The following is a 70932-nucleotide window of genomic DNA, read 5'->3' on the forward strand; positions in this document are numbered from 1 at the left end:
GACTATCTTGGTAGCTACTACACAAGAATTTTGACCAATTTTGAACATCCAGTTGGCAAATGCTAGGAAGTCACATGCCTCTGATTTCTTCGTGTGCATATACAAGATTGATGGCACAGAGCCACTGAGTAAATAGGGCCACCTCCCACTAAAGCCTCTTAGAAGTTGCTGACTTACTTTTCAGCAAGATCCTTCGAAAAATGCCTAATTAGTTTACCATGAAAGATACTTTGTAAGTTAAAATGTAAATTTCTAAACTCTGTTGACATTGGAAGCTGATTTTTACACCCATTGAGATTTACTATATTTATAACCTTCCATTTTTCAAGAAACTCAAGGCAGCTTAACTAATTCTCTTCCTCCTGCTCAGTTTTATCCTCACAAGAGCCCTGTGAGGTAGGCTGGGCTGAGAGTCTGTGACTGGCCCAAAGTCATCTAGTGAGCTCCATGACTGAATGGGGACCAGAGTTCCTGAGTCCCAGCCCAGCACTTGTAGCTTCTATCGCACATGGGGCTCTTTAGGTGTACTAGTGGAGTGGGCAGCTATTCTAGTGTGGATTGAAGGACCACGTTTTCTGGAAGGAGTCAGGAATCAGATGCCATCAGCAATGGCAAAGCCAAAAGTGGGCAAGAATACCCTTGTTCATTCATCTAGCCACCCCTCTCTCCTACTCATCCACACACTTTTTCCCTGCCATGCAGCAGCTAATGAACTTGAAACCTGCAGATTTTATCTATTTTCACTGGCCTTTTACTGGATACACTGTTAGAGCATTAAAAAATCTAAAAGGTTCTACACAGAGTAGCTTAAAACAGAAGAAAAACATCAACTTATTCTTTTCTTGTCAAAACACATTACAAAAGGCAAAGCTGCATAGTAGCAAAACTGGAATTAGATTGGCTTGCTGCTGCTACAGAAAATACCTTGTCGTTTCTGGCCACCTGTTGCCCTGAGAGTAAAGGGAGGCAGAGCAGCTTGTACATACATACTCGTAGGGGGCAAGTGGTTTCATGTTTCTGGGTAACTGTAGTGTTGTTCTGGAGCGGAGTGTATTCCCCACTCCTGAAGCAGCATAGTGGCATAGTTTAACAGTAGTCCTGGACTTAGTGCTTTTCCTGGTTGCGCAGGTGGAGGAGTGCTGGACGGAAGGCCAAGGCATCTGCTAAGACTCTTGAGAGTCCCATGGACTGCAAAGAGATCAAACCAGTCAATCTTCCAAGGAAATCAACCTGACTACTCTTTAGGCCAGATACTGAAAATGAAACTCAAATACTTTGGCCACCTAATGAGAAGGAACAACTGACTGGAGAAGACCCTGATGCTGGGAACAATTGGTGGCAAAAGGAGAAGGGGACGGTAGAGGTTGAGGGGGCTGGATGGAGTCACTGGGGCAGTAGGTGTGGGCTTGGGTGGACTCCGGGGGATGGTGGAGGGCAGGAAAGCCTGGAGGAATGCTGTCCATGGGGTTGTGATGGGTCAGGCACGACCTATCCATCTGCTATGGATGAAAAGTGCAGCCGCTCTCTGGAGCTTTCAAGTTGCCTTGATCCTCTTGGGAAGCGAGGCCAGCGGTGCCAGTCACATTTGGTTCGACCTGAGCAGCTAGGATTTGCTCAGCTCTGTGACCTCAATATTCAAAGCTAGTTGAGTCACAAAAGGGCTGCTGCTTAATCCAGAGAAAGACAATCTGAGTTGCAGTCATCCCTGTGGTGGACAGTCATACATGCAAGAAACAGGCATTGAACAGAGAAAGCACACAATCCCCCAATAGAATGATCCTTTTTAACTGGCTTAGCAAAATCAGCTTTTACTCCCTTACTCCAGAGTGGGAGGTAAGCAATGTTTGTTTCTTCCAGGGAATGTGTTAGGAATCTGGGATGTTGGACATTTGACCCCATGTTAATTCTAATGGTCCTGCTTCTCTGAGGGTGCCTAAAATGGAACATGCTTGGCCAATGATGCTCAGAAGGGATACATCATTTGCTTCGAACACACTGACATCATCTTGCATATGTTCCCAGGGAAAAATTCAGAGCTCCCCGCAGCTGTCCCAAATGCAAGAACTAGTTGTACTTCAGTTGACATGGGGAGTGAACCCCAATCTCTTTGCTTATCTGAAGTCTTAAAGGGTCTCTTTTCTGAACCTTCAAGCCTTCACAAATAGGCTTTGGCACTCATGTGCGGCCTGGGCTGTTTAAAACCCTCTTTTTGTTCTCAGAGCAAGCTGCTGAAGAGTCACCGAGTTGCAGTCAGGTCTACTGTACCTAGAGAATCCTTACAGACAGGTGGGCGGCATATAAATTTAAAAGTAAGTAAGAGAACATTAAGAAGAAAAGCACAGCTGGGCACAATGCTTCTCTTAGCTGCGGAGTCATTCTTTGGTTTTACATCTGGGGGCTTTTGTATGACACAACAGGACACATGATTGTGAGTTGTGCACGGCGACGCTTTTGGTTATGCACTGTCCCACCCCAGCTCAGGGGCTGTCATGTTGTGTGAAGCCAAGCATGAGTTAACCGATCCTCACAGAACCCATGGTCTGGTTTTAGGGTTACACTGTGTGAACTACACTGGAGTATTGTAAAACTGAAGGGCAATGTCACAATTAGGAAAAGCACAACACAGCCAGCAAAAGCAGGCCCGAATGTCTATGCTGGTTTCTCTCTTGTAAACCAAGATCAACCTGCAGGTGGGTAGCTTGGAGGGAAAGATGAAAGGTCATGAAGAAAGGACCCAAAGCTTTGCTGGACCCAAAGCTTGTTACACACAATACCAAACACCAGTTAGAACAAGCCTGAAGATGACTTGCTTTGGACGATGAAACTACCCATTTGATTAAGATCAAAAAGAACAGCATCTTTAATACACCCAAGCAATCATGGAGCACACTCTATACCATGCATGATAAAATGAAGAGTTTAGCAACACAAAACTGTTTATTATTTATTAAATGACACAAAATACCTAGATAACAGACTCACTCTTTTTAAAGGACATATATTTACATTATTTACCAAAGAAGATACTCTGTACCCATCTGCTGACTTCTTATGAAACATCTGATTTTTTCTTTAAAACTGAAGGACGTAATGCTGACATGCCCCATTTGCAGACCTGTGTAACATTTCTACGCAGTGAACAAGCACAACCTCATATTCTAAACAGCCTCTGAAGAGGCTTCTTAAAAGGAACAGGGTATTTTCTGCCCCGCCCCTCCCCTCCCCAAAACTCCAATGGTACTCTTCTGAAGAATGTCTTTTATACAAAAAGTATATTACATTTTTGAATGCTGCTGTACTCTTAGAACTTTAAACATTTTTGAAAAAAGGAGATGCTCACCCTATTATATGAAATCACTAAAAGTAAAAGTGGTGTCTCCAAATGCACAGAAACGTTTGTTTTAAAGATAAAGCATTAGGACAGATGGTATGCTTTGGAGAAGTTAAGAGACCAGGACACACAGACACATACAGAAATGTGTGCACGCGCAAACACATAAAATGAGCATCTGAAAGATCAAAAAGGTAAAACCACAGCTAAAGTAAACTTAACAAGTTTCTAACTTTACTTTTTAATTAACTATATGTACTTTGGCACCTTTGTGTAAGCTATAGAACAAAACAATTTTTACAACACTAATTTTTCAAAACTAATTTTTGCTATTAGTTTTGAAACAAAACGGCCACTTTCTTAAATGTATTTAAACCAGCCAAGAAAAAAAAAATAATTCAATCTGTTGGGTATAAAGCTTTTTTATTTAAAAAAAAAAAAACCAAAATCCCAAACTAAAATATTTATCAGAATAAATGGCAATTTCTTATAAATGAGGCAGCTATAAACTGCATGCAACAAGAGGAAAGATTTAAAAATGTATGGCCAGATAAGCTGTGTGGGTTATAGTCTAAAGCCCACGGCAAAAAATGTATTTATATATAATATCTATTATAAATATCTTTATGGCTCAATAAAGCAGGCACGTGATTCCAGCAGTAAGAAGCTGCTGGACAATATGGCTGGAAAGTAGTTTTTGCCATATCTGAACATCAATCAGGGGCAGAGAGAGAGAATGATTTAGCGATGCTCCCTGGGAAAATTAGTAAACGAGGGTGTGGCTGGTTTTCTCAAGAACTTGAGAAACAGGCTCTGTTCATGTTCTCCTTAGCCATGTGTTAATGCACTGCCTTTGGTGCCACAAAAATGTGGGTACAGGATGGCATGATCCAAATTGCCAGCACTCTTCAAAATCTGGGGTGCCTTGGGGTGACGACTTTAGTTATCGGACCAAAGGACGTTTCATGGCAAGTCCTGTGGTTCTAACTGAAGCCCATCTGTGAAGAAATCACTCCTCCAACCCCCATCAAATTTTTCCATCATAAGCCTCATTTCACCGCTTCAAACCCACACAAAAGCACTACACCCTTTGCTTCCGTCTCTCCTATGTTGTGAACATTTTTCAACCTCCTCCAATTCGGGGTGGGGGGGGATCAAAATATCACATACATGGGAAATCATATGCTAGTGGCAATTTTTTTTAAAACACTTGTGATGAATTCTTAGTCACCATCTCCCCAGAGCGTTCCCGCACACACAGCTCTCCAAGCAAGTTTAGTCAGTGTCCAGGGAGCAGCAGTTTTGCCTGCTGGAAGTATTGCTTCTTTGTTCTAGATAAGGTCTAAAAATGTCCAGGAGGGGTTTCTGCATGGAGGGTGGGCAAGAGGGGGGCAGTGCAGTACCATGGGGGCATTCATGCTTAGGCAGAAATAAAGGCCTAGAGTTTCTGGCTACGCTGGCTGGGGAATGCTGGGAGCAGAAGGGCTTTTCTTGCTGGCAGAAGATGATCAAGTTTGGTTTAGGTGAGAGGTGTAAAAATGGGGGAAATGTTGCTCGAGACCTCGGGAAGGCTGCAGGATTTAGAAAGCAGCCTGCCTTTCACACCTCTCTGGTTATCTTGCTATGATTGCATGTGCTTGGGAGAGGACCATCCTCGGAGACTGACAGTGACACCTGGTTTGCTCATGTTGAGGTCGATTGGCTGGAGGAATGTCCCTCTAAAGTGGGGCTTGGCTCTGTGTGGCCCCCCAAATGTTGCTGGACTACAACTCCCATCACTCTCAGCCACTGAGGATGGCTGTGGCTGATAGGAACTGGCATTCACTGACATCTGGAGGGCCCCTAACCTAAAGCAGTGCTATTGTCAAACGAGGGTGTTTTCTCCAATGAAGAAAACCTGGCATAAACTGGCATATCTCCTGGCATAACATAACACCATGTAGGAATCTGCCAAAGAAGAAGCCTGAAATCCCTGGACTGTTTTGCATGGGGAAGGGAAAAATCCTGAACCAACAACAGTGGTATTGTTAACTTCTGTATTCAAACAGAGGTAGAATATCCTTTTGCATGGAGGGGTGGGAGAGACAGACAGGAAGGATTTGTCCCCTCCAGTGGCAGCTTTTACATTGACAATGGGTTTCATTTTTTAGAAGTACTTACATGTGAGGATGAAGAGAGCATCAGGAGTCTAAATGCCTAGGCCTTCGTGGTACCCTTTGCAGCACAAATCCAGGCAGTGTAGGTGACTGACTATGAATGGTACATGCTTTCTCAACCACAGAAGTCCATTCTTGGGCTATTTGTTTTCTGACAGCTGCAGAACAGTTTAGTATTCGTGGGAACATGAGGTTGACTTTTGTCATTGAAGGACAGCCAAATCCACACAGGCACTGCTGTCTGATAAACAAATCTAAAAATTCTGTATAGTAGTTAGAAATTTGCATGCAGTTTAAGCATTTTTAAAAGGCTATCCTTAAATTTAGAGGTTACATTTCACCTCTGAGATGGAAAAAGGGACATAGCTGTATGCTTAACAGAGGCTCCTCTTTAGACCCAGGGGTTAAATGGAATCACAAAGACCAGATACTTCCTTACAGTTTTCTGCACATCATACCGAAGATCATGCAAAGAGTTCAACAGCATTCTTCTTAAAAATGTAAATACTACTCTTTAAATGGGCATGTTAAAGCCACTGAAAAAGTCCACTCTACTATATGACCCCCCCCAATACGTTGCTTTCATTTCAGTCATTGGTAGTAGAAAAAGGTTAATTTAATTGGATCAACGGGCTTGTTTATCCACCAGCAACCAAGGAGAACATCGCGTGTGCAGAAAAAAAGGCTCATTGTGTGTTTATGCAATGTAGTTGTACTGGTTGGGGTTTTCTTTGTCTCTTTCCATGTAGTCTCTGTCAATTAACGATTCTATTCTCTTCTTAAGATCAGCAGGCTGTAAAACAATTCAGAAAGTCAGCAACACTGTGTACATTTTTCCATTGAAATAATTGTTCAATTTTGCATAATCTGTCAACATATTGTTTCAACCTAAATCTCTCAAGTGCATCCAAATGAAACAGGAGTTAGATTCTATTTCTGTTCTTTCCATTTACAGTGCAGGTGGCTTTGGACACACCTTTATCATGTCTACAAAATCCTTCTGTGTAGGAAACCATGATCCCATTAAGCACAAAGGTACATGTTTTAGTTCACTGTTTCTGAGAAAACATATTCCCAGTACTACTGAAAAAGCACTAGCACATCCATTTTACTAGATTTTTCCAAAATTATTGGTTCACTAAATCTTTCAGATTTTACTGTGCTGGAGATTCACATGAAAAATGATTATTTTTGCAAAAGTGCTGAAACAAGTTGAGTCCTTTCACGCATATCACTTACAGATAAAAGAACAACATCCATACTCTACCTTGACTGGGAATTTTAGCTGATTGTACACTTCAGACACAAGCAAGTTGTGGCTAAGCATTTTGCGCATTTTCATGATTCTCACAATGGCAGCATCAATTTGGTATTGCCGATCCTGAAAGACCCTCTCTGTAGTGCTTGCTTGTTCCTCTACCTGCCAACATAAGAAGTTTGGGAAAATATATAAACTAGAAATCAAAATAAATCAAGCTTTTTCATCCAGAAGTAAATGGGTAATTCCAAACAGTAGTTCATTTGGGTTGTTTGTGCAAAATTTACAGCACACGGTCTTCTCCAGTTCGTACACCTTGTGCCCCCTATGCCTTGTGATGACTGTTTAAGTGAGAAAGTCTCCTGTAGTGGGTCAGAGTCAAGAACGCTGCTGCAAGGCTTTGCCCTGCACCTGAAGATGCCCACTTCCATGCAAGCCTTGTTTGCTTATCAAGGGCAACCGGAGAGGGTGGCCGTTTGGTGCTCTGCCTATTGAGGTTAAACAGGTAACAACTGAGAATCCAACTCTCTCACAGTTGTGGTTTCCTGGCTCTGGAATGCCCTGCCCAGGACTAAGTACCAGATGAAAATAGTTTTCCAGGTCTTTTAATAAGATGTTATTTTTTAATTTATTGATTGCTTTTAGTGCTTTATAAGGTTCTCTTCACTTACGGGCTGCTCTATGAATTGTGTTTATAGTGTTTGTTTTTTAACTAATGCATTACATAAAAAACAAATCTTAGTTTACATGTAAGACTGGCAAACTGTGGCCTATTAACCCACAACTTCTGGCAGTCATAAGCCATTTTGAATAAGCAATCTCTGATTAAAGGTTATCCTGTGATGCCTGAAACCAAAAACTATGGGTTAATTGTGGGTTAAACAACCCTAGGAACCTAAGATTAGTTCTCACATGATAACATCCACTCAGAGGCTGCATATTCAAAATAGTGGTAGTATGCACTGTGACAAATTACTTAAACCCATAATTTACTCCCACTGTGTGTTAATGGGGCTATCAAAGTCTTTTTGGGAGCACTGCAAGAAATCTAATGTTGTAGCACCAGCTAAAATCAACTCTACACAAGGAGTTCTGATTCAAAACATGGAGTCAGAGTAAATTCTAATGCAAGCACTTGAGACAAAACACTATTCTTATCTCCAGACCTTATCCAGAAAAGGTGCTTTGGAACAGGAAGAGAATGGAAGGTAAAGGTAAGCAGGATTTTAAGACAATGAGCTATGGCTAACAGACAACCAGCAAGTGCCTCCTAGTCATGAACTTCTCAACCAGGAAGCATGCAATATAAAGAACTACTAAGCTAAAAGCTATAGAAATATGTATAGTTTAATGTACAATGTAGTGAGTTTGTAACTTTACTAGTAATGAGCCAAAGCCCTGATTTCTTGATGCCCCTCGGAAGGTTTGTCTAGTCCCTGCCGCCTACTCCTGGGTGTAGATGGCTTAGGTGACTCATGCTGAATCACGGGGAGCCGAGGTCAATATGGTTGCCACTAAATTGCCTCCAGTTGACTGAGGCACTGCCCAGACAATATCGGACCATGTGCTGAAAGAGAAGCAGGTACCGTTTCTTTCATCTGGATCTGATTGATTTTTATCCTGAACAGTTTATGTCTGAAGTCATCGTTGCAAGTAAATTTGTCCCCATCTTCCACATCTTTGCCTTTGGGGCTTTTCGTGAGCACTCTTGCCTTGCCACAGGCTAATGACTGGAGGGTCCGCCGTAACTCTCCATCCTCTGCACGAGAGAAGACATTTATTATTTTAGCTGCTAATTACCACAAGCCACAGGCAACATTCAACACTGACCTATTCCAGTAGCTTGCTTTATCTCTTCTAAGCTGAATTCTTCGCCTTCATTAAACATCAGGAGCACTAGAGTCTGGAACAAGGAGACCTGCAGCTCTTTTTTGCCCTGTCAGGGAGGGAGAAAAAAGTCATTAACCTTCAAAAACATACTTAAAAAAAACAAAAACAAAACTTTTATGTCTCTGGGGACACAGGGAAATAGATTGATTCCCTGATCCTATGCAAACTGCCCTGACAGCCTTTCTGGCTGAAACACAGCCAAAAAATACATCAAATGAATAAAGAAATTGCTTGCAGAAGTAATGTTCAAAAAATAAAAAAGGAATCTGCATTTCCTTTATAGCAAAGAACTCCAACTTAAATACTTATTCATTGTTTGTCTGTCTTAAGCAGGTAAGAGTTACACCTGTAACACTTAAATCATGGTTTATGAGTGGCTATGGCTATGAAAGTCATTGTGAACATCCAGTGGGTAGCTGGTAACTATTGTTAAGAATTACGCTGTTACTGTTTGAACCCTGTTAAAGGCAGCTTCCCTGACTCTACCGCTTATCTGCTTGCAAGACAATAAGCAGGTCTTAGATATACCCATATAGTTCCCCTGGGGGTGGGGCATAGCTTAGTAAAGCAAGCCTTGCTCTTACTACATACGTGATGGTCAGTAAGATTACAGCAAGAGTTCCTGGAAAACAGCACCAAAACACAAAGCTTCCTTAACAAATCCAGATTCACAGCCCACTTCCACAAGAGGAATCCAGTGTTTGCAAATTTTATTTATTTATTTAAAAAAATGCTGTCCCAATACTAAAAGTCTCTGGACGGCTTACAAAAAACAGAAAAGCCAAAAACAAAGCAAGCGTAACAATGACAACAGGCAGCACACTTCACCTGATAATGATAAAAACAAGGATAAAACCAGTTAACTGTCAAAGTATTGGGAGAATAAAAAGGTCTTTGCCTGACACTGAAAAGAATAAAGCAACGGCACCAGGTGAACCTCCCTGGGAAGCATGTTCCACAGTTGGGGCACCACCGCTGAAAAGGCCCTTCTCCAAGTGGCTACCCTCCTGATTTCTTTCAAAGAGGGCTTCCAGAGAAGGACCTCTGCCTCAGATCTGAAGGTGCGGGCCAGCACGTAGGGAAAAAGGCTCTTCTTTAGGTATCCAGGACCCAAGCCATTTAGGGCCTTATAACTCATTACCAGAACCTTAAATTGGACCTGGACTTCAACTGGCAGCCAGTGTAGACAATATAGGACTGGCGTGATATGAGAGTATCTGCCAGTCCCCTTTAATAATCTGGCAGCTCTATTTTGGACCAATTGAAGTATCCGGACCATCTTCAAGGGCAGCCCCACGTAGACTGCATGGGTCACCATTGCCAGGCACTGCTCAACCAGCTGAATTAGTGAGTACAAATGGTTCTAACTCATATTTGCATTCTGCTGATTTTAGGGAGAATGGAAAGTAATTCTTGCGGTTATTAGCAAAAGGATGTCATTCAAATCATAGTATAGAATGTCAGTGGCAGAACTAGCCAAGAAACAAAATCAAAGTAAATTAAATAAAAAGCAAGAAAGCATCGAGCAGACCGAGCAGAACCCAGAGCCCACAAATCATGTGCAAATGGGAATGACTAAGCAAAATGCCCTGCTACATTTCAAGTCTTCATAATGGCTGCTAAATGTGATAAACAATAAACAACAATAGAGAGCAAGCATTACCTCTTTAAATTCTGCTTTGAGTACACAGTGTCCTAAAGTTGATTGCCACTGAAGTTTTCTGCCACTGTGTTTTCCTAGATAAAATGTCTTAAATATTTCTTGCAATTTTACCATCTGAACAGAAAAGAAGTAAGAGCTTCACTTTAAAGGTTAAAAAACCCCATGACTTTATCTATGTTTCTTCCTTCTCTACTTCAGCTGCTGCTTTATTTTTGGCAAAAGCTGCATCAATACTATATTGATATCTTGAAGCTTGATTATCAGTCATTTTAAAACCAGCATTTTATGAAATATTTAAGAATAGATTTATTGTAATTTTAATTCAGGAATAATACTTCCATCTATATCTTAATCATGCTACTTATCTGTCAAAGAATCATTCAATTTTTATCTTAAATTTTTCCTTTACATGCTTCAAAAATGGGAATCAAACAAAACAGCAATAATTCTGGTATCACTTTGTATATCGGTCTTTTTATTTCAAGAAAGTTTATTTTATGATGAGACAGCAAGGCTCACATTCAGATTACTCAGACCTATATCTATTTATCCATCCAATCATCCATCCTGCTCTCAGATTATTTTTTTTAACCATCGCCTTGGGTGTTCCAATTATTAAGCACATTAGTTTTTAATTTCAGCCAGCACTTTAACCAGTTAATTACCTGTACCTGAATTTTATGGCTTTCTTACCTCTGATGGTAAATGAACCTCCATAGGCACATAGGTGGGCCAATAGCCCATAGTCAAGATATTCACTGTCAGTTCAATGTTTCCAGGTACATTCTGATTTTGCATGTACTACAGGTAAAAAGAAAAACAGCACAAATTGTCCATGAAAAACTACTAGCAGGTTGCAGATTTTATTTATTAGCCACCTGTCCCTTGAAACCTACATGGGTACCTTGCCTTTCCTCCAAGGAGTTCAGACTGGGGAAAACTGGATTCCCTGCATTTTATTCTCACAATCACCCTGAAGTCTAGTCCATGACAGCAACTACCCCAAATCGTCCACTGAGTCCCATGATGACAAAGCAGATAATCTGATATAGATCCTGCCAGTCCATTTCCTTTATTCACTACAGTACATTACCTCTAGGAAAACCATTAAGCGCACATTCCTATCTGTATTTGGACAGAAGAATTTCTACAAGTCTCAGCATGCTCCAGTCTAAAATTTGGCAGACAGAATGGAAGATCCATATTTCCAATATTCTGCCTCAGATATAATTACTAGCATTTGTTTTTGCCAAAATGCAAAACACAAACAATTCCCCCACACACACAAAAAAACAACCCAACCCGCCTGCCTCAGTGCAGCTAATTACAGGATCACTCCAAATCCAAAGCATATCTCAATAGAAATAATGATGGCAGATTTTGTATTCATACCTGCTTAAATTGGATCATGATATCTTTAGAAAGCTCCATGTCTTTAAACATTCCTTCGAGTTTGCTGGTGAAAGCAGCCCCACATTCTATGGGAGAAAAGGTGAATTGAAACTAGTTTATTTTGCCATTGTCAGTGTCAGAGTTAAAGTATATCATTGTCAGAACCTTCTCCTGCTCCAGATCAAGGTGAAAATTATAACTGCATTGCAATTCTCACTGGCGATAAAGTATACTGGACTGAATGTTTGAAATTTGTGCCTGTCAGAATCAACTCTAAAAGAGTGACTGCATTAAAAGCACTGCATCAAAGGTCAGAAAAAGCGGCATGTAGTACCAAAAAGTATTCACATATTTATTGGGACTGTTCAAACATAATGGTGTCTTGCAGCCTTTTTGAATATACAGTCCCAATTGAGAGGTTGCTATATGACATCTGAATCTAGACACTATGGATTAAACAGTGGTCAAACAATCAGATTAACTCAACTACTAATTGGAGGTTAACTCTGCATTGTTTAGCCCATCATTAAGATATAGTGCCCAGGTCTGGACGTCACAAAACAACTCCCAAATGGAGGTTCAATATTCAGAACAACATATGCCTGGTATGGATTTGCCATTGTTATGTGCAAACTAGGTCATTTTGTTGTAGTTTTGATCATCTCTAATTCACTATAGATGCATGAAGTACACACAGACATGCAGCATGTGTAAATTCACTGAGAGAACATTTTGAGCACATATGAACAGATGCAGGACTTAGCAGATGTCTCGCAATACACCACAGACTTCCTGATGAGCCAAGATCCCCAATAAGAGCAAAGCGGGAGAGGGGTGCTGATGGCATGTGCACAGGGAAGTCACTGTATGCATGGGAGCTTCATGTACCTCAGAGCTCCTGCATGTGTAAGAGGCCTCTGCATATTCTGTTTTTCCAGATATAAAGCCCTCACACAGCTGAAGCCAGCACAGTGTGCCCAACTTCACCATTTGCTTTCCCATGCAAATAACTACTTAGAAATATAATCATTTGTCTCTTTTAAATGGGACATTTTGAAGATGTTTGAAGGTGAAGCATTTCAGGCCTACTTCATATACAACGTGTTTCTTAATGGGGTTAATTCTCTGTGCAGGAAAACTGCACACCCCATAACGATAAAGAATGTTCAGTTAACTTACTTTATGATTACGCATGTTGAGGAGTTGCTATGAAAATGCACATGTGTGCCACACGCACTTGACAGAGGGCAGCCTTACCATGTTTGAGTTTGGAAAGCATGGATTTTTCAGCATCCACTGATGCACTTTTGCCTACTAATAGCCTCTTCGCTAGATCTTTTTTGTAGAAGGCCTCAAAAACATCCTTTCCTGCAGAAGAAATACTAGTTGATAAAAGAGTTCTACTCGAGCACAACGGTCTCTTTACATTGCAGATCATCAATATGTGGCTTCTGGATGCCATCTTCGCATCCTAGGGGAATCATTTGCCACCTCCAGTGAGAATTTACTTTGACAGGCAGTGACATGGAGTGGGGAGCTTGCGGGCCAGACAGAAGCAACATCCTTTTATGCCCTCACTTTCTTATGTCAACACAGTTGAAAGATTCTTAAAGAACTGATTATGTGCATAAAGTAGTATAGAAGCATTAACCTCTTATGTTATGTGATTGTAGGTATTTGCCTCAACTGGGGCTGAAACTCTGAACCCCCAGGTTCGACCCAAACTGTAGCCATCCTGGCAAAGCAACTGGGAGAACAGCAAGTAAGCTTGAAATTCATTAAATCCTTGCTGAACCTACTCTTGCATATGTGCATATAGCTGCATAATGTTAAGATAAAGCACAGCTCTTACCATAGATGAATCTAAATATAATCATGATTTTATCCAGCATCTTTTCGAGCTCTTCATCAGTGGCTTCTTTGTTCCCTGCACGAAGCTTTGAATCTACATACTTAGCTGGGAAAAAAAACACACAAATAGGGAAGAGAACAGTTCTAAACACGAACTACAGAAAGAAAATTTGTCTTTATTATTTACTTAAAACATTTGTATGCTGCCCAATTGTGCCACAGCAATTTATTACATTTCTATGCCAGCAATTACCTGACACTTTTTAAAACATAAAGCCATGACTTTAGAACAGAATATAAATGCTCTAGTAACCAAGATAAATGCCAGCAAAGACATACAAAGTGCACTTTTAAAAAATGAAGATGTAAAAGGTCCTTCATCTGGTGGCTCAAAGGACCACAGTAGGGACACCAGCAGCCTCTTTTGCACTGCAAATTCCACTGGCTCATTTCCAAGGCAAATTCTAAGACAAGAAGTGCTCTGAAGTGTATCACACTGCTTCTGTCAGCTGTCACATCAGGAAGGTAAATGGAATGGAACTTAATACTGTGTACACAAACGTAAAAAGGAACTCTCTCTCTACTCTGCCTCCTTGCTCACTAAACATAGGTAAAGGCTTTGTATCAAGCCTGATTAGAAGCTGGCCCCAATTCCATCTCACATTCAGCTGGACTGGAGTAAATCAGAGCTCAGTTAAAAAAAAAATCCCCTGCAGAGGAAGGCAGGATGCGCTCCAACGGAGCAAAGCTCAGGGAGCCAAGGTTCCATTTGAATGCCAGGAAGCACTTCCTGACAGTCAGCACCCCGAGGGTGTGGAATGGGCTTCCACGGGAGGTGGTTGAGGCCCCATCGGTGAGGGTGTTCAAGGATAGGCTGGACATCCACATGGTGGGCATGTCGTGAGTGGAGCCGGCTGGTGCCAGAGGTCAGACTAGATGGCCCGGGAAACCCTTCTGACTCGTGCTGATTCTATGTTTCTATGAGGGATCTTTAGCTGTTCTAACTGCAATTGCATTTTTTGCAGGAGCATTGTGAAATAATTTATTTGAACCCCTTCCACTGCAAAGTGAAAAACTCTCTGCTTTGAACTCCTTTCACTGACTATTGTCCAGCCAGCCCAGGATTTTCTACTTTCACTAACAGCAATTCTCCATGATTTTGGGCAGAGCCCTCTCCAAGCTGCTGTTACCCGATTTTCTTTTTCAAATTAGTGGTGGTGGAGATTGTATGCAAGACCTGTATGCTCTATACCACTGAGCTATAAGCACTTTTGGCATCCCCTCTGGCAATTCTTGACATAATAGAACATGTACCTATGAGTTCAGCAGGCTTATTTGGTCTTTTGTTGATGAAAGTTTCAAAGGCTTCTTTCATGGCATTGACAAACTTCTCATTCTTCAAAAAGCAAATGTCAATTATATGATCAACTTTATCTTTGAAGTCGAGCAGCTCTTGGACCATGGTTTTGTCCTTTTCTGGATTAATTACAATGGTGCTGCCAAAGGCCTGAAAAAGAGAAATATTATTTCTAACACAATCCTTCTGGCTGACCCACACAGCTCAAACACCCAGTAATTGTGACGAAACCTTTAACAGTGGCAATGAAAATTGGCTGAGGCGTGCCGGCTGGAACAGACTGTGAGTTGCCAGTCTTCTTCCTCCTAGAGTTGCACATGGATGTGTACTAACTCTGATTTTGGAAGATGGTTTCTGGGATGCCATCTTAGGATATCTATTTTTGCACAGTTGTACATCTAAGTTGATGTTTGTTATATGTAGTTTTGCCAATTGTCCAAGTACTTTTCATTCTGGTTTGTGGACTATTCTAAATTATTTCGGATGTCTTAGTATGTACGCACAGAGGTAGCACATTTACAATAAGAAATAAAATTCAACTGGCTATGAGTGTGGCATATGCATGCATGCAGGTACGTACACTAAGTATGGCAGCCTTTTGTCTTTTTTTAAATCTGCTATTATGGATGCATCTTTCTCCATTCCAGTAAAAACTGACTTGTTTCCATAAGACAAGGGTGCAGAACCTCAGGCCTGAGCATCTCAATCTGGCCCTCCGAGGTTCTGCACAGGCCACATTCCATTGGCTGCTCAGCTTTGTGAAGTTCTTTCCCGCATTTTAATTGGTGAGATGTCTTTTGCAAGAGTTAGTTACTGCCAGTGCTTTTTTTGTTAAAAAAAAAAGGTGATGGTACCCACGTCTTGGGGTCACACTCTTACACAATGGTCGCCGCCGGCAGTAAGCACTCAGCGCGCGACCACACGACCGATCCCAAGCCGAGCAGCGTCCCAAGCCGAGCAGTGCCCTCACAATCAGCGCCGACAATCAGTGCTGACACACAAGCAGCCCGCAGGCACTATGTTAAAGATTTTTGCTGCCGACCTGCTACGCCCAACAGGGCGATTCATAATCACTTGGAAAAATCCATCAAAAAAAGGTGCCGGAACACCATTCCGGTGCATTCTATGACAAAAAAGGCCCTGGTTACTGCCAGAAAGAGCTTTCAACTACAATATGCTAGCATTTTTGCTCCCGCGCAGCACTAGAATGTGGCCCCTGAAAGCTCCTCTAAATTGGAATGTGGTCCACAGGTTGAAAGAGGTTCAACACCCCTGCAGTAAGGTATCAGATAGGAATGAGCAAGACACTGGTACCTTTATATATTCAATCCATTGCTGCAAAAGTGCTTGCACTCCATTTTTAACCCTACTAAACAACTGATATAGTAGAGACAAGTCCTGAATTCGGTTTTCGTCCAGGAGATGATTTAAACCTGCAAGATTAAGGTGCATTATCAACTATTCTGAATTAATATATGCTTAACAGAACACTTCAAATCGCATCCTAACCCATAAGACAAAGAAAATAGTTTTCCTACTACCATTTGGATATGGAAATTTTGTCAGAGATAAACTAGAACCCTAATGCTTAATTACAGGTTACTGTCTGAATTGTACCTTCAGTCAATATAGAGTTCTAGTTTCCTCAGCCCAAGGCTTTAGCTTCTAAGCATTTTAGTGAGCACTACCCATTTTTAGAGCTCTACTGGTAAAAATAAAATGTGCTCTTAAAGAAGAAAAAAAGAAGAAATGTTCTGGCATTCGTAGAAACTCTTATGCACAATGGAAGGAGTTCTTTGCTTCTGGACAGCACTTGGACCAAGAAGGTCCATGTTTTTGTTTTTACTCTTTAAAAAAAACAAGCTCAGATTTCCAAGGCAAATTTCCACTTTGGCACCTATTTCCTGCCAATTTGGAGCACAGCCATCACTGGATCCTACCCCTGTGTCTCCTACTCCACATGATGCCTACTTAACATTAAATTACTGTCGTCCATTCAAACAAGATAAAATGTATACAGTGCTGTGTGTGAGAGAGAAATAAGTGTTTGTCTTTTCCTGAGCTTCTTGGAGTACAGGCGGGATGAAAGCAGTATGTGTAAAGGCAAATTCCAATTCTGCACAATTAATTGGAGCAATGTGATTGTTTTCACACCCAAGAATATTAAAGGAAGGGGGGGGGGTTAAAAGTGGCAGTGCATAGTGATTACAGCAATCTGGATGGCTTTTAAAGGGAGTCAGACATATCCACAAGGTGCTGTTCGTAACAGCTGTGTTATATCTGGTATCATGGGACTATGCTTCTGAATAACACCTGCTGGGGAGCATGGACATTATGGTGTAATTGCATCCATGTCCTGCCTGTGGACCTCCCAGAGACAGCTGGCTGGTCCATGTGAGAACAACATGCTGGCCAAAATGGGCCTTTGGTCTGTTTCAGCAGCCCTCTTCCTGTCCTTAAGCAATAATCCGTTTCTTTCTCCAGTAGTTCTGGTACAACTTTTACAGCAGCATTCTCGGATATTGCTCAGGGCTTCCATAGCTAATATAATGTCCCCAGTTCCACCAAAGTGTAGGAAGAGGCTTGTCCAGCACAACCCTACATTAATAGCCCTTTAAGAGACAGCATGCATGTCATCCCATTGAAAAGGGCATTGTTCTACAGACCATAAAATGAGTTTTATTACACTGTTTAAGAGACAGAGTTATGCATGCTGTTTGCAGGACAGAGCAACTCATCTGCCCTGCCTCCTGAGGCTTGGCAACCATTTTGTCTCAAAGCAAGCACCTGCTTCATAGTGCCATACGGGTTTGACAAGTGTTGGCATTTTGACCTTAGCCAGTTTTGGCATAATTTGTTTTTATCCATAAATTCATCCAACAGCACTACTCCGGCTCCTTAACTCCAAGGATGGTAACAGGACCTGCCTGTTTTCCTCTTGAACAATGCTCAGTGTTAATTCATGAACTGAGTAGGCAAGGGGGTTAAAGCAGCAGCTGCTGATTGGGTAATTGCCAGCAAGGGAACTGAAAGTCCTGAAGAAGCTGAAAACAAAAAATTTCTATAAAGAAAGATTACCTTTCTGTAGAATGGCTGTTAAATGTTCACCTAGCAGCTGCTTTTCTACAGTAGCAATTAGTGGTTTCCTAAAGGAAGAAAAATATTTAGAATTTCACTTCTTCTGTTCACCCTTTTCATTCCAACTGGAAATCTACATATCATATGCTCCTATCCCTCTTATTGCAGTCGTGTTCTTTGGATTTCCATTATGATTCTTTTAGACTTAGTTTGTGTTCACCTGGTCTTTCTAATCACCTTTAAAGAGGTGGGACAACTGCCTAGTTCAAGCAACTGCTGAAGAGTTATGAAACTGACTTTCTTCATTCTGAATTCTCACTGCAGCTTGACAGGTAAGCTCCTGGGACACACTTTTCCAAGTAGAAGCTGCAAAACTGGCTCCTTGCTTATTAGTATCATTGGTATGATGGGGAGGAGGGGGAGAGAGATGGAACAGGTTCTGGCTCTGAGAAACTCACAATTTCCATGGGGGAAGCAGGAAGGGAAGGGAAAAGAGCCAATTCACACTGGATTCACTAGTGTATGGTGACCACCTGCTCTTTGGAAAAAGTGCTGTCACAAGTAATGACTTGTTAATACAGCTATGGATGAGGAAAAATATTTGATATTACTCATCTTATCTGTAGCCTTATGTTTTGCATAGTTTGAACTGTAGACTCGTCATTTTTGGAGACGCTAACTTGCTTACATTAAGACAATCTATACAAATACATGTTTGTCTTGCATCATCTTTTGAGTCTAGAAAATGACCCCAAAAGGCAGAGCTGTAACCAGAGGGCAATATTTATTTTCTCAATGACCACTGTTAATACTGGGCTTGCTCCTGAAAGTATTTCTGCATTTCATTTCTCTCTAAACTCACAGATTACAATTCCACCTTTGCACTCCGCAAGTGAGAGTACTGAATATAATCCTGGAATTCTTGATTAACATTTTGTGCATCTGCTGGAGTGAACTACAGTCTATAAAAGCTACGAAGAACAGCCTACATTCATTAAGATGCCACACAACTCCTTGTTGCTTTTGCTTTAACGGATTAACATGGCTGCTCTAGAAACCCAGACACACTTACTGAGTGCTTTGATCCAAGTAAGTGATAATCCTGTCTGCCTCCTCCTCCAAGCGTTTGTTGACATGATGGAGATATTCTGGAACCTACAAGATTGGAGAAGTTATGGGGAAAAGGTTAAGCAAGATCAGAATTATGTGTAACTGCTACAGACAACTTCTTCTGAGATAACGTCCAAGAACCAAATTGGAGGAAAGGGTGTGCAAGTCCTATTATAGTTACAGCAATACTCTCTTTCCAATACCAGTGCAGCTCTCTCACCAGGGTAGAACATGTCATGGGAAGTACTTTTCTGCCATCATAGCCAGGAGTTAATGTTACAAACATGATTCTGAAATACCTCGCGCTCTTGCATAAGCCTCTGTCCTTCTGCTGCATATAGGCGATTTGTTTCTTCCAAAAATCTATGCTCAAAGGAATCCTGATAAATCTGAGAAAACAGAAATGGATCATTTTCCTTAGAATGCCAAGCATTATTTTGGACATTTTTATTTTAGTTCTACATGGTAAACAACACTTACTTACCTGCAAATCTGAAAGCATGCTTAGAAGGCTACGCAGAAGGCTCCTGTCAATAGCCTCTCCATTTCTCTCTCTCTCAATCAACAGAAGAATCCCATCAATGGTCTTATTCTGGACTTTCTGATCACTAATTATATGAGTCCTAAACAATTCGAGCCCCATATCCCTGCAAAGGAATCACCATAATGAAGAAGAGTCCATCAGCAAATATTCAACTGTGCTGTTATTTTAATTTAATATTATGTTTTTATACTTTGTGATTTGTCTGAGCAATTAACCAGACAGAATAGTTCTCAGCTTAGATCAGATATTGCTTTCTGAACACTTTGAGACAAAGTAGGGGCCATGCTCTTATAAGCTTCTCCACCATGAAGAAAGTAGTGGTTGTCTGTCTTTACCTGCACTCTTTGGTTCCAAAGTTTACCCTGAAAAAACGGGACAGGCTAAGTTGCAGTGGTAGGTCCAATATTTGCACCATCTCAGTATTGTGTTTTAAAGTAAGTGCCTCTCCAGGCTTCAGTCATCACTGACAAGTAGGAAAGGGCCTGCCAGCTTTCAAATTACCTAACTGGATCATCATGAGGCAACATTTTAGTTTCAAAATTTGTTGCAAACTGTTGTCTTCTTCACATGTGGAAGAATGCAATGCACAGGAATGCATATGCATTATGTAGACCAACTCATTTGAATGGGAATTTGGGTAAATATTGGAGGAAGCAATCCTATGCCCAGATCCAAGGTTTAAGATAATGCTCTAACACTGGGAGCTGGGAACTGAAACTCTGACCCCCTCCTACTTGCAGCCAAGTGTTGAAAGAACCATTCTAGTTCCTTTCCAAGGTTAGGAAAACAACCTTACAGTGGGGGGAAGGAGAAATATTTGGGGCAGGGATGGGAAAAGCCTGGAGACATCATATTAGCTATTCTGAAATCTATTCCCCACAGATACTGAACGAATAAGCAAGGCAGAAACCTAGATCTAACTTTACTACATGGTTCCTGCAGAAGTCACCAAGAAAGAGTTTAATAAATAAGAATATCAGCAAAGTAGGGAGGTTTGCATTGCTTTACCTAACAGTGTGCATTTTGTTAAAATGATTACACAAATCAGAGGACAGTCAACTGCTTCAGATTTGCAGCCTTCTGCTTTCCCACCAGCCGTTTTAAAACACCTCAAACCAAACTTGTACCTCTGAAAAGCAGGGATCACTTTGCCAAGTTTATCTAGGATACCTCTCTCATTCCTAATCTGCAGCATTACTACCATGGCTAGTCTTTAATAAATGCATATACAGACCACTGCTATGAGTTGTAGACCCTTAATACTTTCTAAGTTTGAGCGGGCTGAATTAGCTCAACTTCGGCCTCAAACTGCCACCCCCACAAGAGCAGTTGTTGTTTTTTTAAATGAAAATTAGGGGAGGGGATAATTCCCATGGTTAAGTCAGGATGAAAGGGAAGAAAAACTGCTAATCCATATTTTGACACAGATTTCAGAAATCTGAAATCAATACTACTCTCTTTATCCTCACCAAATTGATGGCAGCATTGAATTTTGAAGAACGTATGTTCGATCCAGGAACAAAAAGATACTTCTAATCATTATCTGTAACAGGAAAGACAAGCCATGAACATTTTGACAAATGTTAAAGCACAATGACTACTGTATGTACCAACTCAAGATAATTCTTGTGCTCTGTTCCCATATATGCTTATGTGGAAGGGAAAGCCACCGATTTTAGGAGGAGTTATTCCCAAATATTCATGTTTATTGGCAGCAACTTTTGCAAGTCAAAAATACAATAGAATTTTAGGGACCACCCGCATGATCTTTATCATGAATGGCTCACGCCTTCTTAATCACTTCATTGATTTGCATGTTTCAGCCACAGAGCAGAGTGAAAGGCACTCTCAACAGCTGGTCCCCCTTCCTGCCATCCTGTGGAGCTTCATTTTCTCCACATATTCATTAACATTTGATGGCTTCCAAGAACTGCATATGAATGCAAACTGTCAGCACAAGGATGAGCAATGTAACAAACAAATCTAAATATAAATCACTAGTGTCATATAGACACAAAGCTATGATTGCATGCTGTATTTCTGCCTGAGTGAGGGGAGGGCAGGAAGAGATTCCTTTGCTCATGGGACCCTCAGAAATGGCTCCAACCGTCCCTGATACCTCTCCACTGCTAGGCCAGCTTTTAGGGAATTGCAAGAGGGGAGCTATCTTCTGACCCAAGCTTGCATGAGTATCATTTGAAGGGGTAATAATCCTTACCATTTGTCTGCAATGGTCTTGCCAACATTTGTCTATTTTCTTGAGAAAAAGAACACTGTCCAATGAATCCATGAGAAAGCTGTTAAGAATATATATATATATTAAGTTGATAAGGCAGCTCTCCAGTACTCCTCTTCCACAAGACCAGCTTGTTCATTTGGAAAGAAAACACACCACCAAATCAGTTCTAACATTTCTAACACCACCAATTTCTAACATTTTCAGTGTTAAAAATGGCTTACTTTAGCATATGGCTATGTGAAAGAATTTATCTAAAAGCAGCTGGGAAAAAGAAAGATTAGACTATCTCCTGACAGTAGTCTAAGGTGGATTTGTGACACTGTCCCAGTGAAACCAGCAGAAGTGCAGTCATCAAAGAAAGCAGCCAGTCACTCTCCAGGCCAGATACTCATATCTGATGCTAATACACGTAGTATATTGGGAACATGGCTTTGACTCAAAGGTATCAGAATTATGCCTAGAGCCCCTAGGCATGAGCACTATTTTAATTTTTTGCTACTGTTTACTCTTTCAGAAGCTCTTGCCCTTGACCTGAAACTGTTCTGAGGAGATTTAAAGATCAGCCTTGGGGTCTGATGGCATGTGGTTGCTCAGAAGGAATGACAGAAGAAAACGCATGTGTGCAACTCTTCAGATTACAGCCACTACAGAAACAAATGCTACCAGGTGAAAGAGAGGTTCTTTAAGTCCTACCAGGTCACAATGGAAGCTCTAATTTATAGCTGAGTACCATTCTTGTAATGTAAAACACAATGTTTTTAAATGTAGGCACCCACATTGTAAAAGTAAAAATAAGAATTGCTGGGTATAGAATGGCATACATAATTCCCTGAATTGAGGAATGTGTGTGTGTGAGTAGAGTAGATTGCTCTCCTTTTATTAAACACATGAATAAACAAGTTGAAGATTAATCTTAAATCTTTCTTTGCATAACTCCAGCTGTTTGATAATCTGTGAAGTGTATTACTAGATGTATTAATAGTATCTTAACTACTTAAATTAACTAATTCTCCCTTTCCTGTTTAATTCTATTCAAGCAAGTCAACATTCCAAATAGGCATATAACCATTAAATTGTACTACAGATTCTCAAAGGTCCAGAGATGTACCAGATAGCTGTGGCACAACCAACAGAACAACAAAAATCACTGAAAGGTTCATAATCCATGAGATTACTGGAGTTGCTTAATGCAATTTTCAGGACTAAAAGAACTAGAGATTGGCAGACAAAAGTCCTTTCAATTACATTAATGTGTTACTATTAATTAAAAGGATATTCTCTGAACTGATGAATCTGTGCTTTGATATGGTCTTCACAAATCTGTCTTAATTGTTTATACAAATTTGCAGAAATCTTGTAGGAGCAGAGGTTTTCAACAGCCTAAAAAGCAAGAAAATCAGTCATTTGTTTGATTCCTTTTCTAGTACAAAACATTTTATTTATATATTTCACACAATAGAACAAAAAAACTTTCCATCCCTGTGGATTGGAAACAATCCAGGCCTATTCAATTGTAGAGCTATCAAATGATCCAGTTTTAATTCAGCAACTAGCCTCCACCAGATCATTCTTAAAATTATAGATCCAATGTGAACTATACAAGGCAGTAAATATATTTCATCAGTGGCACAACAGTAAACAGTTAATGAATTAATACTACAAATATTTTTCTTTACATAGAATCTCTAGAGAAATCATGATCAATCAAGAGTAAAACAATAATTATTGGACATTAGTTAGAATACAGGGCATATTGGATACTCTAGGATGTAATTTATAGGGATGAAACAACTGAGACTTAACTAGGACAGCAGTAGGTAATAGCTCCACTGGAAATAACATGAATGTACCATTCACAGAATGGGGGTGGGTGTTAAGAGAGGAAAACACGAAGGCTGAAACAATACTGAACAAGCAATACTTTGTTCAGGTGGACATTCCTCCCTTATCTAATGCGGCTCAGTTAGCAAGAGTGATTTCATCTCCAGTGATGGCTTTCCAATTAGTTCTCCCTGGTGCAAAAAGCTTATGGGGGGAAAATTATTCAAATTCCCCCACAGCAAGAGGCCCACAATGCAGAGAGGCTCTCTCTTCCTCTCCCTGGCAACTAGTTCAGTAGTGAAGGAGAGAAAATGGCAATGGAAATTCCTGCCTGCTAAATTGTGTGTTGGAGAGCTCCAACTTGGCAGAAAGGAAGAGGGACCTCCTTCTTCCAGAACCCAAGGGCGGGGGGTGGGCTGATGTGAATGTGACATTGGTTGCAGGTAGGGCAGGTTCCCTTGAACACTGGCTTCTCTAGATCACAGGTGGGTTTGTTTGTTTTCTCCCGAAGGTCAGTGCTATTTACTATCAAGATCAACAACATTCTGACAAAGATTTCAATGACAAAGCACATAGTTTGTTTCTAGGTTTTAGCACAAATGGAACTGGGTGTCTGCATTTGCTCTTTAGTAACATATGAGTTTCAGATTGTTTGGAAGCCTTGAATACAATCTAAGATTTCCATCTGTCTCCTTACTAGCCATCTGAAAGATGTGCCACTGAATTTTGCTGTTGGTTCAGGGAACCAAGATACCAAGAGCTAGAATGGACTGCAGTCCCCTCCCTGTGGGTCTGGGCATGGTGCCTTGGACCTGACACAGCTAATTTAATATCCTAGTAGTAGCAACAAGAACAAGAACGACAAACAACTGAATGCCAGATTAGCAAATGAACAGTACTTCAGAGCAGAAATTCTGCCACCCTAAGCCCTTGCAGTGAGGACCAGATCTGCTGGCAAAGAACTGGGATCCTGAATGTAGCCTTAGAACCAATTTGCTTGAGATCATAGCTCTAACAAGTATTTATATGCAACTGCAATCCTAAACATGCTTATTAGGCATCAAGATGCAACAACATTAATGGTGTGCTTTTGAGTAAACATCCACTGCCTATGGGCTGCTACAGCTCAAGTATGAACTAGACATTTGGCACAGCGTAGAGGCTACATGAGCTGTGAAGCACACAGTTCAAAATTCACTTCCGTCACCATCTGCATTGGTAGGATATTACTGGTTGACTGAGGACATGAAGTACTTCAAACACCTGAATCACAATAAATAAATGCTAAGAACCATCCTCAACTGAAGCAAAGCCTGAATACATGTTACTGCATTTGGTCATGTGAATCTTATTCTGTTCCTACTGTTAGAACTTGATGATTGTAAGCTTTTTGGAGCAAGTATTTGTTTTGCTTATGCTATTGCACTGGTTGCTCCAGGTCCATTTTTAAAAATGGATAAATATATGGATATTGGGTCTGCCTTTGTTGAAGTTTATGCACAATTATTGCATGTATTTGTATATAGAAAACATACAACATATCTAAACAGTGCAAGGGATCTTATAAACCTTATCCAAAAGTCTCCCTAATATTTTGCTTTATTTAATCTTACCTTCCCTCCCTTTTCTCTTGAATGTATGGTTTAGGTTTTCTTAGTAAGAGAAGAAATAAGAGGAACTGAGTCTATTGATGGCGCTAGAAAGGCAAATAGCTAAACTAACATGAGACACAGCTTGAAATGGCCCTGCAGAACTTGTTGATAGTGGTTAGTCCAACACAGGCTGAACATAAAAACTCTGTTTGCCTGGGGAAAATGGACTGGCATGAACTTGTTGACCTCAAAGCTGTATTAAGGGAGGCTGAAGTGGGCGATTCAAAATGCCTGCTGCTGCCTCAGAAGGATTTTTGCTTTTATAAAGGCAGCGGAAGTAGCATGCTAAGAAGCTTATCAAAGCAAGACAGGAAGAAATCCTTTGGTGGTGTGTGGGAGAAAAGGACCTTTAAAGTTTAAATATGGTGCCTGAAAATGCACATTTAGAACGGGATCTATTTACTAAGCAGCTGCTCTGAAGCAGAACTGTTTTATTTAGTATTCACTTTGCCAGCAATTTGTATGACTATTTTTAACCCAAACATATAAAAATAGATCCAAACAAATGAGTGTCATCAGAAAATACTGTTGTTTGCTTTGTTTAGCTTGCTCTGCCCACACAGCAGATAAGGGGGCCTCCTAAGGCCTTGACCCTAAGTGGCTGACAGATTTCTACATAAGAGCCAAATAAAAGTATACTAGGATGGGTTGCCCCTAGGACTGACTGAACAAATACAATTTTGACCACACACCTGCTGTTCCTTCGGTAAACAGAATGCCAACTGAATACTTCATTATTAATCCAGTGTCTAAGCAAGCATACATTAACTCAAGGCAACTACAATCACAGATTTTTTTAAGGTGATGGGAATCATGGGCAATGGTGACAACGTTTTGTGTGTGGGGCATCTACCATTTTATTTTCAGTTAATATTAACTACTGAGTTGGAGGAAGCCTTTTATTCCATCCGGCAAATTCTTAGATTGATACAGAAAATTCAGAGCTACAGCTTTGCCAACAGAAAGACTTCTATCTTCTCCTTAACACCAAAGAAGGATCTATGGAAGGTTTTTCCTACAGAAAACTTTTACAAATCATGTAGAGCTACAATATTTCACTGATATGCTACAGCTTGACATTTAACTACCACGTCTCAAGTGAAAAAATACACATTTAATTAAAATTATATGGCATCTTATAGTACCACATTGACCATATCATGTAACTGTGGAGATAAAAGGGGAACAGGAACTAGTACAGAGCAGTGATTCAAGGCTCCAAGCCGGACAGTATCAGCAGAATAAGTGGATAGAACACCCCTCCCCCCAAAAAAGTGAAGAGGATAACATTATTAGAAATTCACAAAACATATTTAGGATTATAGAAACTTTTATCCTTTATGTAAAGATGGTGCATTTAAAAGAAATAACTGTCACTTTTTAGGTAGACTGAGAATCGAAACCCCTGTCACTGTCAAATCTCAGCAGTACAATGAAAAACAAAATATAGTACTCCCTGAGAAACCTATTAAGACACACACCGCATGGTGGAGGGCAGGATGCATTCCAATGGGAATCAAGATTCAAGATGGATGCCAGGAAGTACTTCCTGATGGTTAGGACCCCTAGGGCATGGACTGGGCTTCCACAGGAGGAGGCTGAAGCCCCATTAGTGAGGGTTTTGAAGTATAGGTTGGACATGCACATGGTAGGCATGTCATGAGTGGAGATGGCTGGTGCCAGGGGTCAGACCAGATAGCCCGGGAGACCTCTTCTGACTAGCTGTTTCTATTCAGATACTACAAGAATAGTATCTGAAATCAGATACTATTTTTAAAATACCATAATGGTCCTTTGGTAAATTTTCAGATAAGGCAAACAGAATACCAGGTACTCAAATATTTGAGACTTGGATTTGCTGTATTTCCAGATTGCTTCTTGTTTTCTACAACCATATAATCACAAGCTGCAAACCCATAATATATATGTTTCCTATTGTTAGAATCATCATAAATTGGATTCTTTTCTCAGACACTTTCTCCCCATTTTTTCCAATTAACGTGATACATGCTTTTAATTTTATCTATCTGTAGAAAGAGTTATGAGTAGAATATCAAGAGTAATCCATCTTTAAAATATTACAAGTAGGTGAGGTATCATTTGGTACCTCCCTGTACACCAGAAATGTCTCTATGAGGGGTGAAGTTGAGAAACAGAAGGATGTAGAAGAGGAAAAGAGGAGTGATTGGTGGCACCAATAGGGAAACAGCTGCAGAAACTGGAAAAGAAGGTGAAAGTAACTCACCTACTTCCCTTTCCTGAGCAACTACTCTAAACCCTTGTAAGGGAGATTCCCTCCTCATTCTTCATGGGATGATTCAACTTAACCTGTTAGTATCAGCACAAAGGTCTTGATGAAAAGTGAAATGGCAGTGGCCATTCAAGTAACAACAAGAGTCTTCGTTTCCCTAGGCAACACTCTGTACCATCATCCAAACCAATCTACCTTAATCTGGTACCCTCCAGCTGCTTGGGACTTCAGTTCCAATCACCCCAGCCAGGGTGTCCAATGATCAAGAGTTGTAGTCCAAAACATCTGTGGAGCACAAGCTTGGAAGAAACTGATCTAGAGGATCTTGGGGCGTGCCAGCACTGTATACTTGGTGATGTACTTTGACCCCTTTTAAACTGGAGGACCCTCATTGTTTTGTGAAGACCGGCTGCAGCTTCTGCAACATGAATGAGATTCCCAAGATTTCCCTAGATTGTAATTGCATCTAAAGCCATGAACTATGGTGTTTACTATCTGGGAATTCTTAGTGGATTGATGGAACAAAGGTAAGCCTAGCTTGTGGATGATTGTCAGTCAATTAGTGAGGAGGCTCTTGTTGGTCATCTGAAGGGCTATCTGGCCAGCTGGAGGCTGTCCCTCATTTAGTGAATGATCATGGAACCACAAGTACATAGTGAAATCTAACCCAAATCAAGAGCTGAATAAAATGGACCAAAGCTTTAGTGAATTCTCTGTAGACAAGTAGGATTTTCCTTATGGTCTTGAAGGCTACATGCTTAATGTTTACCTGATAGAGTTCTTCTAAGTTGTACTTTATTGAAGTACTGTTCTGAATCGCTTCTACAGCTTCTTTCAGTTTTTGCCAGGTTTCATCTGTGTAGTTTTCTGGCAGTTTCGGTTTATCTGAAAGATATTGAAACATTAGAATCCCTTGCAGCAAGTATTCAATTTAAGAACAAAAGAGCTTCACTGCTGGATCAGACCACAGTAAGCTTTCAGCCTTGACCCTAGATTTATTTTGGCAAAATTCATGACCAAGGAAGAATCCATATCGATGCTTGCATGCAAGTAAGTCAAGGCAATAGGAATGATTTAGCATACCAGTTCCTGCATCACAAACAGTATGGCTATCAGTTATTTCAGTGACTCGCAGATAAACTAAGATAAGACCAAACAAATAGCTTCACTTTGAGACATAGGACTCTGCCAAACTATGACCACATCAGCATGGTGAAATGGTTAAGCTGGGGTGAACCAAGAACACTTGAGCCAACTGGACTGCAGAATCCTGAGGGACCTTCCCAATAAATTTGGCACCACTGCTAGTGGCATGTAGAACACCAGGTGCTTTGGGCTGTCGCTCATTTTTCTTTCAGATTCAAAAACACTTGTGCATTTAAAAAAGGCTACTGCAATGTGCTGAATTCAAAGCTGCCCTTGATGACCGTTCAAAAACTTCAGCTGATGGACAGTGCAGCATTCTCAGCAGCTTATGGCATAGATGCATTAGTAGCATATTACATGTGTTCTACAGCATTTTAGTCTTCTGGGTCCGATTCAAGGTGGCAGCTTTAGAACTGCAATACAGGTCTTACCTGTTTGGAGACTGATTCCTTCCTTATGCCTCACCAGGTATCCTGGGTCAATTTAAAGAAGCCCACTTGGAGATACTACATACATTCCTCATTTGTTCTAAAGTTTTTATATTTCTAGTAGAGATTATATTATAACAGGCAATATTTAAGCCAATTTTGTCTAAGAAATTCCCCTACTTCAGAAATTCCCCTTCAATTATGATAACAGTGGCATACTAAGGAAGGACATGCATGCATGTATTATTCATAGTACATTACCTCGCTACTCTATCCATACTCAGGAATTCACTGGAAAATAGTTCATGCAGCTCCACTTAGAGGCATAGACTAACCCTACTTTTCCAATGTAAAGCATACGCACTTACCACCTCACTCAGGATCTACTCCAATTCCCTTGTACTCTGCCTGTCCATAACAGTATAAACATCACATTTGCCAATTCAACAAACAAATTTAAGCTCCTTACTTAGGCTCTAGTCAAATACTTGACAGCCTTCCCCAGACAGATATCCCCAGATGTTTTGGATTTCAATTTCCACCAGCCAAGGGAACATGCACAATAGCCAGAAATGTTGGGAATTGTGGTCTAAAGCATCTGGAAGGCACAAAATTAAGGAAGGCTGCATTCAACTTTTCATCCTGCCTACATCTGTCACTTTGGACAATCCTACATAATTATCAAACTATCAGGCATGCCTATTCTGAGGAAAGGATCCACTCCCTACTTCCCCGACAAGACTAAGACCCCAAACTGATTCAAGTTCAATTTGCAGGAAGGAGGAAATGCTCCCTTATTCAAACAAACACTTCCCGCGCATAATTTTTGAATAGGATCAAAGATGTCCTACTCTTTGCTAGCTCGGGACTAGCATTCAGTGCCTCACACATAGCAGGAATTGGCACAAACCACAAAGATCTCTTTTTTGCCACATTTTCAAAGACTTTTAAAGTTTCAGCACTATATTAAGAAATGGAAGCTTAACCAAGGATGTACGAGTGAAAGGGTAGGGCTATACGAACAGGGGCTGGTTCAAATGGTCAGGGACTCTCAGCATCTGGATAGAAATAGGTTTTCCTGATCCTCTCCCCAAACAAAGGAAGCACCAATGTTTAGTCCCACCGCAGGGATACTTTACAAACAAGGCTTTCCCTCTCTTAAGATAAAAAAGCAGCTATGCTCATTTGTTTGGAGAAAAAATAAAGCACCCAATTTGGGGATAACATTTCTGTTGTTCACTGACCAAGGGTTCCATGATGGAGATTTGGAAGTAGCTGTGCCTCACCCTGAGGTTTATACAACAAGGGCCATTCCTCTGCATATATATAAACATCACAGATAAGGAAGGACAGTAGCATATTACCTTTAAAATTCTTGATCACTAACTTCTTGGCTGACCCAGGTTTACTGTTGGCAAAACTGGAGACAGTGGAAGAGGCAGCTTTGGTCAGGCCATTTGCGTGGTGTCCTACAGCCACTGAGGAAATTAAGAGACTTTTGTTTTTGAGCTGCTGGTGTTGCTGCTGAGAGGAGGCAGCCGGTGACGAAGATGATGAAGAGGAAGACTCTTCTGCCATCTTCACATCAAGTCCAATAAAATCCAAGGAGTCCTCAAAGCGTAACTTCTTTTGCAGATGATGATTGGAAGAAGTAACTCCTGAGGGGGAACAGGAGGCAGTGGAGGCAGTGGTAATAAGAGAGGAGGAGGAGGAATTGTTGTTGTTTCTGGAAAGGAGAGAGGAGCAGGAGGAGATTGATTCCACTTCTTCTCTCTCACTACTGTTGCTATTACTATTTAGCTTTCTCTTCTTGGAGGATGATGAGGAACTGCTGCTGCTACCATCAGTGGAAGGTCTGACCTCCTGAGCCGCTGCTGCTGGGGGGTTGGGGGAAGAGAAACCTGTGGGAAACATGAACACCACAGAGGTGAGCAGGCTGAAGGGCATCAAATCCTTCTGGTGTGACAGACACGCAGAAAGGAAGGGACAGGGAGTTGGTCACAGAAGGTCTCCGCCTCGTCGCCAGGGATCCACAAAGAGAGCCGATGCCTCTTCGCCAGTCGGGTCTTCCACCCTCCCCTTTCTTCCCTTCCAAGAGGGAAATTCTCAGTACGCTTTTCTTCGTTTCTCACCGTGGGTTCTTCGACTTCTTTCTCAACGATTTCTACCTGTCCTCAACGGGCCGGGCGGGGGGCTCTCCCAGCCCAATCCCAGAACCCGACTCCCGCAAGCCTTCCTCAGCAACGCTGCCCCTTTCTCGGTTCCCAGCCACGGAGAGAACGCTGTCCGTTTCTCTCGCTCCCTCGCCTGAGGGGCCGCCTCTTTCTCCCTCTCCTGAGGAAGAGGAGAGGGGAGTCGAGCTCCCTTTCTCTCCCCTCTCTCTCGCTTCTCCTTCACCCCTTTCGAGTCCAGCTGAGGGGAAAAGAAAGACAGTTCTGCGGGAGGGGGGGGGTGGGATCGGAGCTTGTTATTGTCAATACTATAGTCAAAGCAGGAGCTCAAAAATGGCGGCACATCCGGCCGCTCGGCATGCCGGGATGCCGACCCGCCCGGAAGCGTTGCCGAGCGACTGGGGGGGGTGAAAGTGGTCGGCGTCCTCGACTGCAGACTCACTCAAGACAGTGACGGTAGAAGCAGGCAGTCGGCCAGCCTCTCGCCTGTTTTCTTTCTCGCTCGCCCGCCTCTGCGATAACCTTCCTCCCTCCCTCCCGCCGGCGTCTTCTCGCCCTACCTGGCGCCCGCTTTCCTCTGCCCTCTGACCTACCGGAAGTGATCATGTTGCCGGGCGGCTGCTGAGGCTGCGGCGGGTCCCTCGCGCGCCCAGCCATGGTGGGGGGGGGCCGAGAGAGAGAGCGAGCGAGAGAGTGGAAGGAAGGAAGGACGGCGACGGGTTCGTTGGTGGGAGGCCTCGCGCCCCGGCCACGCTTTACGGGGAGAGGCGGGGCCGCCGCCGCGCTTCGGCCCCGCGAAGGCTTGGCGGGAGGAGTCCTGAGCCTTGCCGCTTCCCGTAGTCGCGGCGGAGGCGCTGCTGCTGCTGCTGCTGCTGGCGCGCCCTCCTCTGCCTCGCTGCCCGCGCCTCGGCCCGCGTGGGGGGTTTGACCCCCATCGGGTTGAGCCCGGCCGGCTTCCTGAGTGCGAGGCGCTCCCCCTCCCGCGTGGAAACACAGAGCGGGGCTGGGCGGAAGAGGGGGGGGGAGGCGGAATCTCCCGAGCGTGGCTTCCCTTCCTTCCTTCCTTCCTTCCAGGCGGCAGGGTGAAGAGGCGTGTCCCCCTTCTTTTTTCTCCCCCTTCCTTTTCTTTCTTTCCTGGTCAGGAACGGGTTGAAAGAAACGGGGAGGGGATGTCTTTGGTTCCCGCCCTCCCCTCGGCCTCCCTGCTTTCGTTTCGTATCTAGGGTACACCCTCTCATTTCGCACTGCACAGGCCCGGCGTCAGACAGGGCTGTGGGCGTGCCTTTGTGTTTGTTTTGCGCATTTATTGTAATAGATGTTGATACGGAATCCGACCAGTAATTTATAGTCTAGACGATGTTTAAGTTTAAAAACATAAAAATAAAAGGTAAGAAAATTGGGTAAAACCAGATTTGGGTGGGAGAAATGGACAACATAAACCAATAAAAACAAATTTAGGTAAAACAAGTTTAAGAAAGGAGAAAAAAAGAGATGAAATCCAGATACAAAACAAGCTCTAAACACCTGCAACTCCTGACAAAGCCTGAAGTAAAACTAGTAGCAGGGACACCCTTCTTCTGAAATGGAGTTATTGGTCAAACTGGATGTGACAGTGTGTGGTTTGCCCCTGCATGTTTTAAAATGCAAACAGTTAAAAATAACTTTTATAAGTTATTTAAAAGTATAACCTACTTTTGAAGGATAAAACAAGTTGGCTTCCAATCATCAATATAAACAACTGTTATTCCAAACAAAATAAAGCATTTATAAGGCACAGCATTTTTTAAAGATCAGCCAAATCAGATTAACAATAATGAACATTTCAGTAATTGTAACTATTTAATATGACAGTTTATAGATCCAGAAATTGTCCATTTTTAGATCTTTTATAATGGTTGGTAAAAATTGGGCTGGGTAATTCTTACTTGTCTTCTGCGCTAGTGATCATTAGTAACACTCCTGCCAGCAAATGCTGATTGTGTTTCACAAACAGCATGTTAAATGTTAGCATGAACTGACTGTCTCAGCCATTCTAGGATTCCAGATGGATTGTCTTGTTATAAAGCAATTCAGCTTGTGTTTACTCAGAGGTCCCACTGAATCCAATAGGATTTATTCCCTAGTAAATGTGTATGTTTGAGAACTGCTCCATAGGATTTTCTTTGTGAGATTTTCCGGGGTAGATCACCAGGCTTTTCCTTAACCCGTCCCATTTCTCCAGGCTTGGGACAGCACACATAAAGATGCAGTGCTTGGAATGCTCAGTGGCAGGAGAAAACCAGGTTGCCAAACAGTGAGGTCAAAAAGTGTGGCAAGATTTAGCTCATGGGATCTTATAGTCAGACACAACTGAACGGCTGAACACCAAAGTGTGCATAGGATTGCATTCTATCTCTTAAAGCATCACAAAAGTATTGTGACACTTTTCTAAATTTTTGTTTAATTTCTAGCCTATTTGCCAGGAGCAGCATATAAATTATAAAAACACAACACAATATTAATTCTAATAAAGACATTATTTAAAACATGTCTTGTGACCTGTAGTCTATTTTTTGATAATGTTGATTAAAAAGTAGAAGATCCCCATGCTGCTTTTTAAATTTTAGAAGCAGGTTAAGGCTGCAACTTTCTGTGCATTGGGGAGTCGGCAACATACGTCACTGGATGGAACCAGACTTGTTACAGTAAGAGTAGATCTATCTGAAACGATGGTGTTTCTTAGCATGTTTATTCCAGTGGGCTCAGGGGGATTAGGTTGCTTTTATTCTGTTATCTTTTAGCGTCCTTGCCTGACTTTGTTTCGAGTGGGCTGTATTAACAGCACAATCCTATAAACTCAAGTCCCATTGAGTGCCTATTTAGAGGTGCTTGAGGCAACTATTATTAGTGTCGCTCGCCTAAGAGTACGCATTAAAGTGGCTTTTCGCGCCTCGGCAACAGCTGAGGCCCAGCAGAAGTGGACGATGGGTCTCCCCGGCAACGCCGCCTCCGCCCTAGAGAAACCCGCCACCTTCCCGTCGCACCGCTTGGTAGGCGTCGTAGTCTCAGGTCCAGTTTTCTTCGCCCGCTGCCCGTAAATCTCAAAGGCGGCGGGGTCTCGCGTTCGTTCTGCGAAGGCGCGTCGGCGATTACGACACTTCGCGACACCGGGGGCCGTAAAGCGAAGCCGACTTCCTTTCTGCCAGGTGCAGACGAGAAGGGAGGGCCTGAGAGGCCTCGTGCGGCCGTCCGTGCAGCTGCGAGGGGGGTCGACTCGGGAGCCAGTGGCCGGCCAGCGGGCCCCACCTCCCCGGTCCTCGCTCCTCCCGGTCTCGTGGGGACCCAGCGCCCCCCAGGATGTTCAAGAAGTGAGTGAGTGAGTGCGGGCGGGGGGCCGAATCCTGACCTGGGCAGGCCCTCTTTGCCTGGGCTTCTTTGCCTGGACCGGGGCTGCTCTGCGCTCTCGCGTGCCTTGCCGGAAGCCTCCCCGCCTCTTGAGAGGGTCTGCGCGTTGTTGTGGGTGGTGCGGGAGAGGTCGCACGCTTCAGTGAGTCTAAGTCCAAACATACGTGTGAATTCATTAAAATGGAACGATATGTTTCATTGATTATACGGAAGCGGCTGTGTGTGTGTGTGGGAGGGAGGGAGGAGGAGGGGTCTCTCTTGGTGGAGTAGTAGCATGAAAATACTTCTAAATACTCAGCTAAACCAATAAGCAATCTGATTCCCCGTATCTTTGGGTTTACATATACGGCTAGACATAGTCTAAATGCATACTCCGATTTTGCAACCAGTTGTGGATCCACCTAGTAGTTGATCTGCCTAGTCCACTTTTTGCTGATTTGGTAATCAGGGTGTCGTGGGGCACTTTCTCAAAAGCTTTGCTAAAGTCTGGATAGATTCTGTCCACAGCATTCCTATAGTCCATTAGGGAGGTTGCCTAGTCAAAAAAATGAAATTAGACTAGTCTGACAGGATTTATTCTTGAGAAATCCATCCTGGCCTTTAGTGATCATTGGGTTGCCTTCAAGATGCTTGCAGACTGATTGCTTTATAATTTCCTCCTGATTTTTTCCAAGGATTGATATTAGGCTGCCTGGCCCATAGTTCCTGGGTTCCTCCTTTTTCCTTTCTTGAAGATAAGGACAACATTAGCTCTCTAGTTATCTGGCATTACCTCTGCTTTCCATGAATTCTCAAAGATAATAGACAGTGATTCTCAGAGTTCTTTTACTATTCTTTTATGATTCTAGGATGGAGTTTATTGGCCCCTGGAGATTTGAACATGTTTAGCCTGACTAAGTGTTCATTGACCATTTGTCTGTCGCTCTTGGGCTGCCATCCTGCATCTTCAGCTTGTATTTCCCTTGGTTAGGGACACTTTAGATTTTTTTGTGGCATAAGACTGAGCCAAAGTAGGAATTAAGCACTTTTGTCTTTCCTCTGTGGTCTGTTATTATTTTACCACCCATGTTGAGTAGTTGAACTTCTTTTTCTTTCATCTATGTTTTACTTTGGACATATCTGAAGGAGATTTTAGTGTTGTTTTCAGCATTCCTTGCTAGCCTCAGTTCATTCCTAGCTTTAGCCTCCCTGATGCCATCCCTGCAATTCTGTGCTACCAATCTGTATTCTTTCTTTGTAGTCGAGCCTTCCTTCCATGTCCTGTACATGTCCTTTTTGTTTTCAGATTATCTCTCAGCTTTTTGTGAAGCCTCATGTGTTTCCTCTCTTGTTATCTACACTTTTTTCATGTTGGAATTGTTTGCAGTTTTGCCTTCAGAATTTATTTTTTGAAGATTTCCCACCCATCTTGCACTCCTTTTCCCATTAGAGTGACTTGCCATGAGACTTTGTTTATCATTGTTCTGAGCTTAAGTTTTGCTTATATCCATCAGGTTGTATCTGCCCTTGTATATTAAACAGTTTACTTTCATGTTGTTTCCCATACTCAGGGCATTAGTATTTAGATATCAAAGACCCTGTGCTTTACACTCTAGTTTTCTTCCTACAGCTATTATTAGGCATTTGTTAGTGCTTTCTCTCTGTTGTGGTATATATGCATTTGTCTGTTGATGTTATGCTCAGATGAACTTCTCCTTCCCTGTATGATTCTGTTTAAAGCCCTTGATAAGCTTCTTCACATTGTTGTCTTACACATTGTCTCCAGTTCTTACGAGGTACAACCCACTGCTTGCCAGCAGTCCATCTTCCAGGAAGTGTAGTCCATGGTCCCAAAATCTAAATCTCTCACTTTGGCATCATACCTCACGATTGGCCATGTTGACTAGGGCTGATGGAAGTTGCAGTTCAGAAACATCTGGAGGGGCCCAGGTTGCTAAGTTCTCCTGAAAGAGAATGCCGTAATTTATTTTATTTTTTAACTTTTTATTTTCATAATGAGAGAGAAGGAAAACATCAAGGGATCGTACATGGATATTACATATGATACCAAAATTCAGAATGTCTTGCACTAAATGAATTATTAACCTTTCCACACTCAATTAGATTAACTAAACTAAGTTACAACTCACAGAAAAAAATTCTGATCTATAATTCTTAATATTGACTTATTTTCTATTCATTCTAACTCACCTTAAATGTTTGTTTTATTTATTCAGTTCATTTATATAATGCCCAATATCTGAGAGTCTCTGTGTTTAATAATAGTGTTAAAGCCTGCGCTGGGGAATAATACCAAGGATTAGGTATGAGAATAATGTTTTAGAGAATTAACAACAAATTTTTAGGTGACAGAGTTCTCCAACCCGAAGTTCTGAGCCACACCATCCAAAACGTATTGCTGACTTGCAGTTAAGTGTTCAGTCTTACGCATATTTATAAAGCAATAAGGCCTACAACTTCCAGCATTCCCTAGCTATTTCTGGTTGGCTGTGCAATGCCAGGATATTTTCTGTCTAAGCTTAAGGAACAATATTACGCATGCTTAGAGGGATGGATGTAAAGACCACTTGGATGTAGGTCTCATTGAAAACATCAGAACCTACTTCTGAGTAGGCATCTATATGATTGGTGTTGTGGTATATTAAGTCACTTGTAAAATTATTTTGACAGATTTGATGAAAAGGAGAATGTATCCAACTGCATCCAGCTGAAAACATCTGTTATTAAAGGCATTAAGAATCAACTGATAGATCAGTTTCCTGGTATTGAACCATGGCTTAACCAAATCATGCCAAAGAAAGACCCTGTTAAGATAGTACGATGGTAAGTATTTCTTTCCCTCGTTTTTCAAGTTGCTATACTTTCCAAAGAGTTTCAGCAAAGGTAAAATCTGGTCCTTCATGTTTACTGGAATAATAATATTGGAATATTTCCCTATCATTTTTATTCAGATGTGTAGATATATAAATGTTGGGATATCTAAACTTTGTTTTGTGAAATATGTAAAATAGTGGAGACATGCAATAAATTAAATACCCCCTTTAGCAGAGAAAAATCTTTCTGATTCCTGTTTAAAAAATGCATACAATAAAGCTTTAATTTTGTTATTCCAGTCATGAACATATAGAAATCCTCACAGTAAATGGTGAATTGCTGTTCTTCAGGCAAAGGGAAGGGCCTTTTTATCCCACACTGAGATTACTTCATAAATGTAAGTGTTTTGAAAAGACAAATGGGAGTGAAGGGGGTTGTCATAGCTACTGAAATGTTTCAACTTTTTATTTTTAGTTTTACATTCACAAGTAACTCGAAGAGGCATTCTAGCTTGCTAAGCTGCACATTGACCTACTTTGCATGTAACACCCAATCCATGAATGATTGTTGAGCCAATTCTGAGTTGTTTATCTCCTGAAGAGCCCAAAGTTTCCAGTTTGGATTTCATGATGACCCAGGAACAGGGCATTATGTGCACACCAGGTCATTCTCTCCATTTTCACTTATCGTTTCAGGTAGTGTGGCTGTTTTCATTTTGCTCTTGTTGCGTTTAGTGTGCAAGTGTTGGATTTTCATTTTGTTCCATACTTGCATACTTTACCCACTGCTTTTTTTCAAGCGGTACTTTGCTGTCTGTGAGGCTTGCTTTTCAGTTTCACCACACAGTTGCTTGTTTAGTTCATTTCCATAGATAATCCTGCCAGGGATGTATTTTCTTCATGGATTTACGAAAGACACACTCGCTTAGTTAAGCTCAAGTTGATCGGTGTATTTAATGTATTTTCCAGAGGTGCTACTAAGCCTGCTCTGCATCATCTCTCTCTCTCTCTTTTTTCTAGATCCATTCATTCTACCACATCAACAAGTGGATAAAGGAGCCATTAAATTTGTACTTAGTGGAGCAAATATAATGTGTCCTGGGCTGACATCTCCAGGAGCTAAACTTTATCCTGCTGCTGCTGATACAATTGTGGTATCCTTGGATAGTTGCTGTCAGTGGTTCTGATTTTCTTTTTCACTGTTGAGTGTAACAGGTGTTACGCTTTTTAAGAAAACTAATACTTGTATTTAAATAATGTTTATTAACATGTAGAGCTACATGTTCGGCAGTGTAGCATCAAAGGACCATTTTGTAATGTAATTGTGTTTCTATTTAACTAGTTGCTGAAGTTTGTCTTATTTCAAAATTGATGCTGGCATGTTTCCTTTCATGAGCATTTCAAGTGCCTGCATGCTGTATCTGTCTGCTGATGGCACTGAACTCAATTTCTGTAGTACGTGTAAATCAGGAGAGGCCCTTTGCTACCTGGATCAGTGCTTCAACACAGTGCTGGGTTGGAGGCGGGCCAGTAAGGTGAAGTTGAATCCTAATAAAATGAAGGCAGACCGGGCAAACGGTTTCCAGGTTTGGGGCAAAGTAATTACCAGCTTTGGATGGGGTTGTACTTCCTCTGAAGGAACAGGTTCATGGTTTGTCAGTGCTCCTGGAATCATCACTGGAGGCTTAAGTAACCTCTGAGTTTAGGTGTGCTACTCTAATCTTCCAATGGTTCGCCAGGTGTACGATGCGTAACATGCTGTATGTAGAGGTACTGTTAAGAAAGATTTGGATGTTGCAGAGAATGAAGCAGTAAGATGACTTACTGGGGTAACTTACCAGACATATTATGCCTCTGCTAGAGGATCTACTTTGTTTCCTGGTCTCTTCCCAAGGTACACTTAAAGGGTTTGTATACAAAGCTCTGTGCAACTTGGGACAAAGTTACCACCAGGATTTCTCCCCCATGCCAGCCCTCCAGGCCACTACACTCCTCAGGCCTATGGATTTTTCTTTGGTGATAACAGTGCAGGGACAGGCCTCCTCTACAATAATATACATCCGGTGGAATGAACTTTCTTCTGAGGTACATCAGGCCTCAGTAGTGGTGTGCTTAAGGCGCTTGTTAAAAACATATCTATTTGGTCTTTTCCTTAGCCATACATAAATTTGTATCTGCCTTGTGATAGTATTTGTGTATGTATGTGCACATTTTTTGTCTGTTTTTATACTTTGGTAATCACTTTGGGATTTGTTTCACATGTGAAATGTTAACATATAAACTGTACTTTTTCTGGGCATGGAGCATATGGCAGATTCTGTTCTTTGGTCATTGGGCATCTCTCTAATTGTGGTGTGGAAATTCTGGTTTGCATCAACTGATCTTTGTAGGTCATAATGGAAATGGACTTCTGGCTTTGTGGTGATCCTCTTTGACTTGTATGTTTCTTGGAATTCTGGGGTGTAGACGTTTGAACTTTTAGGATTTATAGCTCAGTGTGATCTTTTCTCCTGGGATGGGTGAGCCACGAGGTAACCATTGTAGGGCTAGGAGATTGATTAGAAACATCAGATGCTGCAGCGCTACCAAAGCTAGGCAGATCTGGTTGGACCTGATTGGTCTCTTGGGTGAGATCTAGCTCTAGTGGTCATTTTGCAATGGTGTTTTCGCTTTAAGAGTTTGTTTCTTCTCTTTTTAAAACACTGCACACAAGATGTTTTCCTTAGCTGATGGTTGCAGGCAATAATGGCGGAAGGAAAGCAACATGCACTGTGTGTTGGAGTCATGAAGATGTCAGCAGATGATATGTGAGTCTTGATCTTAAAAGGAAAACGATGTACTTCTTTACTGTCATTCTCCATTAGCTGGATAGCTCAGGCTGACATGAAACATGGCAAAACTAGCTGCCTCAGGCTTAGAATGAAAGGTGAAGCCATCAGTGAATTCAACAGTTGCCCTTAGGGGTGCCCCAGTGGCATGAAAAGACCCCATGCTCTCCACGTTACCTTGCATTTGTGTTCTGCATTTTCTGTTAATAGTTGTGGTAGCTGCAGTCATAGCTGTTACGAATCTCTAAGTTATATGTTAGCCTACAGTGTATAGCATAATGCACCAGTTGCCCTTATCCATAGGTCTATGTGATTAAATCGTATTAATGTAGTCTGCTCTCAGATAATATTATCTTAATATTGAATGAAAGGACTCGCACATGCTTCAGCAGAAGCACTGCAGCTTTCATGGGGATCTTAAATCCATTAATGTTTTTCCCATACCTTCTTGTAACTGCAGAGTCGCATCATATGTGGAAAAAGGGCTTGCTATTTTAATGCATTTCAAACACAGGCCAAATGGCTTCTTGTGGATATAATTGCCCTGCATATTAGAAATATGGCTACTTAAACCTATTCCATTATCTACTGTGAAAGTTTATCATATTCTGCCCTTCAAAATAAGTGAGCATTCAGATTCATCTCCGCAGAATAATTTTGGAAAACCAATAAATTCCTCATTCTTCATTTGCTGTTACTGTGCTTCAGTTTTCTTACTTCTTCTTTGCTTTATTTCTTTTAAGTGAGAGCTATGATTCTGAGACTCCTTTGATTATTAAAGTTTGTTAGGAAGACAACTAAGGTAAAAAGTTATTAACAGAGTTGCCATTGCTATTCATAATAAATCATGTACTGCTGCATTTGGATGCTTGTAGTAAACCTCCGCCTTGATTTAACAAGTCATTTTAGAAGCTACTTTTGCCCTGCCATTTTCTAACCACTTTCACCGATGTTCTGGAAGCTGAACTTTTTGCTGTTCTTTTCTCCCCTCCCCAATTCTCTCCACAGAGAGAAAGTCAACAAAGGGATTGGCATTGAAAACATCCATTATTTAAATGATGGTCTCTGGCATATGAAGACATATAAATAAATCAGCTACTGCAACACCCAAGGGAACGTGCTTCCTATCAGCATGGACTGCTTTGTAATTCTTTTGTTTTTAATGTGTGACTGAATGTACAAACTTATTTTGTTCTGTGGCTATACTAAATAAATCAGGTGAATGCGGAAATGGTTTGATAGACATCCATCTTAGGTATTTTTGAAAGCATTTTCAATTTTTAAAAAAAATCTAGAAAAATTTATCTCATCCGCATTAAAAACCCCAGGGTATGGGTTGTCATTGAATTCTGGTTTATGTGCAGACCTGCTCTATGGTTTATTGTTTATTGTTAACTATCATCAAATCAAGGATTCTTCTCCTGAATTGCTCGTGGTTAACATCCCATTGTTAAACATAGTGCAGGGTTTACAGGTTTTGCAACATGTAGTTCAACAACTCATATTCAGTCTTGTCCTTACATACAAACCAGGATGATGCAGTAATTTTATTGACCAGAGCTGACAAGCGAGCAGAAGTTTTGGGTCTCTGTAGGTGTGACCTGCAGAAGAATTTTCTATGTCAGTGTGGATCATGGCTGTCCCACAAGGAGGAGTCCTTATGACATGCGGCCTTGCCTGCTGCAAACCATCATTCCTCATGTTACAGGTCAGTCTGTAGAAATTATTTCTGTGCTGTGATGGCTTAGGTAGAACTCTTCACCTTTGTATACTGGCTTCCCACCACACTGAGGTATCCATTCATGTGCCTGCATGCTGAAGTTTAACAGCCCTTTTGGGACTCTAGCAGGTTGTTCTCTTGAACCTAAAATTTCATCTTGTAGCAGAGGAAGAGAAGCAAGAAGATACAGATGAAATCTGTTTTCTCTAGAACTATGATCCTGTTTGAGAGGAATGCATAGCAAGGAACTCCTACCTAATGATGGGGCAGCTTTGCCATTTTTAGTAGCACTGCCCCCCCCCAAAAAAAACAAAAACAAAAGGAGGGAGAATTGGTTTGTCAGAATATTGCCTCATGAAAAAAAATAGGGAAAGCCGGAAATAATGGATTTTTAAATGTAAAATGGTTTGCGTGCTTCAGTTTGGTTTTGGTAATAGATGCATGGGCTTAGGGGCATGCTGTTCCCTATTTGTTTCTTTACTGCCTCCCGCCCCCCACATGCCAAGCTGTTTTGTACCTGGCTCCAGCAGGTAGATCTTGAACTCTAAGAAAAAACATACACAAGTTAGAGACATCTGAGGTCTTACCCCAACCTTAAAAGACAAAAGCCTCAAATTAAAACACAATGGCCACTACATGTTTTGCATAATATTAAAAGGTGGTTCTCTGAATGGTCTAAATCTATTACCGAAAGGAAAATGAGGGAGTTATAATGGGCATGCCCCAGCCCTTAAGTTAAAACCTACAGACAGAATGGGCGAGCTACTGAACTTTGTATGCCAGGCAGACAGAAACAAGCCTGTTCTACATTTTCTATCTCAACTGAACCTCTTAGAAAAGTTGCAGCGATGAATGGGTAGAACACACAAACACCCCAAGATTGCAAAAATAGATTTAATTTACAGTAGATTATGGATAAATTTTGATTTTAAGTATTTACATACCCGCTACACAGTTTTCATGGACAATGGAGATGTGATCATTTTTTCAGAAGATGCTGAAAATTCATTAAAAAAGGGCTTGTTTTGTAAAAGAGCACCCCGTTCACCACTGGTAAAGATTACAAAAGCAGGTTGTGGCAAAAAAGTCAATACACTGAGACCATCAAATACAAAAAATTGTACCGGCGTGTATGCATGCTGCTTGCTGAAGGGCACTCCACGTGAAGACTACACGCTTTACATACAGGTTGACTGGACGACAGCCGTCAGTCGTTGTCGGAACCAGGGGGAGGTAGAATGACCAGAGCATCATTAAAACTGTGCCCGTATGCTCGGAGTCTGTAAACACCATACATCATGACATGCATGTGGTTAGGAGATAACCCACTGAAGGTGATGGCCATATCTGAACAGCAGCCCTCCACCACCTCCTGAGGATGACTTAACATGGCCTCTTTAATGAGAGATCCCACTGGTTTGGTGTTGAAAATGTCCTTTTTCCCAGAATCCTCTGCATTTTCTGCATGTACCCCAGTGTATTTCAAGCACACAGCTAGCTGTTTATCTTCAGAGAGTTTCCAAATCATGCCCCCCTGTTCAGGACACTTATCCGGATCTGAAAAAATGTTGTAAAGCCGCCGTAATGACTCAATGCTCAGGACAATCCCGCCGTCCCCATTCACGTACTGAAGGTCTCCGGATGTCTCTGTGCGACCTGTGTAGAAGGGCTGGGACGAGTCTTGTCTCAAGAGGAAATATTTCAAGTTCTCGATAATGGCAAATGTGCTGGGATGGGTCAGAAAGAACCAGTTGTAGTCATCTTTGTAGTTTTCATAGGCAAGTTTATATGCTTTCCGCATCATTGTCCACATGTCGTTTGTGTCAAGAACAATGGAGTCAAAGACTTTGACATTTTCAGAACTGTAGAATTCGGCCTTATCGCAATGCTTGCTCCATGTATCTTTTACAGCTGCCCAGTGGGCGAGGTCCTTAGGCTTGACAAGGATGATGCAATACACACGGATACTCTGGCTCAGTTCCAGGCGCTCATCCTTGGAGAGATTTAAAATGGCCTCTCTTTTCGGAGCCTGGAGGTGACGGTGCTCGTGAGATTTGGTGCTGTGACCTGTCTTAATATGTCCTAGAAGAGTCACGAAGGCACAGAAGAGTCCTCCAAGCATCATGCCCTTCACAAAGGAGCCACTTTCAGCAATCATGGTTCCAAGATCTGCGAATTAACCATCATGTAGGGGTAGAGCGAGAGGGACAACATGTTACGCCTTTTGTTAAAATTGGTTCGTTACTTCCATTTCTATAGTGCCCCACAGCCAAAGCTCTCTGGATAGTTCATGACATGATAAAAAGGTAATATAAAACTTCTCACACATTTTTTTTAAAGCAGAAACAATAAAACCTAGACAGGAAACAAACATTAAAAATCATGTGCTGTCGGACACCTGGGAGTAGGGAAAAGTCTTAATCTGGTGCCCAGAAGGTGAAACCACTGGCTCCAGGTGTTTTATCACAGAGGAAATCATTTCACTGTTGGGACGGGAGCACTTCTGAGAAGACCCTCGTCCTTGCTGCCATCCTCCCTCACCAGAGATATGTGGCAAGGGCTTCAGATGCTGACTGAATGCACAAGAAATACCTGCAAAACAAGTTCCACTGTATAGCCAACTGTAGCTGCAGTCCTGAGAAACATTTATTGACCCTTTCAACAGTGCAGGACTTTCTTCTCAGGACAGCAGGAGGAATGACTACAGCTCAGTGCAGCAGAGCACGTGGCCTTCATGCACAAGGGCCCATATTCCGTTTCTGGTGTTTCTAGCCTGTGCGCCCCCACCCATGAGTTAAAGTGATAGAAAGACCCTGCATTTTAAATGCTGGAGTGTGTGGCCAGTAATAATGGAGGGCTGGATGGGCAAGTCATCTCACAGTTGACTTCCTCACTCTCTAATATGTACAGGATTGCCCTTTATATCTTGTTTGCGATGGGTGCCTGATAGCTGGTTTTTGCAGGGCAGACAACTTGTGCATCTGAAGCACATCCTGGGAAAAGAAATAAGACCCTGTTACAAGAATGGAAAGCAGGAGGGGATCTAAAAGAAACTCATGTTTTAGTTTCTGTTTTTTATCTTAGGAAAAGAAATAATCAAGATTCTTGTGATACTGCAAAGATGAATGCATTTATTTTGGCACAAGCTTTTACAGATATTGCCCATGTTTTGCAGCTGTCCATTTCATCAGGCATCCACAAAAGCTTATGCCAGAATACATTTGTTAGCTTTTAAGGAGCCACAAGAGGCTTTGTTGTTTTTGCCCCAACAGATTTCAGGTACAATTCTGCGTAAGCTGAGACAGAAAAAAGAGCTATTTTCCCCCTTGTTGAATCTTGTATAGGTTTGCACCCTAACACTGCTACCCCTCTGGAATTACTACCATCTTAGAAAGGCAGTTGTTGTTTCCAATAGTTTAAATGAAAGAGCTTAATATTTTCCCTGTGATGATGAGTACATATTCTATGAAGTATGGCTTTCTTCTGTAAAAGATGGGGCGATAGAGGAAAGCAAATAGGAGCGGAGTGAATCTCATTGTGGCCTGACAAGAGAGTTGTGGGATTGATGATGTTATTATGTACTAATCCCTCTATTCAGAAAAAGCACTTAATGGTTAATAGATCTGTAATTGCTGAGGAGCATCTCATGATGTCCTGCAAATGCCATGGGCCTGCTCACATCCTTCTAGCCTAGCGATGTTCTTAATACTGAGGATTAAGTAGTAAAACTGTTCTTTTCTTAACCTGCGACTGCTTCGGCCACACCCCCTCCATGGGCAAACTCCCTTATGGCATGGGGAGCAGTGAATAAACCTCCTAGAGACTGGGAGAAAAGTTCTTAATCCCACAGCCCAGTTACAATACCATTGCCCAACCATAAATAAATCACAACAATATATTCCACACCTGTTTCATCACACGACCCCTCAGCATTGAAAGGCTGAAGGCTGCAAGGAATGTCATGAAACTAGACTAGGCTGCATGTTAACTCATAGAGTAAAGGTGACCAGCTGGTCAAGATGGGAAAAAGTGGTAAAACTGGACAGAATCCAAAAAGCATACCCATGGAAACCAAAGGTTCCACAGAATCCTGGCAGAAGGACATGCACAGCACTGATCAAAATTATGATTTAACATCTAACATAAGAAAGATGCGGAAAAATTAGAAAGGGTCCAGAGGAGGGCAACAAAAATGATCCAGGGGTTGGAAACACTGCCCTATAAGGAGAGACAGAGAGAACTGGGCATGTTCAGCCTTGAGAAGAGAAGACTTGAGAGCCAATGTGGTGTAGTGGTTAAGAGCCTGGGACTGGGACTCAGACGATCTGGATTCTAGTCCCCGCTCGGCCATGGAACCAACTGGGTGACTTTGGGCCAGCCACAGACCCTCAGCCCAACCTACCTCACAGGGTTGTTGTTGTGGGGATAAGACGGAGGAGGAGAATGATGTAAACTGCCTTGAGCCCTTTGGGGAAAAAGGTAGGATATAAATCGAATTAATGAATGAATTAATGAATGACTTGAGGAGAGACATACTATCCCTCTATAAGTAGGGATGGGACGGTCAAAGAGGAAAGACAAGATCTCTTCTTGCTGATGCCAGAGTGCAGGACACGGAATAATCAAGTCAAGTTACGACAACTCAGGTTCAGGCTGGACATCAGGAAAAGCTTCCTCACTGACAGAGCAATACGACAGTGGAACCAGCTGCCTGGAGAGGTGGTGGGCTCTCCCACACTAGAGACATCCAAGGTGAAACTGGGCAGCCATCTGAGTGGGATGGTGTAACCTGGTGTCCAGCAACAGCAGGGGGTTGGACCTGATGGCCTTCATGGCCCCTCCCAACTCTACTATTTTATGTATCTATAAGAAGAGACATGCTGGATCAGGCCGAAGTTCACCTAGCCTATCTTTCTAATGGCTAACCAGCCTTCCAGAGGAAAGCCTTCCCACCATGTACTCAGCAACTTGTGCGCACAGGGACTCTGCCTCTGATTCTGAAGTTGGCATAAGGCCATCAGCACTACCAGTCACTGATAGCCTAACCGCAGACGATCTGAACTGAGGTCAGCCTTTTTCTCTCTGATTCCATAGCAGCCATAATCCAGAACTGCCTTGTGCTGGTTTCCTGGAAAACAAATCTGTAGCGCGATTTCCTACCCAGATTAAGTGACGAGAGTGAAGAGAACCCTCCATTATAAGCATCACCCGTGGTGTGGGGCTTCCAGAAGCAACTGGCTGACCACGGTTGGAAGCAGGAGACTGGGCGAAGGGGAGCCCTGTGCGCAGTCCAGCCAACCAGTGAGGATCCAGGCGTGGGGGGGGGCAGCTCTCAAAACAGCTCCTGCAGCAGAGTCGGGGCGCCCACCTAGCGAGGATCGCACTCACCTGGGCAGGTATTGGCAGCAGAAGCCGCTCCGACAGAGCCGGGTCAAACCCGTCGCCACCTCCGCTCCCTTCTCCAGGAAGAAGATCCGCTTCCCTTTACACCTCGCCTCTCTTGCTCAATCTCTATGGTGGAGCCCGCGCCTGCGTCGACCACGCCCCCTCCGTGGACGCTCCCTTACGGCATGACGCGTAGGGAAGAAACCTCTGAGAGATCGAGAGAAAAGCGTTCGGGGAATGCACCACCTCCGGTACTCGTTCGCCAGCGGCTTTTCAAAGAGTGGCAGGGGAAGGTGATAAAAAAGCGGTGGGCTGCTCGCTTGGAGCTCCATGCCTGCAACCAGGGGAGGCTCTTATATCAGGCCTGCAGGCCGGGGAGGCTGATGTCGGGGTCCCCAGGCTTTTCAGCTATATAGGAGCTGTTCATAATGCTGAATAACATCGCTATAGAGAGTTCCTCACCATTGTGCTCCATGATTGCTCAAAATAAAAGCTGTAACAGATAAGGAGCCGCACTGACAAAGACGTCATCAGTCTCCTCTGCTTACAACTCCCATCATCCCTCAACATTGTCTGAGGTGGATGGGAGCTGTAGGCCAACATGCCTGGACAACCACGAGCTGCCAACCCGTGCTTTAATTGCACCTTTCCAAAATCCACAGCCAAGCAACACTGTTTTACTCTGTTTGCTAAGCCAAGCACATTGTACAGGCATCTTTTCCCCCCAAGCTGACATTCATTCAGATCTGTGTATCTCTGCCCATGTACAGATTTCCTTTCTGCTAAGCTGATATTCATCCAACTCTGTATCTCTGAACATGTATGGTGCTCCTTCTAGCAAGTAGAAATCTACCTGGTTTGGGTATCTCTGAGCTTTTAAAGAAGGGTATATTTTAAAGAAATGTGCCACTGAACATGTGCAGAGTGCATTAGCTTTGTCAAGTTCAGAGAAAAGCAGCCCTTTGACCCAGGCATCTTGGTTGCTGCCCACTGTGCTTTACTGATCAGCAGCATGTATGCTCTGGTCTGTTGTCGGCCACTCGCCCAATATTAGCTTGGTTGCTGTATGCTCAAAGGCGGTGTTTGCATTTATTGGATGCATTCTTATCCAGCTCTTTGACCCAGTAAGGCTCCTGGAGAGGCATACAGGGATGCATAGCAAGATAGCCTCAGCCCTGGGTTTAAAATCCAAAAGACAAACATGAAAGGAAAAGAGCTTGGGTGGGAGGAGGGGAAAATAGCAGACAAGGAGAACAGCTTCTCAGAGTTCTCCGAATGCTCAGCTGGAATGGACAAAGTTCGAGGAGGGGTGTCCCCGAAGGAAGCAGGTCTGGCCAGGCTGGATGGAGCAGCCCTGCTCCCGCTTCTTTTCCGGCTGTGGTCTGTGGGAATGGCCACTTTGGAGAGTGCTTTGGAATGACCGGGGTGTACGAAGGCTCATCTGCTGGTGGGCAGCACCTGTGCAAGGGGCTGGCCCATTATGTCCTCTTTGCAGGCCTTCTGGAGGCACCAGGCACTGCAGCACTGGAACAAAGAAAGACAGCAAAAAAGTAACTGGACTGGCCAGGGGCAGGGGCAAACCGGGGAGCAGATGGGCTTGAGGCCTGCCTGCAGAAGGATGCTGCCTCTCTTCTGCTAGGTTTTGGGGTTCTTGCACCAAATGCTGTACTGGAGGGTCTGGTGCAGGCATTTGGAAGCAAGAGTGCAGACTCAGGACCACAGAGACTGATGAGCTTTCCTTGAGCTGTGAAGTGATTTGGTGCATGCACTCTTGATATAAGATGTCTGAAGCGCTGTGAGGAAGGAATAGCAAAACTGAGGACACTGAGCTTGGCCATATGGCAGGCAGCCCCTGTCGCTAAAGGTTCTTGCATGCAGCAGAAGAGGAGGTAAGGGAAAGGTTGCCATCTTGTGGCCAGAAATAAAACGTATAAAGCTCGTTTCGTGTGTGTGAATGGAATACGTCAGTCCTGCCAGCAAAAGCAGCAGTAAGCCGTATGCTAATACCAATTTATAAAGGGCATCAACAGCTGGACATTGTACTAAGGCTACTGGAAAAAATAAAATCTATCTATTGTCATTTTGTTGTTGAGTTTTCTCCCCTCTTCCCTCCCCTCACCCCAGATAAATATTGATTACAGCTGTGCAACAGACCAAGTGCTAGCTTGAGAGAGACAGAGAGAGAGAGAGAGAGAAGTCAGGGTCAACATTAAAGCACTTTACTACCTGTGTAAGAATAAGATAGTGGAAAAAGCCTCTGCGTGTATATTGAACCAAGGTACTACAGACAAGACAAGTCAAACATCCCCCTATTAATACTTTATGGGGTGGGGGTGCAGCAAAACCCAGCCCAAAACAGGACATTGAATGACAGCTGGAAAAGGAAAACAGAAGACTGTGCTTTGGTGCTTCTTAGTTCTTAGTCCAGGGAGGCTGGTGTTTCCAAAATCAGCAGAGGACCTTACCCACTGCAGCTTTTATTTTGCGCGTTGTCCATGGATGTGAACCTCTTTAGGGGTCGGAGTGCAGCAGCATGGCTGGCTCCTACAAAGCTCAGAAGAAAGCTGTGATGGAGGGGGAGCTTGAGGGGGAGTGGAGGCACCTGTCTCCCTGGTGTGCTGTGTCTTTGGGGTGGACAGGATAGCCCAGCGGCTAGCCAGAGCTCTGATAGCCCAGCCAGCCCAGCCCTGGGATGGAATGAGGCAGCTGCCTCCTGTAGCCAGTTCTGGGCTTTATGTGTGGGTAGGACATTGTGAGTAGCTATTAATATTATTCTGATTGGCTGTACTTTTTTGTGCTAGGGAGGAGAAGAGGCATGGTGGGATTTCCTGGCTCAAGCACCTGGAGAGCTGGAATCATTTGGGCAAAGCCAGCTCCTGGTGTTTTGTGTTGTTGTACAAAGCTCCCTGAATGTGCTCCCATTTCCAGTGAGTCTACTTTCTCACTGCAGCTGTCACTGGCTGCTGTGGTGCCTCCTCTTTCTTGGGTATCACTTGCTTCCTGGCTGGAAGAGAGGCAGGAAGCAAGCAAACGGGTGGGTGGATGAGCTTTCTGCCGTTTGCTGCCCTACTTCAGGCGGCAAGATGCTTTGGGTCAGCCCTGACGAAGAGGAGTGCCCCTTCCTGGGCGGTGAAGATGCAGGCCCCCTCTGTTTCACCCTCCGGCTTCCTGCATCCAAGCAGTCTTTTCTGACTACACCTCATGTGGTTTGCCGCACAAAGTACAGGCAGGCCTTGAGAGATGCAGATGGTGCTGATCAAATTTCACCAACTGGAGGTCAGTCCTTGCATGGCACGCTTTATGTATCTTCCGTTTTGCCTCATCGAGCCTGAATTTCTGGTCCCTCTCCAGCCGATGCTGATCATGCAACTGGGTTGGTTCGCAATGACTTGTAACTCACTGCTTCAGCGGCTTCAGCAAATGGTTTTCCTGCTGGTGTTTGGACAGGTCCTCTCCATGTCCTTGACAGGATGACGGATGCAACTACAGATTTCGAGTGTCACTCCAATACATTTTCACTCTGTTCCTTCAGCCTCAGGTTTTTCTGGGAGGAAGATTAGCGAGCAGAAACCCTTAGCTTGAAGGGACCGGTTCAGTTTTTGTAACTGTACTGCAGATGCCATTGCCCGATGGAGCAAAAACATCAGAAACAGAGTAAGAGGGGAATGTCATTTCACAATGCCAGCCATTTCAAGGCCAGTTCTGTCATGAGCTGGGTTTTTTCCACTTCATGTGTCCATTTCCCTTCAGTCCATGCCCAGGTCCTGTGGGCAGAGTGAAGACTGAATTCCAGAAAGGCTCTTTCTGAGGTGTATGGTCAGGTGAAGCAGAGCGCCGCTTCCAGGAAGCAGCGTGAATGCATCTGTGTTTTCCAGAAGTGAGCCAGGCAGGGCTCAGGCCTTGGATGGGCAGAAACAAGCCAGTGGACACTGCCACAAAGAGTTCCAAATATGCCTCGGAACTGACCATGCTCACCCCAAAGACTGGCAGATTTCTGGCTGAGCTTTAGGTCGGAGTGTGGCTTCTTTTAAGCCAGGTTTTCACAACCGGGTACCCTCCAGCTCAATGCTCGTTATTCCCAACCGCCATGGCTATGTTGGCGGGAAGTGACAGGAATTGTTGAGGCACAACGTATCTGGTGGGGCCCAGCTGGGGGAGGTTGAATGCAGCTAAATCTGGCTTCTCTGCATGAATTCAGCTTTTACAGAACCTCATGGCGCAGCAGCCTTTCTGCTAGCCAAATGGGCTTCTGTAATTTCTGTACTTTCGCAGGCTATCTGGTGCAGAAAGAATTTGGCCCATTTCACAAACCACAACCATAATGAAATTCCACATCTCTCACCCTGCTGAGAAATTTATTCTCTCCTTCCACTTTTATGTTTAGATTTTAATGCAGCTTTGCTATTTATATGCTTTTATAAGCTTCTGCTTGAGCATTAAACCTAACAGGCTTCTCTGTGAGTCACAGCCATCCCTGCCCTGAGACAAGCTATAACCAAGATATACCTGATGGGAATTTTATTTCAATTAACATAAAATGTGACCGCTGACATAGGCACTGTCTTTTTTCTTTTCTTTTCTTTTCTTTTTTCTTTTCTTACAGTGGCTGCATTTTAATGATAGAACAAATATTCTGGCCCTGGAAAACAGACTCCTTTATCTCCCTGTTGGTGAAGACTGCTGTCTATTGATGGAGAATTAGAGATCCAGATTGGAGTATTCAAGGTGGGTAACAAACTTTAAAGACAGAAAGGACAGCCGCTCTTGGATCTTTAATAGCATTTTGACAGGCGGTGTGGCGCATTGTCTGGTTTGTCAGCCACAAGGATAACATCAGCATAATTAACTAGCTGGGTGCTCTAAATGTAACATATTACAACCATTTCCACTGTAAATTATTTATCAAGCACCTGAAATTCTGCAGAACAAATCCTGAATCCTGGAAGCCAGTTCAGTGAATGACATCCACGCCATGTAATGCAGTCAAAACCCTCCTCTTTCACAGGTATTTCGAGACCTGGTTCTAACACCTGATTCTAAGAGCCCACCAACTTGCTATCAACAGATGCCCCCCTGCTCCTTTCCCCATACTTATAGTGGTACCCTTGGCCTGTTCTTTAATGTCACATAGAGAGTCCTATTGGGCTATTCAGCAGCGTATACATTTTTCTTTAAAATGGCACTTGCCTTCCCTGTAGGTGTGCCAGTCGCGCATGTTATGGCTGTTGCTTAAAGCTCTGCATTGATCTGGACTCGCTGGAAAGAGGAGCACTAGGAAGGAATGTGTGTTCACAAAGGAGTGGCTAAGTACAAAGTTCTACAACATGGCCAGCTTAGGGCTTGCAGGCCTCCCTGTAGGAGCCCCACTTCATAAATTGCTGAAAAGGGGGGGGGGCACGGAGAAGTGCCAGTCACTTGTGCTGCTGTGTTCCCTTGACTCCAAGGTAGGAACGAATTCCAGACTTATCAAAGCTTATCAACAGAGAGCGATGTTCTCCATTCTCCCTGCCAACACCTCCACGAAGCAATTTTCTGCCTTGTGATTTAAAAAAACGCAGGTGGAGTAAAGATTGTAGCCCTCTCAGGTGTTTATTCATGGAGGAAAAAGAACAAAGCTAGTTCTTTTCTTACAACAGCACCAGCTTAATGAGACTGGAAAGGAGTTGACATTTTTCAAACCAAAATGCATCAGGCTGTTATGCAGCATATCCACACCATCCAGTCGACACCAGGTTGGACGAGGCAGATATTTTAATCTGCTGCTGGACAGATCCGGAGCATCTTTTCAATTTACCGCAAAAGTTCCTATGCAAGTTCAGAGAGAAAAATGTCCAAAAATTCCCAGAATAACTGGTTGGGGCATGCCAAGAGCTGTTAGCTCTTTTTCTCTTGAAACTTGAATAGGATCATTTCCCTATTCATTGGTTTGCCTATCAAATTAATAATTGTTAAATTATCAGTTTACTTGGCCAAAGGTTGCTCTAGTCTTTAGAATGTGACCTTTTCCCTTCTGTAGATTCTAATTCCAAAAAAAGAAACTGCAGCATTGCTTTCTGTGTGTCCCTTTCCTCTTTCGTTATGCAACCAGGACAGGAAGGGACACCAGTTCGGGTGACTAAGAAAGAAAATACACTGCATAAGCCCCTTTTTCCCTGAATAGGATGCTAATCAGCAGCACTGCAGCTGCATGGAATTCTTTGTGTTCTTGTGATTTATTACCAGAAGGGTTTGCGGGAACCTTCTGCCCATGAGCACTTGTTAAAGAACAAAATGGTTTCCCCAGGATTGTGAAAATGGAGCTGGCTTTGCAAGCTGTTGGCATTTTCTTTTATCTCTTGATTGCTGCTCTGTAAAGATACTTGGGGAGAAAGAGAGAGAGGGGAAAGACTCAAGTACAAAATAAGGTACAAAGGCTCTCTCTTTCACTCCAGGGAGTTGCTTAAAGGAAGGAACCCTTTTGCCTGGCCTGGCATCAATGACAGATGTGGCTGAGCACTTCCCAGGGGCCAAAACCCCTCTGGCAAGAGCCTGTTGCTCCTCTTCTTCATCTTCAACTAAGGGACCAACCAAGGTCAGCCAAGAACATTTGCTGATGAGTAGCTGCTCTTACACCATCCCCATCTGAGTGAGAATCGCAGCCCATGTGCCTGCCTGTAGCCCTTCTTGCAGCGTGCTGTTAACAATGCAAAGTCATGTACATTCACCTGTAACACAAGAAGCAGTGAACACAACAGGTCTTAGTAAACACATCCATATGAGTGGGCTTTTAAAAAGTAACTGCGCAACCAAAAGCAGCAAAAATGTCCTTCGGTGAAGGATGATGGCAAAGAATGGAAATATCCAAATATTGGATTTAGACTGCAAAGCAAATCAGCATCTGCTTAGCATATGAGCAATGATATTTGCCTTGAACGAAGAACATCCTTTGTCCTCTCCAGCCAAAGTTAGGTTCTCCGCTTATCAGACCCATCTTTCCTTTTCTCTAATCTGGGAAAGGATCTGTGTTTCCTTTCCTCTAATGAAGACACACAAAGGTTTGAGCCCAGGGCAGTGAGGGAAGAGGGAATCCATCTCTCCATCACCTCCCCCAGCACGTCTCGCACACAAGCCAGTCCCCCTCCCCCGCCCTCCCCCCAACTAGCCTCATACAGGTCCCCTGCTCCCCTGAAAGAGCCATCTCTGATAATTATGGTACAATCAGTGGAAAATGAATTATACCATTCATAATGGGGTGGGAAGGACTAAGTGGGAAAACAGGCCCCCCAGGGGATGCAGTTAAGGCCTGGGAATCAGGTGCATGCAGTCCCTGGGCCATAGACTGAACGCAACTGCTGGAATGCATACTGCATAAACGCCACATCTGTTCAAGTCTACAATGAGCCACGTAAGTGTCCAGGTACACCCACTCTGGGGCAGTCGTACAGGACATCAGTCGTGGATGACCAACTTTTTGAATGGGGAAAACCATTCAAACCATTTGTTTGCTTATCCTGAAGTTGTGGATGGCCAAGTTCATGGGGGGATATCTGGGAAAGATCAGAAATGTTTATGTTCGTGTGCTTAGAAGTACATGGAAACCTGGCTGGAGATGGCTTCCTGTCGTGAGGACTATGACAGATAGGTGGGGAGTAGCGTTCTTTCGTGCTTGAACCCGTGTGGTAGGGGCAGGGCCAGCCCTACCAGTAAGCAAAGCCGTCTGGTGGCACGGTGCCCTTGGAGGACCTTGCACAAGCTGGCCTGGTGAGGGATGCTCTCCCATTGCCAGTGGTGAAGAACTTACGCTTCAGCGATGGCTGTTCTTGGACACCAAATGCAGGGCAGTGGGTCTGGTCTTTCCCCCAGGCAAGCCAAGACCTGGGCAGGCTCTGTGCAGGGTCGAAGAGCATAGCAAAAACTTCTCTGGAGTAGGAGTGCGGAACTTCAGGCTTGGGGCAGGAAGCAAAACAGGCCTCATTGGCTTCCAGTTTGGCCCTGGTGTGTTTCCAGAAGGCCATGTAGCTTTCCCACCATCACCCATTGTGTGGTGGTCCCGGTTTTTTTCTTTATTCCTAAAGACTGAAATACCCTTAAGGCATAATAGCTGGAAATAAGAGCATAAGCAAAAGTATGCAGCTATTTTTTGGGGTGGGAAGCTACTCTGGACCTCACTCCTTTTGCCATGAGGCATTCCCCTTTGTCCTTGGATCTGCTCCCTCCTAGAAGGCAGCCCCAAAACTTCTCTGAATGGAAACGTAGCCCTTGGGCTGAGAAAGGTTCTGTATTGCTGCTCTAATGCTTCTCTTAGTAACTTCTACAGCAGAATGGTACCGTCCCTCTCCAATAATTAGGATTGTTCCTTTCCACTCTTGTGTCATTTTATTCTCCTTTCTCCAATAAAACGTGACGTGAATCTGCCTAATTTGCAATTTTGCCCAACTGTTCTATTTATCCTGCATGGCTGTTTTCACTGGGGAGTATTAATGGTGCCGTTATCTCCGGGTAATGTCTCCTTAATGCATGTTGTCTATCTGCCTCATTCCCATGTAATGAAAAGCCTGTGCTTGACAAATGACTAAAGAGATGTTTGTCTTTTGATTAAGAACAACGGAGGGCTGCTCAGGTGGAAGTAAGCCCTGAAGACGCTCAAGAGGGGTGGGTGGGTGGTGCATCCCTGGAGGAACCCTTAGAAAGAGTAACATGTAGTGCCTCCCAGACAGTTCCCATTGCACTTGAGCTGGGGCTCGGCATCTCTTTGTCATCTTCATGGAGGTTTTTGGGAAGACTTTCATTTGCAGAAAGATCCCATGCAAACTGGACAACTTCAGGCCCAACTGAGATGGGAGAGAAGTTTGTGCAGTTTGTTTTTCTGGATAAGGATTTCCCAAAATTCCAAAAGTCTTCATGTCTGGGGTGAAAAGCCCTTGAGATAAAAAAAGGAAAGGAAAAAATGTGGGCAAAAGCAGAAGGGACAGATTTGTCTATCTAGGCACAGGGGTGTTGAAATTCTTTTATTCTGAGGGCCAAATTGTATTTCAGAGATGCTCTTGATGGCAGTATTATGGTGGTGGGAGGGGCCAAAAACAAAGGGATGGGGCCAAATCAGAAAATATCTGCATATTTTAACATAAAATTTGTGCTGTGAGTGCCTTAGCCTTAATAGAGGTATTTCAGCCTTTCAGAATGGGGTAAAAGGAAAACATCTTCCTTTCCTTCCCACTTGCTGCTTTTCTGATTGGAAGTTTTCAGTCAGGGAATATTTTGTTTTACTGATGACATGAGAGCTTCCCAGGGAGTCCTTTTGACTGAGGAGTGGGATAAAAGGGCTATTAAAAACATTTATTTTGCTGTAGATTCAGTTCTTGTCTGAGACCCTGGAAATAACAGCTTTCCACCAGGGCTTAAGGGTGGCCATTTTGTTGGCCAGATATTATTTTTAATTCAACCAGGATAGTTAGTTTCAGTGTGCTGACTGTGGGCATGCTTCAGATTTTGGGGGAATTTACTTTCCCCACCTATGAAGAAACTACTCCTTTCTTGGGTAATCCCACCTGTGGGTTTCTTTATTATTGGTATTATTATTACATTACACTCATTCCCTGACTTGCTTCCTCTCACAGGAAATTCAAGGCAGCTTACAAGGTTGTCCTTCTTTCCATTTCTTCCTCACAACAACCCTGTGAGGTGGGTTAGACTGAGAATATGTGACTGGCCCAAAGTCACCCAGTGAGCTCCATGCCTGGATGGAGAAGGGAACCTGGATTTCCTGCGTCCCAGCACAGCACTTGAGCCACTGTGCCACAAAGGCTCTTATTCATAGTACACACTTCAATTTCTGGGCCTATGGAACTCTCTGCTATTATAACTCAAGTGTTTTGCAACCTTTCCTGCTTCCACCATCTGTTAGAATAATTTAAAACCTCCTAGTTGCTGAAGTAAGAGGCTTAGGTGGGACTGGAGCACCAACCCTAGAAACCAGGCGAACAATTGTATAAGCAATTCATCAAATGTTTGAAAACAAGGAATTGCCTAATATTTACTTTGGGATTTTCCAGACTGCTTCGTGACAGTGCTTTGAGACTCAAGAGATATGGCTGCTGCAGGCCCGTAAGGACTTCTTTTAGCGCAGCCCAAATTTCCTAGACTCATGCAACCAGACCCAGCTTTGGAGAAGGTTTCCACCCTCTCCAAGCTCCTCCTGCCCGCTTATATAAGCTTCCTGTGGCAGGTGCTTAGGGCAGCCTCACGCTGCAACACAGGGACTCCTTTTTTCCAGTTATATGTGTTCTCCCTCAGGGAAGGAATAGCAGAATATGTGAACCTTAGCCATTCCCTCGTTCCCCAGCTTCCTCCCAGCCCTTTTTGCAACACCGCTTACCAATCAGCTGACCTTGTCTCTTTTTCTCTGCCTCCACAGACTAACCCTGATTTGAATCCTATCACCACCAGTTTCCCCCCAACTGCTCTTCTCCCCCTAGCCAGAATCCCCAGCCAATCAGAACCAAATTTACCTGCTCTAATTGTCCTTAATTCATCATCGAACACTTAATTAAAATGGGCATATGCATTATCCACATGATGGCCTGGCAGAGGCTGACAAAATTAGTCCGGTGCTCCCCACTCCATTCGGCCATTAGAGCAACAGTTAATTGATGGTCGCAGTGAAAATGAGCAGCACTGGCAGTCTGTGGAGCCTCCTCCCTAGAGTGCCAGCAGAACCTCTGCAGCCTGGCGATCAGACGACAAGACACTGACAGGGTACAGCAGGCTCAGCTCAGCCTCAATGAATCCATCACCACTGATTAAAGAACCGAAGGGACACAGTTGTCAAAGTCACACTTGAGACACGACAGAGCAGTGGAACGACATGATGTCTGGAGGACGGGATGGTGGTGCTAGAGCCGTCGGAGCCCAGTGGCCAGCAACCTTCCTGGCTCCCGCGGAGGGTGCCGGGTTCATCAGCTAATTCCATTTCAGTGATCATTTTAATTTGTAGGGAAGGGTTGTTTTACAATATTGGAGAAAAGAGGAGAAAGAGACATTCACTTAGAAACATAGAAACAGAGTGAGTCAGAAGGGGCCTCCAGGTCCATCTAGTCTGACCCCTGGCTCCAGCCGGCTCCACTCACGACATGCCCACCATGTGGGCGTCCAGCCTATCCTTGAACACCAGCACCAATGGGGCCTCAACGACCTCCCGTGGAAGCCCATTCCACACCCTCGGGGTCCTGACTGTCAGGAAGTGCTTCCTGGCATCCAAATGGAACCTTGGCTCCCTGAGCTTTGCTCTGTTGGAGCGCGTCCTGCCTTCCTCTGCAGGGGAGAACAGGTCTCTACCCATCTCCATGTGACATCCCCTCACATACCTGTATGTCGCCAACAGATCCCCTCTGAGTCTCCTCCAGGCTGAAGAGACCCCGTTCCCTCAGTCTTGCCTCATATGGCTTCCCCTGCAATCCAGCCACCAACCTTGTGGCCCTTTGCTGCACTGACTCTAACAACTTAAGCAGTTGTAAGAAAGAACTGCAGGTAAGAAATAGGCATGCAGCTTATAGGAGTGCTGAAAGTGCTTAAAGGCAGTGGTGGCCGCCACCTCACTCTTCCTCATGTTAGGGGTGGCTACACTAATACAGTCTTACAGGATTAGACCAAGTGTCCATTTGTCTGCAATGTACACTTAACGATGGCAGAGCAGTCCTCAGCTAAAGAGAAGCCTGCACTCTTGCTGCTTGCTTGGGTTGCACACACATGAAAGTTAAAAGCTTACTTTTGCATGGTCACCCAGGTACAGCAATTTATCATGTCAGTGTAGCAAGAAAATGACAAGATCAAAAATGAGTCTGTCAATCTTTGGGTGTTTTTCCCCACCCTGTAAAAAACCAGCCGCAGTTCCAAGACACCCAAAGGAGGGAGCTGTGTATGCTTTTCTCCCCCCTGTTCAGAGAGAGGTAATTATTCACAATGACCTTCAAGGGGGATTTTGGCAAGTTTATAGTTTATTTTGAAAAGGAAGTAAAGAGAGCGCGCGAGAGCAAAAGGTTTTGTACCTCATTCTGCAAAAGGCCATCGTTGCAGAGCTGTTTGGGGAGAGTGCACTCCCAGGCTGAGAAGCATGTCACCGCAATCCTGATGGCACAGTGAAATATGGTCTGCATCACCCGAGAGAGTGTTTTTATTCCTGTGCTTTTTAGAAAATGCTTTCCTTGCAAATAGCATGTTTGGGGGTGGGGTGGGGGGTAGGTGTTGTTGGATTGTACCATGGAAGGAATTTAATTTATTTTGTGTCAGAAGGTTGACATGTCAAAGAAGAAATTGGTGCATTGGGGGTGCTAGGCAGAGGAAAGGTTATTTATCACATCTTCTAATTTGTATTCCCCTGTCACAGGGAAAGCAGCGCTGGAAAGTAACACAAGGAGGTTTTTTTGGTGGCCTGCAGCCTTCTGGAGCTACAGTGACCCAGAAAGGTACAGCCAGCCATCCTGGCTCCAGGTTTCATTTATCTATGGGATACATTTATATATTGCTTATCTCAGAAATTGGTCAAAGTGCTGTGCAAGACAAAAATGTAATTAAAAGCACAAGAAAATGCAATGTAAAATTCTAACGTGTTTCACTTTCTGTGTGATCTAAAGACATAACCAACAGCATACCTGGCCAACAAAAATGAAGCTGGAAAAGGCCGGGTGACAGGAGATCTTGCAGCTTGTGTCTCAAGATAAGGACTCCTGGTGCGTGCCTTCATTCAGGCGTGAAGAACCTCCGCCTGCCGTGGGCTTCTGCAGCCATTGTAGCGCTTCTTTGGAGCTTTATAGGAGCTATCCATGGTCCTGAACTTGCTCAACTCTCAGATACACTACTGATTTCTGGCTGATGACTGCGCAATTAACACAGAAACATAGAAAACAGAGCAAATCAGAAGGGACTCCCTGGCCTCTACTCTGACCCCTGGCTCCAATTTGCAGAATTGGCTGTGGTTCTAAACATGTCTGCTCTTACGAGTTACTTCATGTCATGCCTTCTCGCCTGAGTTGCTGCCTGGAGCAGAAGACGGGCTCCCCAGAGCAGCAGGTGAAGATCTGGTGTGTGCCCTACCCCCATCAGGACTCCATGCCATGAAAGAAATTCTATGTATTTCTGGTCATGCTTTTGCTAAGTCGTCCCAAGACAAGCCCAAGACAATTAGCACCCAATGAGGAAAATCCAAGTGGTGCCTCTTTTACTTCCAATAATTAATTAACCTCACAATTAACCAACTAGCCAATAAGCAGACCATTGGTACCTCCACTTATTATGTCAGCCAAATTGCTACCTGAGACAGCCAACTCATTTTACAGTTACCTTTATTCATTTCAAAATAATATCCTGCCTTTCTTATGAAATATTGTGTGGACAGTGCATTAGACAGTTTAGTTACCATGTGGCAGTGGATGTAGCTTCCTGTTCCTTTTCTTGTTCCTGTTCTTATTTAAGGAAGGCAATAATTTTTCTGTCTAGCATCACAACTAGTATCCTCTAAGCCTTCCATGACACCAGCACAAGGTAGCTAACAACACACAATTCAAATAACACATTGATCTTAAACAAAAAATGAGATCTTGAAGCAGCATGAGCAAAGGGAAAGCAGCAGGAGCTATGAAAATCATTATCAGTTAGCCAAAACACAGGAAGCTGAAGGCAAACCTGTAACAAACATCTAAGTTTCAATTTTGCTCACAGGCTACTTGGAGGACTCATGATTTATCCTGGTCCCTAAACCCATGCAATATAGTTGGATAAACTTTCCTGATCAACTCTCTCTTACTGTTTGTCTCTCTTTCTCTGTGTGCATGTTTACAAGAACATGAGAAGAGCCCTGCTGGATCAGACCAAAGGTCCATCTGGTCAGCACTCCATACACAGGGTGACAAACCAGCTGCCCACAGGATCCCTTGAGCAGGGTGGGGAAAAGACCCCACCTGCCCAAGCTCCTCAGCATCTGGTGCATGCAGGCAGGCCACCTCTGGTGAAGGAGGGAGCACACAGCCAGCAAGGCTTGTAGCCACTGATTTGCCCCCTCTTCCTCCATGAATCTGTCCAATCGCCTTTTAAACCATCCAGATTGGTGGCCATCACCGCCTCCAGTGGCAGCAAATTCCATGGTTTAACTAGGCACTATAACCTTACCTGATGCTGGGGGACACTTGCAAAGATATAGCACTAAAAGACTCTTGTGTTCAAAACAAACGAGTTTTGCGATGTCTGTGCCAGGGCTCCTGGTAGATGTCTGCAGAGAAATCTGGAACCATGCAAATGATGAAGGAGGTGGTGGGAGGACCAAAATCGTTGGGGGGCTTCAGGTCTTCTCTACATGAGGCACGTGACCTGGGATTTTACCAGGGCTGCTGCTTCCATTTTTTATGAGGGGATTAGACCTTCCCTAATGCACAGTTTGTTCTTCACTGCAAATATTTTCCTGCAAGTTTGACTGCACAACACAAGGTGGTACTATAGAATAGAGTAGAAATGTGAAAATGCACATTGCTTCTATAGTGAAACATGGGGTTATCTAGAAAAATACGGGACTTTACTTGCTGTAAATAAAAGGCCACAAAAAAGGCTAGAAAGCTGGGGAGAGGCCCTGGAGGACAAAGACATTGTGAAAATGCCCTCTATATGTCTGTGAATGAGGGATCATGGCATGCTTTGGGTAGAGAAGCTCCTAGTGCTTTGCAGTGAAATTCTGGGATGTGATCCCAGAAATAGGCAGTTATTGCCATGCCTGACCCCAATGTACAGTTGTTGCACACAACCTCCCTTTCATTCTATGATAGTCAGTCTTTAAAATTCGGGAGGAAATTGGACTGAAAGAAATATTGTCCCCAGTTTCTGAATGAGTGAATTATGTAAAACATTGTCCTTGGGGCAGAAAATCTTTAATGTGTATTTATAGCACATTCAGCTGGGTGTCCTTTACAATAAAAAAGCATTAGGATTGTGTCACTGAGAGGCAACTGACAAACATGAGATAGGAGTGGAACAAAATGAAACCCAAGCGAAGTCCCCCCACACCCTATTAATTTGGACCTGCTTAACTTCAGCAAGCAATAAATAAATGCTCTATTTAAGAACACAGCAACAATTTAGAAAGGATAACATGCATTAGAAGCTTTTTTTGTGATTGTCTGCAGGGACAGAACACAACATACATAAGATTATTCCAAAGAATAGCCGTTGTATCAATGGTATATATTGAGTTAAACAGGCTCTCTGAAGGCAGTTGGAAAGGAAAGATAACCCCTGAAGAGATCGCTATCTCTAACAGCAAACATATGTAGGATTGGGACCATATTGGGGCCAATGAAAAACAAGGGAGAGTCGCCAGTATTTTCCAGGAACCCCGAGATATGTAGTATCACCACCGAACCTTTAAACCCACCAATGTAACACTGTGCTCCATTGCTGAATTTCACTTCTGTGCATACGGGCTGGGGAATGCTGGGAGTTGTAGTATCTGCTCTCTTTTAACAGGTGCACAATTGAACCTGAATTGCACTTAAACTCCCATTAGCTGTCCTTCCAGAGCTGCTGAAATGAATTTCTAAACTCTGAGTGCTTGCTGCAGATCATGGTGTCAAAGAAGAGGAAGCACTGTGCGTTCTGACTATTTGTTATGGCTGGGGCATACGGCTGCAGCTCTGCTTGATGATCTGCACCCATCAAGCTAGTTCAGAAGGACTGGGTTATTGGAATCCCATCGTTCTTTCCATGTATCACCTTTTTGCCACTGAGAATCAGTACCGGGGAAAATTGCACCATTTTTCTTATTCCCTCGTCCCTCTGGAAAAGGCATTCTGTGGAACATTTGCCAAACTAGATTTTCTGTTCCCTTTACAAAACTCCATCATTAATAAACACAATTAGAATAACAGTAGGAGATTGACAGTCCTGTCAAATTTTAATAAATGTATTATTTCTCTGCTGGCAAGTTACAGTGGTGGTTTAATGTGCTTGCTGACGTTATGATTGCTACCGTTGCTGTTGAAAAAGCCAGTGCTTGAAAAAAAAGCCACACAAAGGACTGAGGATTTCTCTCCCAATATTTCTTGAGTGTTGTAGCCTCTGTGGGCTTGATCTCTTACACCTCCCTCCCTCTCTCCCTCCCTCCCTCCCTCCCTCTGTGTGTGTGTGTGTGTGTGTGTGTGTGTGTGTCTAGTTTAGAGAACAGCTCTCCTCAACATGATGCCCTTTGAACGTTTCGAAGGATGACTCCCATAATTCCTGGCCCTTAGTCATGCTGGCTGGGGCAGATGGGAGCCAAGACTGGCCAAAGCTGATTTGCTGCTTGAGGAGGAGATCAAGATGGGTGCCCCCTCCTTATGCCTTGTGGGAATAGGATGGTGCCTCTATGAAGCCATGAGATAACTTCAGAAGTCTCCAAACGCCTCTGTGCAGAAGGCTCTCTTAACTTATTAGCAAAAGGATGGTTAAATTGGCAGCTGGAGGATCTCAGTGAGGTGATCATTCTTAGAAACATAGAAACAGAGCGAGTCAGAAGGGGTCTCCTGGGCCATCTAGTCTGACCTCTGGCACCAGCCGGTTCCGCTCACGACATGCCCACCATGTCCCTTTAACCACCTCCTTTCGCATCCATGGCGGCACTCTCCTCCGCCTCCCCACCTTACTGACTAGCAGTATCGTCAAGGCTTGCGCCTCCAAAACCTCCCTTTGGAGTGCTATCCACCCCTCCTCAACTCGCTTACCTTCCAGTAACCTGTCCCAGGAGACATTCCCCAGTCTGGCCTTCAGTTGGCCAAAGTTGGCCCTCTTGAAGTCCCAGCTTCTAGTGCTCGACCTGCTGCACGTCCCCAGTCCCCTGATCTCGAAGCAAAGGATGGAGTGATCACTCGCATCCAGAGCTCCCCTAATCTGTACTTCATCTACCAGCTCCTCCCTATTGGTCAAGACCAAGTCAAGGATGTTTCACCCCCTCGTCACCTCTCAGACCCTCTGTGTGAAAAACCCTCCCTCTATAGCTTCTAGGAAGCAACGTGACCTGGCTGTCACCGCCAAATGAGTCTCCGAACTAATATCCGGGAGATTGAAATCTCCCATAATTACTGTGTCTCTCCCCCAAGATATCCTTAGAATCTGGCCTGTCAGGACATCATCCAGGGTCTCAAGTTGACCTGGAGGGCGATAACATACCCCCACTGTCAGGTCTCTTTCCCTGTCAAAACCCCTAAGTTTCACCCAGACTGTCTCTACCAAATCCCCATCTGTGCTGCATTCTATCTCACTGCATCCTATCCCTTCCCTGACATATAAAGCCACACCCCCACCTCTCTTTCCCTTCCTGTCCTTTCTAAAAAGGTGATACCCTTCTATGTTCACATTCCAGACTTGCCTTTCATCCCACCAAGTTTCTGTGATTCCCACCAGATCATACCCTCCTATTCCCAGGAGAACTTCATGCTCTTCCTGCTTATTACCCATGCTCCTAGCATTGGTGTACATGCACCTCAACTCCTTCCCACCGCTTCCTTTCCTTGGAGATCCCAGCCTCCTCCTTCCTCCCCTCCACCCTGATACCTGGCCCCTCTCTGTAGGAGTCCTGTCAGTCCCTGCAGTATCTGTAAAACCCTGCTCCCAGAGCCCTGATCCTCCCCCCACACTTGTCCAGTGCAGACACGATACTGGGCGGCCTGAAACCCCCTCTCCCCGGCTCAGTTTAAAGTCTTCTGGATGAAGCTCGCTAGAGCATCTCCAAAGGACCTTTTCCCCATCCTCGTGAGGTATAACCTGTCCCTTGCCAGAAGTCCATTGGCAAGAAAACGAGTGCCGTGGTCGAGGAACCCAAAGCGTTCCTTCTGGCACCACACCCTAAGCCAGTCATTCACCTCGGAGACCCTCCTGTCCCTTCCTGGCCCAAATCCCCGGACAGGTAAGATTGACGAGAAGGCCACTTGGGCCTTCAGCTCCCTGAGTTTCTTCCCCAAGGCCTCGAAGTCCCTGGTGGTCCCAACCACACCCTGCCTGGCCACATAGTTTGTGCCCACATGGATCACCAGGAGCGGCTGGTGACCCCCGGAGAGAAGAAGACGCTCCACTCTGTCCTTCACATGCCGGATGCGTGCGCCTGGCAGGCAGCAAACCTGTCTTGTCTCCAGGTTGGGGCGGCACACCGTGGCCTCAGTGCTCCTCAGCAGGGAGTCCCCTGCAGCAATCACCCGCCGCTGTGTCTTCCTGGTGGTGGTGGGCACCACCCTGGCCCTGGCCCTCACCTCTCCTGCAGCAGCCCCCTTGCTGCCTGATGTCCCAGGTTGGGGGTCCTGCTGGTCCCCCGAGGCCTCATCAGCCCCAGCCTCCCCAAGTGGAGAGAACCTGTTTCCCAGCTCCAGATCGGTGCTAGGAGGAGGAGGAGGCCGTGCTGGCCTCCTCCTCCTGTGGGTGACATACCTCCATGTCTCCACAGCTGCTCCTCCCGTGGCCTCTCCCTCAACCCTCTGTCCAGAGGGGGGCTGCTCCGGGGGGGCCTGGAGAGCTCTCTCGGCCCTCAGGCACCTCACCTCCTCCTCTAGCAGGGTCACCATCTTGCACCGAGGGCAAGTGTATCCCTGCCTCTCCTAGGGGAGAAGGGCGAACATGTCGCAGCTCTCGCAGCAGACAGCAACACCGGTGGCTCCCGCCAAGGCCATCTCCTGGTCTGCCATCGGTATCCCTTCCGAGACCTGACCTTGGTCCCCTGCCTTGTCTGTCCTGCAGTTCCTCTCACTCGCCCAGTTCTCCCAGACTAAAACCCACTTGCACACACACACACACACAAGGATAAATAAAAACACCCTAAATTGGAAGAAAAACAAAGCAAAGCACAGCACAGCACAAGCAAAAACAAACAAACAAACAATCAAACCTCTGTGTCTCAGGGAAGGGAGTCTCTGGACAGCCCGGGCCGCAGCCAAGGGCCACAGCCAAGGGAGGACGCCCTTCCTCTCTGCTGCTCCTGGCCCTCTGCTCCCCTGCCCAGCCCCTGCCTTGCCTTCGCCACTCCCCTGGCCACTCAGCCTCTCTCCCAGCCTCTGCCTCTGCTGCTCTGCTGCTCTGCCAAGAGGCCAGAGCCAAAAGGGTGGCAGTGGCTGAGCATGGCCTCGTCAGTCCCTCAGGCTGGTGGCCCCACCCCTGCTTCCTCCTGGCCCCGCCCCCTCCTCTCCGCTGCTCCTGGCCCTCTGCTCCCCTGCCCAGCTCCTGCCTCCCCTGCCCACTCCCCTGGCCACTCAGCCCTCTCCCAGCCTGTGCCTCTGCTGCTCTGCCAAGAGGCCAGGGCCAAAAGCTCCTTCTTCAGTGGAGGGCCACCCTGAGAAGCCCTTCCTTTTTGTTACCACCCCCTGAGCCTCCCTTAGAGCTGGCGCTACATGGGAGGCCTCAGGTGTCGAGTGCAGTGCACAGGTGGATTGCAGCTGGGGGAGGCATACCAGCCCCTGGCCGTGCAGGGAGCCATGACTTAAAACCAGCCCCTTGCACTGGGTTTGGAAGCTTATCAGCAGGCAGTGCGATGGGCCAGAGAGGATGCTGTGCACTCAGGCCATCTGGTCCTGGTTATTACAAGCTGCAGCTTCTGGGCGGTCCTCAAGGGCAGCCCCGCACTGAGTGCATTGCCGTAATGTAATCTAGAGACGACCAGAGCACAGATGGCTGAAACCAGGCTACCTCTGTCCAGAGATGGGCATAGCTCAGCCAGGAGGTGAAGCTATCTTTGGACAAATTTGACTTTGCATGGGGAGGAATGGCCCTTGATCCGACACAGTCTTGAAACAAACTCATACAGATGCCAGAGTTGGACACATGTCTGAGCATCTGCTACGTCCCTTAGGTGCAACCCTTGCCACGGTGCATCCCAAAGCATCCCATAATGCCTGCCAACACGTCTAGACACACCCCTTCCTTTAGTGCACCCTCTAGTGCCTGGAGGAAGAAGTCTATGCCTTCCATTCCTTGACGTGGCCCCCCCATCACAGGGGGCAGACGCGAGCACGTAACTCCATCTCTCAGCGTATTAACCTCCCCTGAACCCTCCATTACACCATAGTGAAGGAGCCAAAGAAGAAGTGGAAAGTTGGGAAAACTGGAAAATGGTACCTCCCATTGTTGTTCCAATGTACTGTAGGAAAGGCGCTCTCCCTCTCTCTCTCTCCCTCTCCCTCTCTCTCTCTCTCTCTCTCTCTCTCTCTCTCTCTCTCATTCTCATTCTCATTCTCATTCTCATTCTCATTCTCATTCTCATTCTCATTCTCTCTCTCTCTCTCTTATGGTTGTTCTTCAGAAGAGATAAACAGGTTTGCTTCAAGGCCTTAACACAAGCTCAGCAAAGAGAAAGAAACCATCCTAGCCTCTACAGTTTAAGATCTTAGCACAAATGTGTTATTATTTCCCTTCCCCACCAAAGAATGATCTGAACACAGCAGGAAACATCAATCAACAACATTGTTGCTAGCCATGTATCTGCACCATTAAACAATGCAAAATGTTTGGTCATTTTTATTCCCCAAAGAACTCATTATCCTTGAGCACAGAAGTGGTCTGTGGATTTACTGGAACTGAGGCAGAATTTTAATGGAATGCTGTGTTTTCACCTCACTTCTTCCATTGCTACAGGCTTTTTATAGGTTACAAGGATGGTAGTATCCTAGATGAATCTTTGCTCACCCAGTGATATGGCTGAGCAAGGCAGACCATCCCGCAAGGTGGGGGTGGAACAGATGACCGTGAACACAAAGGTGAACAGCAAATGGCCGTATTCTCACATAATTGGATTACGCTGATTTTTACAAGGAGCACTGTCTGAGCAATGGGATACACATTGCAGATGGATCTTCTTGGTCTGCTTGCCCTTGGGTCTTTGGAAATAAACCCTGGGCTGGGAACCGGACTTCAATTTCAGCATCCCTGAGCATTGGCCAGGCTGCCATAGTCTTCTGAGACACCTGGACAGCCACCTTCAGGCCACCCCTGACCCGATCTGTGCTGGGTTTTGAAGAACAGAATTTGTTCTGACAGGCTTTCATTGCAGGGGGGGAGGCAGGGGGAAAGCCTTCAAGCATGCGCTTTATGTGTGAATGTTGCATGCATGTGCTGTAGCGTCAAGAAGCTGCTTCTGGACTTTTGCAAAGGGGACGTCGCTGGAAGAACTCCAGCACATGTGTGGACGAACTAACAAATGTGTCAGTGTGTGTGTGTGTGTTTTCAAAAGGAACATCTCCTTAAAGGACATCTCTCAAGATTTTGAAAAGCAAAAGAAGGACAAAAGAGGGATATTGTATTTTGAGGGACAGAAAATAAACGGGAGAGTTGGGCGTTCTGGAGAAGCAGAAGAAAACCGCATGGCGGCTTTGTTGAAGGCCACATAGAATTTCCTATTTTCGCAGTTGAATATGAAGCTACAGAGCTGGCATTTTGTAGTGGCTGACAAGGCAGAGCCATGAATCACAAAGGCTCTCATCTGAATCTCAAGGCTCACCTAGGTAACCTCAGGTAAGCCACTTTTTCAGGGACTCATTTCCTCATCTGCAACAAGGGAGACAAGCTGAGTGGAGGCATGAGTCTATGCACGCTGAGCCAGAAAAGGGGTTTATAACCCCCAGAATGCTCTGGCCAGCTATTCTTGAAGTCGTGGGGTTATTTTTCCTCTTTCAGCATGCATAGAATCACACACTTGGAGAGGTGTAAGGATTAAACTAAGACAATCTTGGCAAAACACAAAAGAAGAGGACAAAGGAGGATAAAAAATTCTGAAACATGTTTACATGCTGATTTCAGTCTTCTAGTCTATTGTCTATCAATCTTTCCATCAATGTAAAATTAGTAATGATGAGTATAATTTCAACAGAATAGAATAGAATGCGAAGTAGCCAAATGTTTTAGAGTGGTTAAAAGTAAAAGAAATTGCAAGGAACTTCAAAAGGATCTCTCCAAGCTGGGAGAATTCACATCAAAATGTCCAGTGAAGTTCAGTGTAAGTCACTCTAAGGTAATGCATCTTGGGGTGGGGCAAAAAAATCCAGCTACAAGTATAAGCTGATGGAACCTGAGCTATGAATCAAGAAAGGGATCTTGGGGTTGAGGCAGGCAGTTGAGCACAGCTGCTGTGAAAAAGGAAGACTCCTAGAATAGTAAAGTTGGGAGGGGCCAACTTTATGAATGCAATCCTATATGCGTGCAATTCTGGGGGATTTATTTCTGAGCAAGCATGCATGGGATTGCTCCATTAAGGTTTCATGTGATTAATACCTCCATCAAACTAACTGCCAGGAAAAATCATGACAGTTAAACTGGTGTAAAAGCAGTACATGTTTTATTGCAGATATACCAAAAAGCAGTATAAAGCAGAACATGTACAGTCAAAGTGAACTTGGATTGGATTTGGAGCAGTCGAGAGAGGTCAGAATATGTTTGATTCCAAACTACACATGGAAGGAACACACTGTTTGCTTAAAGGTTAACCCACTGCAGTGCTTTGATGTAATATAATGCCTTGGAGAAAATGTGTCGAGATCCCTGAGGTGGTAGAATGAGATAGCTTTTTTAACTAAAAGAGGGAAAAGAGAGAAGAGAGGACACAGCATCTCTTGATAAAAAAAACAACCCCAGGACAAAGAACACAGTTCATTTACCTAATGCTGAGATATACGCAAAAGCGACAACCTCCTACAAACAGAGTGAGAATAAAAACAACAATACAGTAATCAGGAACAGACTCTTCCACTGAGTTCAGTATTACCTGTACCAACTGGTAGCTGCACCTCCAGAACTCTGGGCACAGGTCTTTCCAGCTCTGCCTGGAGAAGCTGGGTCTGAACCTGAGATTCTCTATATGCAAAGCAAGTGTTCTGTTACAGTAGCACAGCAATTGTAGCTGTCATTTATACTCATTGGCAATATGTGCTTCCTTACCCTGTGAGTTATTAAAGTTAAACTTCTTCTCCCTAAATGCAGTTACTGGTCTAATTACCAGTATGATGAAAAGTTCCACCGTCTGCTAGAAGCAGTATAATTAGCCAGGAAATTTGTTTTCATCTGTTTCCTTAAAAAAATCATGGAGGAAGAGCAGATATGAGTGATCAAGGGGGATGTTCAAATAGGACTTGAAGGAGGGGATTCAGAGGGGTGGCTTTCAATGAAGGGAGAGCAAAGATCCTGCCAGGCTTACAAGGGGGACGGGGGACCTGCAGCCAACTGGAAAGCCAACTGGAGTGGGAGCCAATCAGAATGCCACAGGTCTCTGAAGACTTGGGGGACAGAAATGTTCTACTGCATCCCAGAGCTTCTGTGCTTAACAAAGTCATTTATATATTTATACATACCTGATAGAAATGATATAAAACCAACAGCCATTCAAATCACACCACAAACAATACCATTAGAATTGTGCAGAGAGGCCTTTTGTGTCGGTTGCACTGCATGATTGTCTCTCAGCTGTTCCCTGCAAGGACCTGCAAAGGCGACCCTGGTTCTTGGT

General features: G+C 43.9%; 3 protein-coding genes across 6 annotated transcripts; 1 reads left to right on the forward strand and 2 right to left on the reverse strand.

The window, feature by feature from the left end:
- Window positions 1–2931: 2931 nt before the first annotated feature.
- Window positions 2932–32090, reverse strand: CUL4B (cullin 4B). 2 transcript variants are annotated; one of them, XM_044427213.1, is made up of 21 exons: window positions 31899–32090; window positions 30532–31068; window positions 28363–28478; window positions 23146–23249; window positions 21849–21918; window positions 21100–21173; window positions 19571–19733; window positions 19386–19475; window positions 19049–19131; window positions 17977–18044; window positions 16213–16331; window positions 14856–15048; window positions 13543–13647; window positions 12948–13058; window positions 11691–11776; window positions 10992–11099; window positions 10299–10412; window positions 8576–8681; window positions 8332–8504; window positions 6755–6907; window positions 2932–6280 (listed from the first exon to the last, which is right to left on the reverse strand). In XM_044427213.1, exons 1-21 carry the CDS (start codon window positions 31993–31995, stop codon window positions 6185–6187), a joined length of 2766 nt encoding a protein of 921 aa, XP_044283148.1. In that variant the 5' UTR covers window positions 31996–32090; the 3' UTR covers window positions 2932–6184. The 2 variants fall into 2 exon arrangements, with proteins under 2 accessions (XP_044283148.1, XP_044283149.1); XM_044427214.1 differs by having other exon boundaries at window positions 31932–32089.
- Window positions 32091–34512: 2422 nt separating this feature from the next.
- Window positions 34513–41594, forward strand: MCTS1 (MCTS1 re-initiation and release factor). The gene is made up of 6 exons (XM_044427216.1): window positions 34513–34685; window positions 37393–37545; window positions 37836–37933; window positions 38556–38689; window positions 40275–40342; window positions 41372–41594. Exons 1-6 carry the CDS (start codon window positions 34675–34677, stop codon window positions 41451–41453), a joined length of 546 nt encoding a protein of 181 aa, XP_044283151.1. The 5' UTR covers window positions 34513–34674; the 3' UTR covers window positions 41454–41594.
- A 67-nt stretch (window positions 41595–41661) lies between these two features.
- C1GALT1C1 (C1GALT1 specific chaperone 1) lies at window positions 41662–47582 on the reverse strand. Of its 3 annotated transcripts, XR_006414428.1 has the most exons (4): window positions 47472–47582; window positions 43028–44252; window positions 42601–42627; window positions 41662–42239 (listed from the first exon to the last, which is right to left on the reverse strand). XR_006414428.1 is itself a non-coding variant. In XM_044427215.1 (2 exons), exon 2 carries the CDS (start codon window positions 44239–44241, stop codon window positions 43291–43293), a length of 951 nt encoding a protein of 316 aa, XP_044283150.1. In that variant the 5' UTR covers window positions 44242–44252; window positions 47472–47582; the 3' UTR covers window positions 42964–43290. The 3 variants fall into 3 exon arrangements, 1 of the variants encoding a protein (XP_044283150.1); XR_006414429.1 differs by lacking the exon at window positions 42601–42627; XM_044427215.1 differs by lacking the exons at window positions 41662–42239; window positions 42601–42627 and having other exon boundaries at window positions 42964–44252.
- Window positions 47583–70932: the final 23350 nt, after the last annotated feature.

This window comes from Varanus komodoensis, unplaced genomic scaffold, assembly GCF_004798865.1.
Source record: "Varanus komodoensis strain SLA01 unplaced genomic scaffold, ASM479886v1 scaffold18_3, whole genome shotgun sequence".
NCBI lineage: Eukaryota > Metazoa > Chordata > Lepidosauria > Squamata > Varanidae > Varanus > Varanus komodoensis.

Bases quoted from the DNA above. Each gene is read 5' to 3' on its own strand.
- CUL4B (XM_044427213.1), bottom strand. From the start codon at position 31,995: ATGGCTGGGCGCGCGAGGGACCCGCCGCAGCCTCAGCAGCCGCCCGGC. The intron at 18,045-19,048 runs GTAAGTGTGTCT...TTCTTCCTTTAG, and splicing joins TACTTGGATCAAAGCACTCA to GAAACCACTAATTGCTACTG. The intron at 11,777-12,947 runs GTAAGGCTGCCC...TTTCTCCCATAG, and splicing joins GCTTTCCAAACTCAAACATG to AATGTGGGGCTGCTTTCACC.
- MCTS1 (XM_044427216.1), top strand. The intron at 37,546-37,835 runs GTAAGTATTTCT...TTGTTATTCCAG, and splicing joins CCTGTTAAGATAGTACGATG to TCATGAACATATAGAAATCC. The intron at 37,934-38,555 runs GTAAGTGTTTTG...TCTTTTTTCTAG, and splicing joins ACTGAGATTACTTCATAAAT to ATCCATTCATTCTACCACAT.
- C1GALT1C1 (XM_044427215.1), bottom strand. From the start codon at position 44,241: ATGATTGCTGAAAGTGGCTCCTTTGTGAAGGGCATGATGCTTGGAGGA.